Source organism: Panthera leo, chromosome B4 (genome assembly GCF_018350215.1).
Source record: "Panthera leo isolate Ple1 chromosome B4, P.leo_Ple1_pat1.1, whole genome shotgun sequence".
Classification (NCBI taxonomy): domain Eukaryota; kingdom Metazoa; phylum Chordata; class Mammalia; order Carnivora; family Felidae; genus Panthera; species Panthera leo.
Window position 1 is genome coordinate 117,736,747 of NC_056685.1, and position 72,089 is coordinate 117,808,835.

The window sequence follows — 72,089 nt, forward strand, 5'->3', positions numbered from 1 at the left end:
TGCACTGCAGAGCTGAGAACAGCAAAAAAGTCCCAAGACTCATGAAAGAGAACAGGAAACGAAAACTGTACCTTAAGATGGGAGCATGCCCACAGGTGAAGCAAGGTTGACAGAAGAACTACAAATAGATCAACTTTAACAAACAGAAGCTAGACAGTGGTGCCACTCTTGTCCCTCTACTAGTACATGCTTATAAATGTTTTTATTTGTGTAGTTCTTAGAACTCAGTAAGTCATTTTATTTATTATTGTATAAGATTCATTGAGTTCTCTCTGCTATTTATATTGTTTTCTGCTTTCTGTATGTAATTTATAGATACTCAGTTATTTGGTTGATAATATTAACCTACTAAGACAACTCTAAAACTAGATGCTAAAATTAATCAAATTCTTTTATTTCAACGGGAAGAGAAGCCACCTGATGATTAAGTTGTCTCTGCCTACCTAATAGCCTGATAGCTAAAACCATAAAGGGGAAAGAATCAACAGAAAGCTGTAAATAAACTTCCTAAAGGGTATTTTTCTCTTTTATCCTTCTACACAATAGACCAAGTAAAACCTTAGACGTACAGTTCCTTTGGTAGGGAGCCTTTTAACAACAGAGGCAAAATGATTTTTCCCCCAGAATGTTTAAAACTAGTAGCAGCTTCTTTTCCAATTAAACTGTCAATGCTGTGAGACCAAGGGCGGTATGGATCACAGTCATCTTATACAGGCTTAAGATAGAATATATAGTTGCTGGATGAAATTTTTTTCTGCTCTATCATTGTTTATTGAGCGTCTATTATGTGGCAGTTACAGTGCTCAGCAATGAAGAAGGCAACCAAAGTACATTCCCTCACAAACCTTATGTTCCAGGGGGAAGATAGATAATAAACAAACAAGCAAATTGATAGTTAAACAAGAGAATATTATAAGTTTGTTCAAACAAGCAAATAATGGATGGATGGATGGATATGACTGCTGTGGAAAAACACATAGCAGAGCAAATAGGGAAAGAGTGTTGGAGGCTGCTGTCTTAGTTTTGTGATCAGTGTCAACCTCTCTTAAATGATTGTTCATAAGAGATCTGATCATGAGAGTGAGACCTGATGTACCTGAAGAAGAGTGTTCCTGGGAGAGAGAATGGCAAATTCAGTGACCCTGAAGAGGAGTGAGGCTGGGATGGAATGAGCTGAGGGGAGCGTAGGTAGGAGAAAAGGATGGGGGTAATCAAGGACCAGATAATGTAGGGCTACTCAGGTCATGGGAGCCACTACAGAGCTTTGAGCAGTAGAGTTGAAACGGTCTGATTTACCTGCAAAGGTTCACGCTGGTTGTGTGAAGCATCCACTTCTAAGGAAATGGATGGATGATGAATTGCAAGAGTCAGAGAGTGGCTCAGCAGATCCTAAGGAATGATGTTAAATACCTGGTTGTGTTAACGCTCACGTGGTCAGGCTCTTCTGAGTCAAGAGCAGGAAGAGAAGGAGGTAGACCTTTTCTGAGAAATCTGCTAACTCTTCCTAAGTGGTATGGCCCTTGAAATTTATGATTTTTCTTTCCAGTTTCCATACAACATTTTAGCTATCTCTTTTGAGTTTATTGGTAGGATAACATATCATATTATAAAATATTATAATATTTTTTAGTTCATCTAGTAGTGGAGCATTTGCATATCATTTAAATAAATCTAAAGTTTGGATCACTGAGCTCTTAACTATGCAGGAAGAGTTAAAATTTGTTTATATTAACTGTTACAGTTGCATGAAAGTTATTAGCTAGCACTTACCAATCCCCTCCATAAAAATTTGCCAAAATGTGCTTCACTAAGAGATAGAAGAATAAACATAAGGGAAGAAACCTGACTGTGCTTTAGCATTAAAGAGACTGAGATTGCCCTCTCCCTCACTCTGTGGGCACTTTAGCTACTCTCTAGGACTGTGGAATATGTAGTACACCCTAAATTAAGTAGTGAAGGAAACTAATGTAGCAGGCTTCCGTGAACTATTCCTTTAAGTGTGGGTCTGTTTGTGGACAAACTTCAGCTTGGAACAGAAAGATATATTCAAGTACCTGAAATCATAGTTTCTAATTGGAATGCATCCTTGTACAGTAAGAAATCACACAGTTTGAATATTAACTTATGTGGCCTTACATAAATCACCAACCTCAGTTTCTCCATCTGTAAAGTGGGACTATTAATTCTAACCCTGTCTACCTCATGTAGTATCTACTGCAGGCTGTGTCTTCACATCAGGCACTCTGCTAGGTTCTGGGGATATTGAGTAAATAGTTTTGATACCTGCCCTTAAGAAATTTAGGGGTTTTTTTGAGAAGAAGGTAAGTCAATCAAGAATTACACTGTAGACGGTTGAAGTTGGCAGAAGTTTCTCTGGGAATTTAAGGAAGTGGCCAGGGATTTGAATAAGAAAGCTTTGGGGATGAAGTGACATTTGAAATGATTGTTCAAAGCAGGGATAAGGGAGGTTGGAAATAAGTGGAAGGAAGACACATCTTTGGCACATCAGCAAGAAACAAAGGAAAGCACAGAGTTCTACAATAGGAGTAGCATTAAGACTGTGTGTGTATGTGTGTGAGAGAGAGAAAGAGAGAGAGAGATAGGGGAGAGATGAGCAGAGAGAGTGATTAAGAATGGACTACGATGTTTTATTTGTGAATGCCTATAAACCTAAAATAGCAGAGGCTTAAACAAGATGGAGGTTCATTTCTTTCTCATATAGAAGGTGAAAGTAGGTAGGGCTTAAGGCTAGTCTGGCATTTCACAGTGTCATAGACACAGATGGAAATTTCTTCCATCTTGCTCATGTGGCCTCATTCTCAAAACCACCTTATGGCCCAAGATGGCTGCTCCAGCTCCAACCATGAAAACGACATTCCCAAGGGCAAGTAGGAGCAAAGGAAGGAAATCAGTCTTCCTAATCCCTCTGATAGTAGCATAAACCAATTATACTTATATCCTGGGACCACATCTAGACGGAAGGATGATGTAAAAATATAGTCTTTATTCTGGGTAGCCATGTGCTACCATGTGGTGATTGCTATAACTAAAGCAAGAAAGACTAATCACTGGGAGACTGTGACAGTGTGTGTGTGTGTGTGTGTGTGTGTGGGTGTGTGTGTGTGTGTGTACATGTACGCACACACCCATGTGTGGTTATGCCCATGTAGGTGTGTGAGGCTGTGCACGTGCCTAAGTGGCAAGAGGGAGGGGTGAAGAGTGAATAAGATATTTAAGAAGTTACTTTGCAAATGGATAGAGGACTCTACAAAATTAAGGAATTATTCTAGGACAAATATATATTCTAGTGGTTATATACTTAATATATTTTTAAACCTATCCAGAGTTTACAATACATTGACAAATACATGTAAACTAAATAGAATTGGCTACTTCCTTGTTTATGTTCCTGTAATACTTCATACCAATATCATTATACAACTTACTTTTCCTATTAATCGTTTATGTCTCTATTTCTCTAGACCCTAAATTCTCTAGACAATAAATCATATTTTTTGGTGCAGGCCAATTTATTCCCCCTGATGTTTCTTTCCACATGGGATGAAATCCTTTAGTGTAATTCCTGTAGACTTTCTCTCCACCTTTTGGAATAAGGTTGAGGATGGGAGATGAATCACTTAACTGGGAAGATTTAGAGTGAGGAAATGGATATGAGCAGCCATACTCCCTCCTCTCTTCTCTCTCTGGGAAGTCCTGTCCCCAAGAACCATATATTCTGCTGTGCTCCTCTAAATAAATGTTTTAAAATTTGGGGAATGAATTCAGTTCAGGGGTATCAACACCAGGAGTACTGACAGAGAATATTGAAAAAAAAAACAAAATTAAGTTGGAGGAGGAGTATATATAAAGAGAGATTAGGATACATTGCTTTGAGCTTTAGGGAGGAGACTGGATTCCTGGGAATCTTGACCTTGACAGTTTCAGCAGCCTATGGTGCTTTGCACCCAGCTCATTCTTTTCTCATTTCTACCCACTCTTTCATCTGGCACATTTTTACTTAGTGTTTGCCAGCTTCCAGTATTGTTCTGGGCACTGAGAATGTTGCAGTGACCAAAGCAATAAAAAAGCCTGGCCCTCATAGAGCTTATATTACAGCTGAGAAGATAATTAGTAAACAATTATATATTTTTTTATAATTGTAAAATAACATGTCAAGTAGGAATCAATGATTTGGAGAGAAGGTAAACAAGGAAAGAGGGTAGGGAGTGCTAAAAGATATGAAACCTTCCAATTTTTATTTTTATTTTTTTAATGTTTTTATTCATTTTTGAGAGACAGAGAGAGACAGGGCATGAGTAGGGGAGGGGCAGAGGGAGAGGGAGGCACAGAATCCAAAGCAGGCTCCAGGCTCTGAGTTGTCAGCACAGAGCCCGATGTGGGGCTCGAACTCATGAACCATGAGATCATGACCTGAGCTGAAGTCAGATGCTTAACCATCTGAGCCACCCAGGTGCCCCAAAGCCTTTGAATTTTTAAAAAATGTTTATTTATTTTGAGAGAGAGAGAGAGAGAGAGAGAGAGAGAGAGAGAGAGAGCACAAGTAGGGGAGGGGCACAGAGAGAGAGAATCTGCACTGTCAGCTTAGAGCCTGATGCAGGGCTTGATCTTGTGAGATCCTAACCTGAGCCGAAATCAAGAGTCAGCCACTTAACCAACTGAGCCACCCAGGTGCCCCTGGAACCTTTTGGATTTAATTATGGGGGTCAGGAGAAGCATTTTTGATAAGGCGACATTTGAGTGAAAACCTACAGGAGTTCAGGGAGTGAGCCACATCAAAACTGGTGCAACAGCAAGTGTGAGTTTAGTTGGTATACAGCTCTGCCTAGTTTGAAACCTTTGGAGATCAGTAGCCCTATGAGTACCTGCAAAGGAGCAGCGTGTGCTGGGGACGGAGGGGGTCTTCATGCATGCAGGGATATCGTTTGCTGACAGTGGCATCTCTTTCTTTCAGGAGGAGACCCAGAGACCCTGGTTAGCACTGAAGCCCAGTGGGACAAAAGAGTAAACCTCTAGGGTATGTTGTAGGGGGGTGGAGGCTCTTACGCCCCACTTCTATACGTCAGTCCGCTTCAAGGAGCGTTGCTAAATGTGACACTCCTGGCCTTGTTCCGGCCCTTCACTCCCCTGGGGGAAAGGAGTGATGAACCAGATTGATGGAATATAAGGAACTGGGCATCCATAGCTCTGCCCTTTCCTCCGCATTTTCTCTTAGGACTGGGTCTGTGACTGTGTGCTCTGGATTCCCCGTGGTCACGTGGTAGACCTTGCAATTCACAGGGGAGGGCTGTGGTCATTTGGAGCTGTCTGTGGCTGGGTGGTAAATTTCCCTACATCTGATGTTTGGTATTAAGAAACCCCATTGTCTGCATATATGACACAGTCTCCTTTAGCAGTTTTGTCAGAAAAAAAAAGTGATCTTCATTGATTACTCCTTTTGTCTTATTTCTCAGTTGACAGAGAATTGGGTGAGGAAGAGAAGTGCTATGTACTGGGAATCCTCAAACCCCAGTATTGTGTGATTGTGTGTGTGTGTGTGTGTGTGTGTGTGTGTGTTCCATTCTCTATGGAATAGTCAGTGAATGGTTGGATGGATGGATGGATGGATGGAAGGATGGATGGATGGATGGGGGACAGTTGAATTTGTGCTCTACAATTGGCCTTGAGATCTTTTCAAACTTCAGCATCTAGCAGAAAGGGCAATGAAATTTAGATGAGTGGGCAAAGCTCACCACATAAGATACATTAAAAAAGAGAGACCAAGGAAGGGATAGTTGCATAGAGCCAGAATTTTTCATTTTGGAGGGTGAAATTTTATTTTCACTGACACACTTTTCTGTGGCATTTAAGTTGGAAAGAGTAGCTCCTTTAATTGAAGTTGCTATAGGTGAGTTTTTTTACTTACTTGTCCGGATCTGCCCCCAGTGGGAACATCACACCCTTGGTCTTTGATGTTTTTGAAAGTTTCACTCACTCTGTCAGACCACTGGTCTGAAAAGTCCCTGAAAAGTGTAGTGAAATCTGGTCAGTGTTCCTTTCTGACACCCTCCCCTACAAGTTGGTCTGTCCTGAAACTGGAACTAAGACTTCACTTTGTCCTTGGGAGGAAGAAGGGAATTAAGGAGCTGGATGTTATGAAAACTAATGGATGCTATGATTAAAAGGGGACATTTTCTAAGCTAGATAATGAGGGGAGAACCTACAGTTTTTTGAGAACCTGCAGTTGTGAGAGATTGCCAAACAGGGTGAACACCTGAAGAGGGGTGCTGCCCAAAAGGTAGTCGGGATACCACGTTCTCGTGTTACCTTAACACCTGCTCTGTGCATTCTTGGCTTTGGATAGTTTCTTGACTACATTAAAAAAATTTTTTTTCCCCCTCTACATAGTTACTGATGAGCCTAAGGGCTTAGACGATAATGAGAAAGTCAAAACAGGAATGGTGAGAAAAACACTTTGCTTTTCTTTTGTATTTGCTGAGCATTAGAATTATGTTTCTGTTTTTAAGTAGAAATTGCAGCATAAAGAGATACCATAATACACATTCTGGTTCATTTGGGTGGTTGAATTTAGGTATAATGGGATTTGCTTGTATTCTACTGGCTGACAAATGTGACACCATAAACCAGCCTGGAGCTTTCTTGTGTAAACAAAAGACCAGAGAAATTAGCGTTAGGATGAACTGCATTTATAACAGCTATTAGCTTTTGAGGTAGACTTAGATTCTTTTCTCTAGATTGTAAAAATCCTCCGCTTCTGTCTCTTTTCTGCTCTGTTATCTGCTAAATTCAATGCTATGAACACAGAAGTGCTCAATAAATAAAACCTGACGATGACAGACTCGGATATAAAAGCAAAATAGTACTCAAAATTGCCAAAGTAAGTTGGGTATAGTTAGAGTTTTTTAAAGGCCATGGTGGTGTAATTTGGTAGAATTCCCAGCCTCCCTTAAATGGTGACAAAAGGTAGCCAGTGGTGTCTCTGTGCGGCCCCTGGGTGTCTAGAATAAAAATGAATTAGAAGAAAGGGTCCAGGAGCACTTTGTCATGATAGGATGTAGGGTGGCATAATTCTCAAAATTCTCTGTGAGGAATCCTCTCCCTTGATAAGCTTTCCTCCACTTCTCAGAAAGGGCACAAGTAGAACAGTATTAACCTACTGTATGAAATAATGCATGGCCTTGTCACATCTGGCACATTATAACTGACTTTGTGGGCTTTACCGATGTTCCTTCTGTGAAAATTCGTCTTGAGTGCTTTCTGAATGACGGCTGGACTCTGAGACTTATCACAACCTTAGTTGTATAGAGTTGGTAATCCATAAAACTACCATCCCTTTAAAAAAAACGATCGCTTTTGAACAGATTTGTGAGAAAGGGGACCTTTACTTTTAAACTGTGAAATCATCTGAATGTGAGTAGGGAGAGAGAAGAAAGAGAAATCATCCTGAAATATTATTATCTCAGTTCCATTTGAAGATTGGAATACTAAGAATATTGGAAAAATAATGGAATGGAGGAAAACTAAAAATAATTATACCTAACACACTATTTAGGAATTCTTTATTTTCATAGAAATTTGGCTTAAACTAAGGAAGAACCTAGGTAGAATGTTCCAGGCCTGTGCCGCAGGATTGCACGACTGGTCCCTCAAAAGACATGAGGTTGGTTTAGTGGCAGTTTATGGTTGGATTTTCATAGCAAGCATAAAATAGTTGAAGCAGCAAATGATTCGTAAGTGTGTATGACAGGTAGGGTTGGGGAGGGATAGATAGAGTGTTTTCTCTAGCAATCTGCAAGTCTACGGCCAGTGCAAGCCACTTTTCTGGGTGTGGGGTAACCTTCTGTATCTTTTATTTTTAATATTTTTAGGTCCTGGCGTTCTTGTATGATTTGTGTTTACCTCCAGTCAGTGTTTCTAGCAATTTCTCCATCCTTAGGTGTGCTTCGTAGATCAGCTGAGAGTCAGAGCACAATAAGTAAATGCCTCGTGGCCAACTTCATCAGCTTCCTTTTTTTTTCTTTAATGTTATTTTAAATTTCACTTCTTAAATTCTTCCCAGGTTATCTAGAGACCTCTTAACACTTGAACGACTGGGCTGGATCTGTGGCATGCTTTAGCCCATTACTTTTTTCAATAATGCTTCTTTGTTCTTCAAACCCCATCATGTTCATGCAGCTTTATACTAATTATTATTTCCTATGTAGATATTTCAGTTTATAGACATAATAAAGGGAACACTGACCAACAGACCTGAAATTGAAGCTGAGCTCAGTTCTTAACTGGAGGACCTCATCTATTCTACTTAATCTCTCTGGGACATAGTTCTCACCTCTGTAGGATGAAGTTCTTAATAATTGTTTCGCAGAGCTGTGGTGAAAATTCAGTGGATGAAAAGCTCCATAGACTGTCAAGTACCATGCGGGTGTTAGGCATGTAGCAGAGATCGCTGTCTGTCCACCCAAATCCATTCTCCTTCACTTCTTAGGAATGGAGTTCTGTCTGGATCCAGCCTGACAGGGGTTTCCAAACCCCCTTGTAGCTAAGTGTGTCCATGTGTTTAAACTCCTGCCAGAGGAATGAAAGAGGAAGAGATATGTATATCACCTTTGCTCCATTTACCTTGCAGCATATTTCTGGCCCTGGACTTGACCTTGCCCCCTTTCTGATGAGCGGGAAGGGTTATTAGCAGAGTGACCTTGGGGACCATGTATTGTCACACCAGTTTCCCGAATCAAAAAGTGGACAGGGCTGTCAGCGGATGTAGAAATCTAGAACACCTGTCTTGGACCTCTGTGTGAAGAGAGATGAATTCTGTTTTATTTGAGCGTTTGCACTTTTGGGTCTATTTGTAACAGTAGCTTAACCTACTGTAACTAATACCTACATTATTTTTGAGTCCATGTTGATAGAAATTCATAAAGTAATAGAGCTGGAAGGAGCCACAGAGGTCATCTTGCAAATAAAAGTAAGCTAGGGACGCCTGGGTGGCTCCGTCGGTTGAGTGTCCAGCTTTGGCTCAGGTCGTGATCTCACGGTCTGTGAGTTCGAGCCCCACGTCAGACTCTGTGCTGATGGGTCAGAGCCTGGAGCCTGCTTTGGATTCTGTGTCTCCCTCTCTCTCTGCCCCTCCCCCACTCATGCTCTGTCTCTCTGTCTCAGAAATAAATAAACATTAAAAAAGTTTTTTTTTTAAGTAATGCTAAAAGAGGAAACAATTTTTACTCAGTCACAAAACAAACTAGTTACAGAACTGGAATAAAATCTAGTTTTCATTATACAGCTTCACCCCTTTGAAGGGTGAGTAATAAACAAACATGTGGAATCGAATACCTGAGAGATGGGACATGCAGAACTTAGGAATAGATTCAGAAAGTGCTTGTGTCAAGTGTTTCTATCCCCTGTAGAAATGGGTAGTTAGGGAAGTGACATTTTACCTAACCTTCTACATTGAGATCAAGGATAGCCAGGCCCTCGGAGAGCACAAACTCTGGCGCTCGTTTTATCAACAGCCCCCAAACTAGAGGGTCCATGTGTCAGATAAAGGACTGCAACCTCTTCTGATTCCTTGTGAGAACAGCCTCAGGGCAAATTGGACAACCTAGCAGTGGTACTGGGTATGTCTTAGCCACAGCTTCTGAGAGCTTTTGTGCTCAAAAAGATTGATCTAAAATGGCTTCTCGAAACATAACCCAACAAGAGAGAGATAAGATTATGTTTTTAGCATTTGAACCATGACATGCTCACTCTGCTTTAAAAGGTCTTATGGGACCGAAAAAGCCCAGGGAAACAGAAGTTGCTGTTCTCATTAAAGGAGAGAGGTATTTTTATTCATTGTTTTTATTCACATCGGTTAATTTAACATGCCTTGAAGGGGCCTCTTCCAGGGTAGCGGTATTAAAGTAGCAGCTTACTCACTGATTATAAACAAACATTAGTCAAGTTGACTTACAAAAGTTGGTACGTGGATTAAAAAGCAAAAGAATTACCTTCTACCTGACAAATGGGATGAGTCCCAAAGGTCTCTTCAGGCCTTGTGACAATATACCATGTAAGAAACTTAAAATGAAATCCAAACTCTTTAACTATGACTTGTAAATCTCTCCATGATCTGGTTCGTACCTACTTCTCGCCCTCTTCTCAAGACCCTGAAACTGTGACTCACTACTGAGAAGCCTCACTTGGTCTTTCTGTTTTACAACCACAGCCTCTATCATATGCCACAAGGGTCTGCACATGCTGTTAGTGTGACGAGCTATTTTCCCTCTTCTTGGGTCTCCATTTAAAAGTCACTTCCTCAGAGATGTCTTTTGGACCACCCTCCCAAAGCAAGATCATTCCACTCCATTTTTTTCTTCAGCTTAGTTTATTTCTTTCAAAGCACTTATGGAAATTGCCATTTGTTTTATTTATGTGTGTTTATGTTCTGCTGGGAATTAATCCCCCTCTCTGGACAGTGATTTAATTGGCTAATGAGCCATTTTGGCCATAAAAGGGGCAAAGTGCAATCCAGAGAGAATCTGGAAGACTCCCCGTCGAGGTCAAGCTGGAGCTTAGGTAGAGAGAAATCAAAACCAAGAGACTAGGAATGAAGAGTGGGACTAATTACCGGATAGGGTTTCCTTGCAATGGCAGACAGGCTGGGGTGTACTTGAAAATGGAGATCAGCCTCACACGGGAAGTTGGACAAGGAGACCAAGATGGTCAAAGGCCTGTGAAGAAGCCAGTGAAACAGAAGCTAAGGCAGGCAAAGAGGCGGAGTCTCGAATGGACTGACTGAGACTCACTGCCATGTCTAGCTCTTCAACAGAGCATTCAAGGCTTCCCTGGATAGCCAATCCAAGACCATTTTCAATATCTCTAAGGGCCTGGAAGATTGACGTAGGCCGGTGACTTCACCTTCTGAAGGTGGTGCTATTTGTCCTTGGGTCAGAATCCTGAAGAGTGATTCTTTCTTCTATCTGGTATCACCCTGACCCAGTTCTTCAGTCTATGCACAGATCCCGGCAACAGGATGTTTTCCTATAGCTCTGAGAGCTGACTTCTCTGATGGCAGCTTTGTACCTTTGATCTGTAAATCTTAAGCTACCCTTCTCCCTTTCCCAAATTCTGACCACCCTGTACCCCTTTCATACATCAAAACCCTCTTCAAGTTCTGCTTCTTTTAATGAAAAGTCACCTTTGGCTTCTTGGAGAGGAACCCAAGAATCCTCCTGATTTGTGGACTGCCCACTAGTGCAGATGATTCTCCATAAACTCTGCCTTTCTGTTGTTATAGTAACGGCAGATGTGCCTTCTGGAATATTGTGTTTCCCGGGAACACTGTTGTGAGGATCATAAGAGGGATTTACTTGGTCCCAACTCTATTTCAGACTAAAAAACAAAACAAAACAAAACAAAACAGAACCCTGCACCCACCAACTGTATTTGTTTTCTTGCAGTAGAGAAGCCAGGAGAAATTGACAATGTAATAGAACCAAATCTTTGCAAGAAGTAGGACATGTAACGTGATGAAATTTGATATCTAGCCTGTTCTACTTTACTGAAAAATGCATAATGCTAATAATTTACCTGGAGTGTGATTAACAGCATAAATTGTGCAATAAAATGTATGGGTATAATGGAGACTTCAAAAGCATCAAGTAGATGATAAATGATAGGAAAAAAACCCACAGTGGATTATTTTACTTAGCTTTGATTTTAATATTTGTAAAATGAGGGAAACAATGCATTTGTATCCAGAAACCCGTATTATCATAAACATATTTGCTAAAACAGGAAGCGTAAATTGTAGTTAAATTTAGTAATGTCTGATGGTATGCTTGAATGTTTCTTTGTGATTAAATGTGAACAATTGCTCCTTTAAGTTAAAGGTCTGTGTATATGTGATTAATCAGATTGAAATGAAAGTGCAGACAGCTCATGCCATGCCTGGTTATCAGAATGATTGATTTTAGTCTGTGCTTCTAGGTGAAAAAATATCTGTTAATAACCCCAGCAGCCAAACCCCTGATGTCACTGATAGCTCAATGATTTGTGCACATGCTGCATTATCGAGCTCATTTGCAGGTAGAGGGTCTACACAATGATCCATTGGATCGCAAAATTATAACATGAAAAAAGTGACATCCAGATTTATGCAAGAGTTATGACTTCAAAGTGCATTTCATCAGTGAGAAGTTTAAAATTGCTGCTGTTGTAGCTGTCACAGGCATGTTATTTTCTTTGGTTTGTATGTAGGCAAGGCTGTCAAGCTTTTATCACACAAACTGGTGTTTTTGTGTACCATAGCTCTCTGCCTGCTGGTGACAGCCAGTCTCTACACCGAGTTGTTATTAAGTCTTCCGTTTTAAGAAGTACTTTACCAATGTGGTTGAATTACACTTGATCATAAACACCTTAATGTTTTATGGGGTATAAAAGAGCAAAATACGAAAGCAGCTCTGTAATAAATGTTGGTGGATTGCCGGTGGGGGGTATAGTATTGCTGTTCATCAGCGCAGAGAAAGTGGTGTCATACTCCAAATTCTCAGTTCTGGGTCCTCTCAGAATGAAGGACCAGGGTTAGCAAGAGACTTCTCATGTAAAGCTTGGCTGTCTTCCCCACCCTGTACCCCCCTATTTTCTAGACCTAGCCACTGTGTCATCTAATTGTCAAATACTCCAGCCTTATGCCCTTCTGCCAAAAAATGTGTCCTCTTTCACAGCTACCAAGCTGTTTGTATCTGGCTGTATGTTGGCCCAAAATATCGAGGGGGATTTATTTGGCACCCCCTCTCTTCTAGACTGAAATTTTTTCTTGTACCCACAATTGCTTTTGATGCCTTGCTATAAAGAAACCAGGAGGAACGGACAGAGTAATAGAGCCAAATCTTGGCAGGAAAGCAGTGAGACATCTTTTATATGATGAAATATCATATGTAACATGTTCTGCCTTTACGGAAGAAATGTAACGCGAATACTTTATCTGATTTGGATTATTAGCGTCTATTAGGGTATATTGCAAGGTAAAATATACAGATATGAGGGAAACATCAAATGGTGCAGATAACAGATATAAACCACAGTGGATTCATTTATTTAGTTTTAGTTGTTATACTTGTAAAATGAATGAAACAATGTATGCAGAAACCCTTTCTTAGAAGATTCCATACCATTGTGTTTGATACAATACCCAGAACACAATAGGCATTCTATAAGTAGGAACCATTATTATTATTATTATTATTATTATTATTATTACTGATACTATAAGCAAAAAATGGGGGAATATAATTGTATGCAGATTTATGTGTTGAATGGCCAGATAATGGAGACCAAAGCAAAACAACCAGAGTGAATGGGAATTCCTAAAGAAACACATACCTCAGGAATCAGCACAGTCCTCCCAGAGCTCACCTGGCTTGGCTCTTTAATAGCTTACATTGATCTTGACTTAAATCTCTGTCATTGTTGTAGTAGCCACTAGCTGTATGTGTTTATTTAAGTATAAATTTAAATTCAATAAAATAAAAAATGCAGTTCCTCAGTCATATGAGCCACTGAGCATTCCAAGTGTTCGGTGGCCACATGTGGCCAGTGGTTACCACGTTGGACATCACAGGGAACGTTTCCGTCACCACCACCATGAGTTGTATTAGGCACACACTGCTCTAGCGCAAACTCTGTAAAGAACCTGGGATTTATAACGTCAAGTCTGCAAAATACAGGAAAAACTGTTCAATCAAGTAGGTACCAGACCTGTTTGTGGAAACCAATTGACAAGGACTTGAAGAACAAATTGCACCATATAGATGCAGTTTAAAGGCCTTGGCTTCTTTTGAGCAACTCTCACATGACTGGTGGAAATGTACAGGTGAACAGGGAGCATCGTCAGTAACCACTCAGCATCACCTGTCAGCATCCCATGGGGGGAACCATGAGTAGTAAGGAGCTGCAATGGAGGGAAGACTAAGCCTAAACCAAAACCCCAAATGGGATTATCCAAAGTAAAAATAATTTGTGACAAAATGAATCTGGAACCACATGGGTCATGTTGAAAGTGGCCTTCTTAAATACAATGTGATTTGGTGATTCGTTTAATGTACCTGAACTTACCGGGCTTAGAAGGTGAGCAAAGTCAGTGCTGGTTACTCATTCTTATCGAAGTTTTCAGTTATCCATCATATTATCATGAACTGTGCTACAATTATTAATGATACTCAATTAATCCCAAAGAGGCAGGAGCTAACATCTGTCTTACTCTTGATAGTTACTAGAAAGGCAATGAATGGTTTTGCCTGTGGAAGAAGTGACTAGAATTAAAAATGTGTGCTATTAGGTTGACATTATGTCACAGAAACAATGTAAAAATGTAAGTGACTTTAAAGGTTTATAAGTTTTTCTCCATAAAAATTTCATAACTTTCTTCCTGTTTTTTCAAACAATTTAAGTCACTTCAGTTAGGGAGAATTGCAGAACTCTGCCTTAAAAGATTTAACCATGTGTAACCTCCCAGGGAATTTGAATACTATAGATTTTGCTGAATTTCACTGAATTGAAACCTGAAATTGTCACTTATTGGAGAATCCAGTGGGCTGTATGGTATTGTCAGCATATTAAATCTTGGGTGAAAGTTATAAATATTATTGATTGTTTTTAAATTAGAGAAGTGTCTGTGCGTTCAATATCAATTTTAGTTCATTTCTTAGAAATCAAGAAATACATTAGAATCATAATGCTGGCAGGGACCTCAACCCACAATCTTATCTTTCCTTGTAGACTGTAAGCCAGGCTGGATAAAAGTGATTTTCAGAAGCTTGGGTGGGAGCATGGAAATGGATGGGATGGTGAAAAGAGTGTTGAACTATTTGTAGCCTGCACTCTCATCCCAGCTTGTCCACAGTTTCCCCCCAAATCCTACAATTTCCCTGGGTCTCGGCCTTTTTATGGTTAAGATGAGAGAAATGGAAATAAATAGTTTCCATGGTACTTTTCTACTGCTGCATAACAAACTACTCCAAACTTAGTGGTTTAAAACAATGCCCATTTAGGGCAAAGGACCTGAACAGCCATCATTTCAGAGAAGACATCCAAATGATCAACAGGTATATGGAAAAGTGCTCAAGATGATCAGGGAAATGAAAATCAAAACTACAACGAGATATCCCGTCATACCTTTTAGGATGGCTTTTATAAAAAAGACAAGAGATGATGTGCTGGCATGGATATGGAGGAAAGGGAATCTTAGTGACATTGTAAATTGCTGCTGAGAACAGTTAGTTCCTCAGGACATTAAAAATTGGCCCAGTAATCCCACTCTTGGGTATATATCTGAAGGAATTGAAATCAGTATCTCAAAGAGATATCTACACACTCAAGTTCATTGCAGCATTATTCATAATAGCCAACATGTGGAAACAACCTTCATCAACAGATGAATGGATACAGAACATGTGGTATCTGTCTGTCTGTCTACCTATCTACCTATCTGTCTACCTACATACCTACCTACTCACCTACCTACCTACAATGAAGTATTACTCAGTTATGAGAAAGAAAGAAATCCTGCCATTTGCAAAAACATAAGATGGACCTTGAGAACATTATGCTAATACGTAAAACAGGTTGGATAGAGAAAGACAGATACTGTCTGAGATCACTTATGTATGGAATCTAAAAAAGCCTAACTCATAAAAACAGGAGCTGGAGGTGACCAGGAGCTGGAGGATGGGAGGCTTGGAGAGGTATTATTTAAGGGTACAAACTTGCAACTGGTAGAAAAATAAGTTCTGGGGATCTAATGCATAGAACAGTGATTACAGACAACATTATTATATTACAAAATTCAAAGTTGCTTAGAGAATAGATCTTAATTGTTCTCACCACAAAAAAAAAAAAAAAAGAAATGATAATTATGTGCTGTGATAGAGGTGTTAGCTAATGCTATTGTGGTAATTGTATTACAATATATAGAGATATATCAAACCAATATGTTCTATACCTTAAACTTACACAGTGTTATATCTCAATAAGAAAATAAGTTTAAAAAACCCATCAATGCCCATTAATTATTTCACAATTATGTAGGTCAGAAGTCCTGGAGGGTTCACCTGGGTTCTCTGCTATGGGTCTCATAGGGCCAAAATCAAGGTGATGGCTAAGCTGGGCTCTTATTTGAAGACTCTGGAGAAGAATTTACTTCCAGGTTCATTCAGGTTGTTGGCAGGAATCGGTTCCTTGTAGTTACAGGATTCAGTTCCTATTTATTACTGCCTATCAGTCAGGGGTCACTATTAGCTTTAAGAGGCCACCCACCTACCTCCTCATGTGGCTTCCTTCATTTTCAAACCTACAACAGCGACTCAGATCCTTCTCATGCTTCTAATTTCTCTGACTTTTCCTTCTGTTACCAGCCTGAGAAAACTGATTTTAAAAGACTCGAGTGATTTGATTCCCTTTTGATAAACCCCAAATCAACTGATTAGTAATCTTAGTAACATCTTCAACATCTTTTGCCATGTGACATAATCAGGGACATAATGACTCCTCATATTCACAGTTGAAGGAATTAGGAATATTTTAGGGAACTACTTTGTAAGCCTGCCTACCATACTAACTCTAAAATTTATTTATTCTCTGTCAAATAGAGAAATACCTTTCTCTCAAGTTCTTTGCTTCTCTCTCTTCTTCTGGCTTCTGTAGTTTCTGTTCTGCAGTTTAAACTCATTGATTTTGGTTCTGTCTGTGTCTCCTAAAATCAGGCTTCATCTCAGTGCCGGGAGACAATGAGATGTTTCTGGAACCTGTTGCTCATCTCAGTGCAGTAGGCAGACTTGGGGGAATGGAGAGCAGTGATTTTACCAACGCTAACAGATGCTTGGATGGACTGCTGTTTAACAAAAGGCAATGACATCTTCTTACGCACTTATAAGTGAGCAGTAACGGGAAAGCAGAGGGATAGAGCAATCCTGACTTCATGCCCTAGTAGCAGCCTTTGTTCAGGGCATTGGTAGGGAGCCATTTAAAATGAAGTTGACCTTTCTTCAGTCCAGCCCCTTTGTGGTGATTTCGAGTGACTTTGGTGGTTATGGCAATGATTTTTGTTTGTTTATTTTTGAGAGAGAGCACTAGAAGGGGAGAGGCAGAGAGAAGGCGAGGGGACAGAGGATCTGAAGCAGCTCCACGCTGAGAGCAGCGAGCCCAATGTGGCGTTCAAACCCATGAACCATGAGATCATGACCTGAGCCAAAGTCAGATGCTCAACTGACTGAGCCACCCAGGTGCCCCTGGCAATGCTTTTTGTAGTGATTTTTATAATACAAATAAGTGGAATAAAATCTGAAAGTACAGATGATCCAATAGACAAGAATGAAAATCACCACAATCCATCATCCAATGGTAACCACCATTAATACTCAGTTGTGTATCCTTCTAGATATCATCTATAATATATGCATACATTTTTAAAAGGATGTTGTACATTTAACAATATATTAGTGAAAATTTTCATGTCAATAAAGACATTTCTAGGACATATTTTAAATGGCTGTCTTTTAATATTCCATCTTGTGGGTATACCAGTATTCATTCATCATTTCTGCTAAACATTTAGGCTGTTTCCATTTCTCAGTCATTTTTTTGACTAATGTCTCAGTGAGCATCTGGATCTTTAGCTAGATCTTTGACCATTTTCTTTCTTTCTTTCTTTCTTTCTTTCTTTCTTTCTTTCTTTCTTTTTTTTTACTGCTTTATTAATTTTGAGACAGAGACAGAGCATGAGCAGGGGAGGGGCAGAGAGAGAGTGAGACATAGAATCTGAAGCAGACTCCAGGCTCTGAGCTGTCAGCACAGAGCCCGATACGGGGCTCGAACCCACACCCCACGAGATCATGACCTGAGCCAAAGTTGGATGCCCAATTGACTGAGCCACCCAGGTTCCCCAAGCGTTTTCTTAATTAAATAGGGAAAGTTGCTAGAAGTGAACTTATTTGGATAGAGCATATACACATGTGGAAATATTTTGAAATATATCGACAATGCCTTCTAATTATAAAATGTCCATTAACTAATGGGTATAATGGAAAAGAACACTGAATTTGTGGTAGAAAGATTGATGGGTACTCCTCTTTCATTCCTGTATAATTTTTATTAAATCAATATTTCTAACCTTCAGTGTTCTCATCTATAAAATGGAAATCATGTTCATGCTACCTCTGATATAGGGTTATTATGCAGGTAAAAGGAGGTGGGCTATGGGCAATCCTTTGAAAATATGAAGTTATGAATAAATATAAGGCATTCATTTATCCCTTCTGCCCAGACAAGAGCAATGGTCTTCAGGAAAATAGTCCGTAATATCCCCCATTTCATTACATCTCTTCTGAGAACATTTGATTGTACTAGTATCCTTCAAGAGCACCTGTGGACTTAATGGCACTCCACTGAGTATACCATTGGCTCTAGTCCTGATCCAAAAGTGTGTTTCCATATTCGTGTACCTTTTTCTTTTCTTGAACAATAAAGTCTATGACATGGGAAGTCTCATCTGTATGGTTACTGTATTTACTAATTTTTTGTCACCTTGCTTTTTTAAACTGGTTGTTCGCTCATTCCCCTGTCGATCTATTATGTTCTCTGTGAGGTTGTCTTTATTGGTACTCATAGGTGGCATTTAGCATTCATATGGCACTTTTCATCTTGAAAGCACTTTATAGACATTAGCTAATTAATTTTCACATCACAGTGTGATAGGTAGGTAGGGAGCTAATCTAAGCATTTGTGCTATGGTGATGAAAGGTGTGTTACGAGTACAATAAATTATTTTTTATTATTCTTTGGAGGAGGAAGAGGTGGTTATGTAATTTGTCCCAAACCACAGAGGTATTTGCATTACAGTTGAAACTTACAGCCGAAACCTCATCTGATAAAGTTAGTTGTATCACGGGCCCTCTTACCGGTTCTTACCTGGCTTGCTCCCAAAGACAGTGCTATGGTAGTGAACTTCGCTTTCCACTGTGCCTGAGGAGCAGCATTATTGGCACTCGAAGTGACTTTCTTCCCTTCTTTGTGTTTTGAATGATGTGTGTTTTTGAAATGAACCTGATGGGAAGTTTGAAAACATTTCAGAAGGGCCTCCAAGTTTATGGGAGAGAAGGATGGGCAGCAGCAGGAGGCCACATTCCATATAGGGGCAAATATGATTGGATTGTAATTTGCTTTTGAAATCTAAGAGTCTTTTTAATTGGTAAAATGATGATGTCACTCTTGCTTGGGCAAATGGAAAGTAGTGAGGTAAAAACCTCTTTGTTGGCTTGGCTTGGCTTGGCTCTCGTGAGCTGTTCCATTAAGTACCCTAGAGTGCAGAGAGAGACAGAGGGAGGGGGACCTAAGAGCAGTGCCCGTAGAGGTTGTTCCTTCCTCTGTGCCTCCCCAGAGCTGATAGGGTGTTCCCAACTGCCCTCTCATCTTGGGATACCAGAGTTTCCAACATCGATATCAGAAAAGAGAAAATACTAGTAAAACTGTTTTTCATGTAGAAAGGGATCATGGTTGGAATTCTCCAGTTTCTGGAGAATTTAATTTCTAGAAAGTTTATGGATGGACTTCAGGCAGTGATGGGCCCTGAGACCATAGGCTTTCCTCTCTTCAGTGACTTTAGTTGAAGGTATGTGAGCATCAGATTCTTGTAGAGTATCTGATTCAGTTTCCTATGTCCTGAAATGTGCTCAAGATTTGCATCAGTAGTTATTTAGATGATAAAATCTTTTGACTTTGAAAGTTGGTGGTGGGGGTGGTAGTAGAGAGGAAAGCCAGAAAGAACAAGTCCTATCATTTGATCCATTTCCAATAGCTTTTCTCTGATAGTCAGATTTCCCTGGTCTCTACAATTTCTCATGCTGGTGGGTGTCAGCCTAAACACCTAAGCAGATGGCCTAAATAAGAGGGGAGATTTGACATTTAGCTGTTAATTTATTTTACGATGTGGGCTGCCATGTATTATACATGAGGTAAATAAAAGTGATGGACTAATTATGGAAACGTGCGCTGCCTTCCAATTACTCTTGGATTCCATGTTTAATATTTTGAAGTATTCCAATTACAGAGATTTGTCACTGCAACAAACTTTTTTATCTGTGGAATTCCAACTTTATCTGCAGTGAGCCTTGGCTGATTTTGTTCTGCTAAGTAAATGAACATCCTAGACTTTTCACCACAATTGGGATTTTTTTTTCCCTGGTTGAATCATATTTTAGACTTATATTTTTGACAACCTATTTCACAGTTGACTGGCCTCCCCCTCCAAATCTGGGATTCTGGTCCACTTTCAAATAGGAGATCCACATTTGTTATCACAAAAGGGCAATCTTGTCATTTTAAAACGATCACTTCTGGTTAATTCAAGATCTGTAACTTGTTTTGGTCTATTAACTTTTTCATATTTCTTTCAAGAACAGTTTGATTGGGAGAGGAATGGATCAACATGGCGAATGGTTTAAATGGCTGGTTAAAAATTATATATATGTATCTGTGTGTGTGTGTGTGTGTGTGTGTGTGTGTGTGTTTATTTTTAAAGCAGAAACAGCTAGGTTCTTTAAAGCTTTGGTTAATAGTAATAGGAGCACCAGAAAATTTGCAAAATTAGACGAGAGGATTGTTTTACTTTGTGTCTAAATACTTCATAACCCTTAATTTTGTTTTATTTTGGACTTATATTCTAATTTATGCTAGCTACACAACCCAGAGCCATCCTCCTTAATTTCTTAAACATTCTAAGAATTTTATAAAAATGGAAATTTTTTGTTTGTTTGCTTTTCAGTGTAAGATAATTATTGCCTCTAATCCAGCACTTATCAATTTTAATTTGATCTTTTGCAAAAAGTGAGATTCATCCAATGAAGCACACTGTCTTTATTACAAAGAAAAATACTATGCATTTTATGGTTTGAGCATTATATCCATAAATGGTTAATTAGTTTTATATGCTTATAATCTAATCTCACTTCAAAAAATCATTTGAGACAGCTTATACAAATTCGTAAACCAAAGTAGGCAAACTATAAATGAATTATAAATCAGGAACAGAGAACTATAGATAGAATAGAAAGTCAAAACTTGGGAAAGAGTGTGAACATAAAGAGGAGGACAGAGTTGCTAAAGATGAGCCACAAATTGGCTCTCTGCTTCTTAGCGTCCAAATTAAAAGGGAAACAGGATCAGTTTCATAGACAAGTGATACGTAAGTAACAAACATACCTGTTCCTCAGGGTAAACAAAGGTTTTTTTTTTTTGTTTTTTTTTTTTTCCTGGTAATTAGGTTGCTTATATTATAACGTTACTTTATAAATATTAATACATTAGTATACATTTTTGAAATAATTTTTATTATTTTTGTATCATTCTTGCTCCATAACAAAACCGAAGCATGGTTGCTTACAACAACAAATGTTTATTATTTCTCTGTATTCTGTGGATTGGCTAGGTGGTCCTTTGGGTCTGAGCTGGTTTGCATATGGCTGGACGGTCGAGGATGGTCTTGGGTGGTCTGAGCTAGGAATTCTGGGATGGCTGAGTTCTGTCTGTCCATGCTCCTCCAGAAGGCTAATCAGGCTTGTTTATGGTGGCAGAAGGGTTCCCAGTAGAAAGAGAGAGCCAGCTCCAACAAGTACTTTATCAAATCTGTTTATATCAAGTTTGCTAATGTCCCATTAGCCAAAACAAGCCATATGTCCAACCCAGATTCAAAGAATAGAGAAAGAGACTGTCCCTCTTGACGGTGAAAGCTACAAAGTCCCATTGCAAAGGGGCGTGAATGCATATAGAGAGGAATTCTTGTGGCTCTTTTTTGCAAACAGTCTACCACAGTTCTGAAGCCAGTATCTTTCTTTACTACTCCCCATTGATCATTGAAACTTAATCTAAGCCTGGAGTAGAAAAGAATGACATTGTGTCTGCTATCAATTTGTTGCCTCTCAAATCTGAATGCATTCTTCAATATATATGCTCTGTGATAAGCAACGGAATTCCTTGAAACTTTTCTCCTTAAAGGGAGCACTATGGCAAGCTTCCTCAGTAAAGGGCACTGAAGGGATATTGTAGAAAGAAGAGGCTTCCTGCAGTTTCTGATGAGCCCAGAGGTCAACAGCATGGGTGTGAGGACACCCCATTGAGCCAGCCCCAGCCACGGGCCCAGGGCCTTGGCCTACCTAGCGTTAGTCCTCTCCATATGGAAACCAGAACCGTGTAGAACCTGCAAGCCACTGCCTGCCACCTAGAGAGTCACACATTCTGCTGTTATTCCTTCCGCGAGCACGAACTTCTCCCCACTGTGCAGCCTGGATGCTCTGATGGACCTGCCCCTGTCCAGCACCCAGACTCCCCCTGCACATCCATGTCATTGGTTGCTGATCATCTGTTTCATCACAGCTCTGGCTGTGCAAAGCCAGGCAACTTTTCTGCTATCCAGTGGCCAAACCACCTTTTCACCAATGAGGCCTGAATCCCTTGCAAGTTTGTTCTTCCCTGATTATTCTCCGTCTACCCTACAGTGGCATGTAGAGTTTCCTTTATCTTACAGTTGCTTCTTAATCAAGGATAATAACTCTTACATTAAATTCTCTGTGTAACCTACTGTGTGGTTTCTATGTCCTCCTTGGACCCAGACTACTACAGACATGATGTAGAAAAAATGGAAAAACTGAAGACTGCCCTCCTTGATCTTGGTGAACAAATGGACAAGTCAGCTAGATGGGAAGCGGAAGAAGAGGAAAAAGCATTGCAGAAAGAAGGGAAATGGAAGTAAAAGGAGCTAGCTCATTGTTTCTCTTCTTTCCCCCTAGGGCAGAAGCTAGGGGCCACTTTGAGCATTAAGGTGCCTAGTCAATGAAGAATAACTGGAATCCTCGTACATCGCTGGTGAGAGTATATAATGGCATAAACTCTTTGACAAATGTCTGGCACTGTTTTCTTTCTCTCTCTTTTTTTTAATGAAACAAAAATATGAATATCCTACCACCCAGAGCTTTCAATTCTAGGAAAATCTATCCAAGAGAAAAATATTTATGCAGGAATGTTCAGCTTTTTTCATAATAGGCCTAACCTTGGAAATAGCTCAAGTACCCCTCAAGAGGAAAATTAATAAAATGTGATATATTCATATAGTGAAATACGATACAGTAATAAAAAAGAGATGACCAGTGATACATACAGTAACATGGATGAATCTTCCAAACATCCATTCATCCATCCATGTTATTTTTTGACGTATATAAAAGTAAACTCCGGGGTGCCTGGGTTAAGCGTCCGACTTCGGCTCAGGTCATGATCTCGCGTTTTGTGAGTTTGAGCCCCGTGTCGAGCTCTGTGCTGGCAGCTTGGAGCCTGGAGCCTGCTTCGGATTCTGCATCTCCCTCTCTCTGTGCCCCTCCCCTGCTTGCACTTTGTCTCTCTCTGTCTCTCAAAATTGAATAAACATTAAAAAAATTTAAAAAGAACAAACCAAGTAAGTATACTCCTTTAAAATTTTACTGGATAATGTCCCTAAAAACATGAAAAATTAATCAAGAGTAAGAATTAGAAATGAAAGATGGGGTGCCTGGGTGACTCAGTTGGTTACGCATCTGACTTCGGCTCAGGTCATGATCTTACAGTTCGTGGGATTGAGCCCCACATTGGGCTCTGTGCTGACAGCTCAGAGCCTGGAGCCCACTTCAGATTCTGTGTCTCCCTCTCTCTCTGCCCCTCCCCTGCTCATGCTCTGGCTCTCTCTGTCTCAAATATAAATAAAACATTAAAGAAAAAAATTTTTAAAGTAAACTGCAGTTATCTATACATTTCATACTAAATATTTCAGCATGCTTATTATTAAGTAGTTTTGTTTCCTCACAGTCATGTGAAAGAAACATGAAAGAAGATCACATATAGTTTTCTTGCATATGAAGTTCTAAAATTAGAAAATCTGATCTATGGCAGATAAAAATGAGAATGTTGGTTGCCTCTGGGGAGGTAAAGGTGGTGATTGAGTCAGGGATGGGAGACCTGAGAGAATTTCCTGGGGTGGTAGTCATGTGCTGACATCTTGATAGAAGTTTGGGATAAGAGAAAAGTGTGTGTATGCATTTGTCAACATCTGCAAACATACACTCAGATTTGTATGATTCATTTCATGTACATTTTACATCAAAAGAAAAAATGTAAACAAGCATAACTAGTTCATAAGGATGCAGATGGATAGATGGATAAGTATATGATAAAAACAAAGTGTATGTAAATGTTAGTGGTAGAAGCTGGGTGGTAGGTAACAAGATAGTCACTGTAAAATTCTCCCAACTCTGCCGGATATTCAAAATTTTCATAAGGGAAAATCTTGTAAAGTGCCCAGTTAGGTATAGGGAGCCCTTGTGCACTCAGTGTAAGAGGGCACTTCCCCTGGTTACCGGGGGAAGATGGCAGGTCCGTAGCTGAAGCCACATGCACAACTGTTCTCACAGGAGCACTGGGGTGGCAGCAGAAAGTGGGTAGTTGACGAGTCCAACACGGTGTTCCTAGAGCCTCATGCTTTGAGTGTGCTGTTCTTGTCATGCAGAAATTTTCATGTGTCTCAAGGAGGAGAGTCCTCACCAGAACCCTACCCTACTGGCACCCTCATAACAGACCCCCAACCTCCAGAACAGTGAGAAATAAATGTTGTTCGAGCCACCTGGCCTGTAGTATTTTCTCATAGTAGCTGCACCAACTAAGACACTGGCTCAATGTCAGGGTAGTTCAGATTGTACTGCTATATATTGAACATGTGAATAAATGAATCAGTGACAAAAGTCACACACCATTAATCTTCCACTCTACCTAAAACAATCATTTTATGGTTTACATATTCAAACAGGATCAATTCCATAAGACAAATGATCTATAAGGAACAAACATACCTGTTCTCCAAGGTAAACAAAGATTTTTTCCTGCTGATTAAGTTGCTTACATTAGGATGTTATTCTATATAATATTAATATGTTAGTGTATTTTTAACTGTCAATACAAGTTTTATTATTTTAGTGTCATTTCTGTTCCATGACAAAACACAAGCCTTGTGGTTTAAAACAACAAAAATGTATTATTTTTCTTTATTCTGTGGGTTGGCTAAGTGGTTCTTTGGGTCTGAGCTGCTTTGGCTGTGGCTGGATGGCCTAGAATGGTGTAGGGTGGTCTGGGATGGTCTAAGGTATTCTGTTTTAGCAGGTGGAGCTAAGACAGGTGGCCAGAAGCCAAATGAAGAGTGTTTGTTTGAAGGAGAAGAGAGAAATCAATTATGTCAGAGGTTGCTGATGGTCCAGGGAACAGAGATCTACACTGTCTGGCCACTTTGTAACAGAGACTAATAACGGCCCATCCACGACTCTTGTCATCTCACCACAGGTCACATAAAACAGCCGCTGAACTCCCTTATCCATTCATCCCTTGGAAGGAGCGTGGCTGGTGAACAGGTCCAAAATACCAAGACAGCATTTAGTTAAAGGGACTTTTGAAATCATATCATTGGATTATCTTTACCTGTTGAATTAAAAGGTTGTACCCAGCAGGAAGAAGCTCAGAGGGAGGATGGGGTCTTGAATAAACAAGTAAATAAAGCTGCATTTTCTTTCTCACACATCTGAATGTGTGATAAGTAATTAAATGACCTTACCTCATTAATAAATAGTCACACTCTGAAAGGTCTATTTTTAATGCACTTCATTAAGTATGATTTTGATTTTTAAAAGTATAGTAGTATGGATCCAAGTATAATGTGTGTGTTGATTGTAGATGAGATGCATAATTTATAATAATGCAGAGGTGCCCAAATGTATACACAACATACAGGAGATTGCTAGGACAGTCTTGGGCATTCCATAAATATTTGTTAATTAAATGAATCCTGTTGCATTTTTAAAGTTTTTTTTTTTTTTTCCAGGAGATTCCTACTGTCATAGATGAGATGGTAATATAGATGCCTCTCTTAGAGGCTGTGCCATTGGTTTTCCTGGCAACGTAAGAGTCACGGTAAAGTTGTCAAACTAGAAAAGAGGCAGGTGGTCATAAACGGATTTCTTAAACCAGCAAAAAGTCTTTAAAAAGGAATAATTAATTAAAGCTCTTGCTTAATTAAGTGTTCCTTGATTGCCGGGTCCTCATGTCATTCCTAATGAATAGAGCTTCTGTCTGTAACCACCTCTTGGCCTCACAGAAGGTCAGGACTATCCCTGTTACTTTTAGAGCAGAAACTGAGGGTCGTGGACACCGTAAGACTGCAGCAGGTTACTGGTTAGATAGCAGCAGTGATGGTTCTTGAACAAGACTCTTCGTTAGTTTTTCTTCCGATACCCTATTAAGGATCCTAAGTTCATAACCATTGTTTTCAATTTTTAAATGCATATTTATTTATTTTGAGGGGTGGAGGTGGGAAGAGATGGAGAGAGAAAGATCCGGAAGATCATGGATCCGAACCATGAGATCATGATCTGGGCTGAAATCAGGAGTCAGACACTTAACCAACTGAGCCACCCAGGCGCTCTGCCTCTGTTAATTTTCTTATGAACTCATTTGGACCATTCATTTGAAAGACGCTCAGCGGTTCTGATGTGTATGTGAAAAGAAGGGACTAAGAAATAGCATCGGCAACATAGTTATGTCTATTTAGTGCTTATTTTCCACATTCCTTGGCCTACGAAAGAAGTTAAGGTGATCTGTCCTACGGAGCAGGGGTTGAGCACTCAGATACAGGATCCAAAGCCTTGGTAAAAATGAACATGCCATAGGAGAATGATGGCGATGCAGAGCATGTGTGTTGGTGAGAGGGAGGGTGTGAGGGTCAGCCTCAACCGGTGTGTGCAGGCCCACTGTGGTACCATCTTACAGCTTTCCAGAACATTGGATTTCTATGTGAAGTCTCCACTTTTGTGTGTTGGTTACTAATTCAAAATTTCAAATGTTGGGTAGACAAAACACTGTGCACCTAAGATTAACAAAAAAAAAAAAAAAGATCAAACATCTCTGTGGGACGGATTTGGCCCAAGGCTTCCTCTTTGCATCTCTGATGTTGAGGTTTGGGGTTATTCGCTAAAAAAATTCCTGTGGGCCTAATATTGCAGAAAACACTATGGGGATGGGGAAAAGGGAAACCTACAGTAATTTAGGGCATGTTTCTTATCTTCTGGGAATTCCTAACTCAGTTGGGAAGATCAACATTTGTGTATCTATGCACAGATATATATAAGATATAGTCAGGGAGGCACATAATCGATGTTAGATCAGGTGGTATAAACGATAGGAATTCAGAAGACGGTTAATGGAAATAAATTGGGGTGTGGGCTGATAACTGATGTATTGCTTCTCCATGCCAAGTACATACCTTTTGCTTAATGGACCTGGGCCATTTAATCTTTTTGCCTTGGTGACACGGTATAAAGCTGTGTCGTTATAGAAGGAAAGGGTCTTGCCTCCTGGTTCTGGGGTGCTAGCTTGGCAGGGCCCCTCCGCCTGCCCTCCGGGGCCTGGCTTCTCCAGTTGCCATCTCCTTCGGCACACAGCAGCCGATAGCACGAATGGGCCAGCAGCAACTCCTGCCATGTACCTTAGGCAGTTCTGTAGCAGATTGCTTCCAGGGACACGTCGGTGGGGGAACAGCTTTTCCTGATACTCTGAACAGTGGATTTCTGGAGCGTTCCAGAGGGACAGTTTCTATCAGGTTCCACCAGCATGATGATGCCACCCTGCCATTCAGTGAGCCATAGATCTCAGCCAAGAGCTTCTCTCCTGGGTGCTGATCACTTGTTACTCTAACCCCTTGTTAGAGTTAATACTGTTTTATATTCAACATTCCCTGTTAAAATTACTCTGTAACTTTGGTCTTCTAATTGGACCAAGAGTGATAGAGGGTATGTTTTTTTCTCCTTCAAACTCAGTGATTTTTCCAGGTGCTGTGTTTGAGCTGTAAACTGCACCCCTTTGATCTTCCTCCACTCCTAGCGTTCAGTTTTAGTGGGGGCTGTCCACCTTGGTTCTCAGCCTTCTCCCGACTGGTTTATAGAGAGTTCTTTTTTCAGTTTTTTAAAACTTGAGCTGTGGTGCTGGTAATATTCTATGTTGAGGTTATAATGAAAATTATGTATAAGTATATAGATTTGTCAGTACTCATCAAAATATACCCTAAAAATGGGTGTGCTTGTTGTATATAAAATGTATCTCAATAGAGGAAATAAAAAAAAACCACTTGTTCTCTAGAACTGAGTTTAAGAGTATAAACTGCCTGAGACCTACTTCCAGCCTGGTGGGGAAGGCCAGCTGGAGAGGAGGAGGCTGACGTGCACAGAGGCAAAGAGAGGCAAGGAAAGGGAAAGTTCGCAGGTTCTGATCCCTGCTCTTTGTTTTCCAAGAATGGATGTACCTCTTTCTTTTCTGCTCTTTGCTCTTGTGAGCTAATAAATTATTTTGCACGAACTAGTTTAATTTGATTTTCTTCTACTGGAACTAAAATAATACATAAAGAAAAAACCATCATGGCCTGAGCTTATCAGTGCGGGCAGACTTTATTTCAGGCATGAGAGTGAGCTTGATCTTGTAGGGTGCACAGAGGAGAGGTAGAAAAGCACTGCGGGTGACCATGCAGAGGAAGCTCAGGGGAAAGAAAGGATAAGTGTGGCATTTGTGGAGACTGGCCCACGGAATATAGCAGTTCCCAGCAGAGACTTTGAAATCAATTGGATTTGGGCTTAAATCTTAGCTTTGCTATTTGCAGGCTTATGTCCTGGGGTAGAGACCCAAGGTCTCTGAGCTTCAGATAAGTGTATCAAGGTGCAAATGAGATTAAGTATCTACAACATCATAGTGACTAGCGCAGTAATAGAAATGATGGTAAAACTAACGATGGTCTTTACTTGTGTTTGTGGTTATTGGAAAAGAATGCTGAAAGACACAGTGATTTAATTCTAAATGAATTATTGGTGTAATTGATGCCCTCGTCAAGAAAGTCTGAGAAAAATAATTAACCAAATTGCAATGACTTGGAAAAGAAGTAGGTGATTCCTAAAAGTCAGCTATGGCTCACCAAGTGCAGATCATGCCAAATTAGCTTCTTTTCCCCTTATTACTTTTATGAGATGGAAGGAGAAGGGAAATGTTATCAACACGGTCTATCTTTTTGGAAAAGCTGTAAAGTTATCACAGAGACAGACTTGGACAGTTTCAGCCAGGGGGCCTCCCTTTTCACAGAGTATCCTAGATTTCTCATCAGCTGTGTCCAATTTTTAGAAAGCCTTTTCTTTTATTGACCTGAAGTTGCCATATTTGCATATTCGTTCTGTTTGGAAGTACACAGAAAGAGGACCGGTTTTTTCTTCTTTCTACCACTTGAAGACCCTTCTTACATCTTCCTTCAGCTATTTTCTCCTCTGTTACATTAATCTTCATTTCCTCCCACTACTCTTCGGTTAACAAAAATTCTAAACCTGCTCAGTTGTCCTTCTCTTCAATGCTTTATTGTACCATCACCCTTCCAAAATGTGGAGTCTCTTAGAATTTGGTTGTGGTATTTCTGATGTTTTCAGACCTACACGGATTACACGAGGATGGATACATAGGATGCATTAATATTTTTAAGCTAAAAAATATTTTTATCTTTTGATTTCAATACTATTAACATTATAAAGGAGCTGGGTCACATTGTTGACTCGTATTGAGCCCGAGAAGAACAAAATTCAACTGTACCATTTAAAAGATACCTTTCTAATCCAAATCTATAGCTGTGCTATAATTATTGATTTCTTTAATCTAAAATGTATGGTTATACCATTATCCTTCTTGTTAGTTTCAACACAGTAACCCAACCTGTCAAAATCTTGATCCTGTCGTCTGTCATGTTAGTTATCCCTTGAGGCTTCGTTTCATCTTCAAATTGGATTTGCATGATCCTACAACACAAGCCACTGACAGAAGTGTTGAATGGGACAGAACCAAGTGCGGAGCCCTGAAGCATGTCCTAAAGACTCTCTTCTACATTGACATAGTTTTATTAATTGGCACTCTTTCAGAAAAAGTATTTCAATCGGCTAATTTTCTTTCTTGCACCCTGGTCATCTTCTCACATTGAAATCAAGAAAAACTTCTTTGGAGTTGTGAGGAGACTAGATTCTAATTTCTGGTTATATTAGTCAGAATTATTCAGGGAAACAGAAATGTGTGTGCACACACACATAAATATTTATGTACACATGCCTTCAACTGATTTGACAAGGCCCACCCACATTAGAGCTAGTAAATAATCTGCTTTAGTCAAAGTCCACTGATTTAGATGTTAATCTTATCCAAAAATACCATCACAGAAACATTCAGAATAACGGTTGACTAAAACCTGGGCACCATGGCCCAGCCAAGTTGATACATAAACTTAAGCATCACACAGGATTTAGCCACATCTGGCCTGGCGCGAGGGCCGCCACAAAGAATTGCTCAGTGTACATCCTTCACAAAGTCACTGTGCTGGAGAAGTGAGGGGGCACTGAACTGTAGTCGTTGCACTCCTCACCAACCGTGTATCCTGGGCTAGGACTGCATCTACTAGCAGGAAGGACACATTGTACTAATTAGTATGCAGGCACGGTCTATTTACTAAGCCATGTGCCCTTGGGCACCTTTTTGTAATTGCACAGAGCCTTAGAAGAGCCAAGCTTTGGTCTTACACTTAGCTTCTAATTCTGACTCAGCTTCTCAGTAGCTGTATGTCCCACGGGCTAGGTCATTTATTTCTATGAAGCCAGTTTTCTTCATCTGTAAAATAGAATATGTACCTGATGGTAAGGCTTAGATGAGAGGAATTAGCATGGATGAAATGCCTGGCTGGCTTGGTTTCTGGCACACAGTAGTTAGGAAGGAAAAGGTAGCCAGGATGATGATGTCGTACAGCATCCTCCTGATCTACAAGCTGGTATTTCCTCCAAAAACAGCCTCTCAGCGTGTTCTCCATCTCAGCATTCCTTCTTTACGTGGCTTAAGTGTGGACTCCACTTGGAACTCCTGGCCGATCTGCGTGACCACAAGAGCTGCTTTCCAGACTTTTCAACAACAAGAGACTCGGCACTGAAATTCCTTGTCTGGCTTAGGCAACGTCTGTCTGTGAGGAGTCAAGGGACAGGGAGACAGGCCCATAAGTTCCCATTGCCCGGAGCACACAGCTGGCAAGTCTATTTAAGTCCTTGCTGAAGTCCCTTTTGACACTCATAAATGCAGAATGTCCTATTTTATCAAGACAAGGAGTTCTAGAGAGACACGAAACACATGACCGCCGTGCAACCTTCCCAAATGGAGCAGAACATGTGGTTGCAAGTAATGTTTGTAAATAAATTATTAAGTCATACAAAGAAATGCAGAATTGAGGAGGATGAATAACAAGACGTTCTTCCCTTAATTAAAAGGAGTTGGCTGCCTTGAAATACCAACGGATCATTTGCCTTTGTAGAGGAGAGATACTAGGAAGCAAGCATTAAGTCCCTTCTGATAATTACACAGCAGCTTAAAAATCTCAAATATATGGGTTTTTAGTTCGACACGCTCCTTCAAAAAAGGGACGATGCCTTGAACAAATCAATTGTAACTGAGCAGAAACTAAGAGAACATCTTACATGGCTGGATTTTTATAAAAGTCACAATTTAAAAACATCTGAGGATGTCGTTCTTCTGTAAAGGGTATTCTTACTCCAATGGACTCTGTTCCAGATTAATTAAAAAACGTCCCTAACAAAGCATGTTAGCATCCTTACCATCTTCCTTCTTGTCCTTCCTGTTCCTCTACTCTACACAAAAGCAGTCTTGACACTGACGGTGGTGTTTGTGCACGCCTGGCAGAAAACCCAAAGGCTACTAAAAGCTGGTTTGTTTTCTTTTCGGCAGTAACACCCCCGCCCCAACCACCCCACCCTTGGCATTTTCTGCCCCTCTCCCTGAAGTCAGGCCTTCCGATGGATAGCTTAGGAGAAAGAAGGGGAGGGAGGGAGGGAAAGAGAGGAGGAGAGAGGGAGGGAGGGAGAGACCAGTTATAGATGCAACAGCAGGAGCAAAGGGAAGGAGGGAGAGAACTCGCAATGGTGTGCTTGGCTGTTTTGCTGGTGACCGTGGAGTAAGATTGAATCTGTGATAACTTGTCAAGAGTAGAAAGAACTTGGAGCTTTTGGATGAGATCTTTACATCTGTGATCTTAATCTGCTTGCAGCTCCTGAGGCCCTCCATTGACAAACTCCCTCTAAGCCGTGGATAATAAAACCGCAGCCTCAGAAAAGGCTTCGAGGTTGTCAGTTCATTGTAGTGAAAAGGACAAAGGCCTTGTGAGGGGTGACTCGGCCAAGGTCACTCAGCCAGCTGTGTCTGCAGCGGCACTAAAATCCATATTACTTGACATCAGGGCTTTTTGTCACTGCAAAGTCTCTGTAAACGGCTCCCCATTTCCATTTTCTCTAGTTTGATATCCCTTTGCACTCTCCTGAAAATACACGTTGGCTTGTGCATTGATTTACTTTCCTTATACTTTTCCATGAGGCTGAGGAACATGGGCAGTCATCTTAATGTTTAAATAAATATCTTAGTTTGGCATGAAGCGTCATTCTCTACTGCCGTCATCCTGCCGAGTCCTCCCAGGGCTCAGGCTTCTAGAGCCTAATCCAATCTCTGTCCTGTGCACACATCTACCCCACTTTTGCATCCTTGCATATGCCACACCTCTGCCTGAGAAATCCTAACAACACTGGCAGTGATGAGCATTTAGGGGCTGCATCCAATGCCTTACCAGCGGTGGCCGACTGGCAGATCACTAGGATCCGTTACCTAGTGACCTAGACTACTGGCACACTGACTATTCAGAAAGCACAGCACTGTCATCTGTTGCTTCTGGAGCTAAAGGGAATATTTCATTGTGTTATCTATGGAATATCATGGTGTATCAGTTAAGGCTCAGATAGGAAAACAGAAACTGGTCTAGGTATTTCAAGTAGGAAGGATCTTAAAGTAGGAGATTGGATACATGCAAAACCATCGGAACAACTGGAAGTTGAAAAGTCAGAAAAAGGCTCTGCTAGCTGTCAGTTTCCTGTTAAAGTTGCAGGACCCACAGAATGGTCACCACAGCCTGAAATTCTAAATTAGGTGATTTTCAGAGACCACTGCAAAATCTTTTGTCAATCAGCTGAAGTCCATGCCTTGGCGTGCTTCTTCTGGAAGAGCGTTAGTATCGCTCTGTTTTCCTCTGCCTTCTTTATATCATGGGGGCTCTTTTTATTGGTACAATCTAGCCTGGAAAACTTATAGCAAGACATTCTGGGAAATGTAGTTTCCAGGCTTTTAGCCTGTAAGATCCAGGAGGGGGTGGCAATTTGCCAGCAATCTGGCACAGATGGTCTCCATATTTCTTCATGTTGCTGTGGGAGAGGAAGAATAAAATCCTTTTTTTAGCTTCCGTTTCCATTCTAGGTAGGCAATGGCTTTTCTTATCAAAAGGAATTTAAACTTCCTCCTCTCATCTCCATAGCCTGCAAAAGAACACTGGCTGCAAAGAGAATAAAGCTACAAAAGACACTGCAAACACAAAACACAAATGCTCTAAGGGCGGCAGTCATTCCAAGTTAATTCTCTACATGAGAGGCCAAGAAACTTTTTCTGTAAAGGGCCCCGTGGTAAATATTTTAGCCTTCCTGAGCTGTATGGTCTCTGTCACAACTTCTCAACCCTGCTTTCATAGGGCTAAAGCAGTCATAAATAATACATAAATGAACGAATAACTATGTTCCAATAAAACTTTATTTACAAAAAAACAGGTGGTGGGCCATATTTGGCCTGCAGGCCATAGTTTTCTGATTTCTGACTGAGATCAGTAGCCAGCAAAAAATCCCCCCAAAACAAAACCAACCTCCTCCCCCAGAGCAGACAAACAAACAAAACAAAAACATTTCGGCTACCTAGTAGAGTTAAATGGGACAGTAAACGTGCAGGGGACAGTGAGGTGGGTACAGAATGGGCAAGAATTATTTGCTTAGTTGTTTGGGTTAAGGATACGGGGATGGAGGCTGTTACTATACTTTGGTGAGGAGGAAGCAGAGATTAATAACTGAATCCACGTGTATCTTTGTACTCGCTTCTACACACGCATATGCGTTATACCTGGGACATACAATCCTCCTGATAAGAGTTTGAGCCTAGCAGTCTCAACAAAACCGTTTTTGGACCATTTCCAACAGTTTTTATATTGCAAGCGATGAAAGCCCAACCCAAACTGGCTTAAGCAAAAAGAAGGACGCCTTGGCTCTCATAACTGAAAACACCAGGGGCATCACTGACTTGCTGCAAAGCTGGCCCTGGGCGTGTGCACAGTGTCAGCAGAAATCAGTCTCTCACTGTTCAGCTCTGCCTCTCTGTGCTTTTCTTCATTCTCACTCAGGCAGACTTTCCCGTTGGGGCGGAGCACCTATGATCTGCCAGCCTCACAAGCCCAGCCGGAGAGGCGTGCCACTTTCCTCAGCTCCAGCAAAGTCCCGGGGCTGATTTTAGTTGCCCTGAACTCAGTCTCAGGCATGATGCAGAACCAATTATTCTGGCAAGAGGGCAGGAGAATGCTGACCGCCAAACCTAGGTTATACGCCCCAGGGCAGGTGGGATTGGCCCCGTCTCAGCCGCACCGACCGGAAATAGCGGAGGAAGCATAGTTCCTCAAAGGAAATCAGAATGTTATCAGATTGTAGTAAAAGGAAGTCTAGGCAGATAAAAACCATGAGTCCACTAGCTGGACTTGCTTTCAGAGAAGCCCAGTTTTCCCCATGGCTGCTTCAGTGCAGACACCTGAATGAGGCAGGCAGTGTCTGCCACATAGGGTTCGGGTTCTGATGTCCCTCCAGCCATAGTATGAGGCAGATCAGTAAATAAGGTTGAGTGACCAAAGAGAACTTACTTAGTTCGGATAAGTGCAACGAAACTTTGGGGGAAGATTTTTCAATGGGATGAAGACTATTATCCTTCCCAAACCAGAATTGTTTGTCATTTGTTCTGGTTTGTCTTTAGTGTTCATGAAAACAGTAATGAGAGGGAGGGAGGGGGAGAGAGAGAGAGGGAGAGAGGGAGAGGGAGAGAGGGAGGGAGAGAGAGAGGGAGAGAGGGAGAGGAAGAGGGAGAGAGGGAGGGAGGGAGGGAGAGAGAGAGGGAGAGACTGAGGGAGAGGGAGAGGGAGAGAGGGAGGGAGAGAGAGGGAAAGAGGGAGGGAGAGAGAGAGAGAGGGGAAAAAAATGAGCTGGAGAGGGGCGCCTGGGTGGCTCAGTCGGTTAAGCGTCCGACTTCAGCTCAGGTCGTGATCTCGCGGTCTGTGGGTTCGAGCCCCACCTCGGGCTCTGTGCTGACAGCTCAGAGCCTGGAGCCTGTTTCAGATTCTGTGTCTCCCTCTCTCTGACCCTCCCCCGTTCATGCTCTGTCTCTCTCTGTCTCAAAAATAAATAAACATTAAAAAAAATTTAAAAAAATGAGTTGGAGAGAGGAAAAAAACAAACAAAGGTCACATTTTCCTTTCTAGGGGGCTTGGCACTTGATCTTACCTTTCCTTTAGCTTTTATTCACTGACATGAGTAAAGACTTTGAAGCTTTTAAAAGCAAAGTGCATATAGATTTCATTTTATCAGGTTAAAGAGATGTGAATCTCATCATGCCTGGAACGGACCCCACCCTGCCAACCGTGGCTATGCAATTTAAGTGTGGCCACCAGTACAGCGGTGTGAGCAGGCACTGACCTTTTAGATTAGTGCCTAAGCCTTCATTAAGAAAAGCATCCAAAATGACAGCCGTGCCTCTAAGGAAGCCCAGCATTCCACACTGGTAGCCCAAGCAGTGAAAATTGACTTGGCGTGGGATTCTCCTCTCCCGGGCCCCCATACTGGGAGCCAGGAGCACAAGACAGCATGTTGGCAGATTCCAATCACTTAGGAGCTTTCCTTTATGACGCTGCTTTGTAAGAATGTGTCTAGTTAAATTCACAGGGTCATTGACTGCGGCTTTCAAAACACGAGGTTTTATGAAGGAATGCAGACCTGGAATCTAAGGTTCAGAGCCCAGACCTTCAAACAGATTAATCGCCATGGGGAGCATCATAAGAGTTTTCCAACTTTGGCTTCATCCTTTGCCCTAGCAACTGCAGGGCTCCTATTCAGCAGACCCAGGTGTCCACTATGGTCTGTTGGACAGAGCACTGGGCGGGGAGCCAAGAAGTGGGATGGTCTCATTTCAGCTCCCCAGCTGGCTCCTTGTGTGCCCCCTTGAGCAGATTCTTAACTGCTCTGGCTGTGTTTCCAGCTTATTAAGTTAAGAGGGGAACAATAATGCCCCAAGACACAGTTCCAGGGTGGGGGGTAGAGGTGGGACAGGTGGATGTGTGTGTGTGTGTGTGTGTGTGTGTGTGTGTGTGTGTGTCTGTTGCAGGGGGGCGGGGGAAAGTGTCTGGAGGACAAGTAAATCATTTGTGATGGAGAAAGCATCCTGCTCTGTCTAGGAGATAAAACAAGTGACTATTTGCTGCTCCTACATTTCCTTCTGATAAGCTGAAGAAGAGCGATAGGGAGAAAAAAGAGATAAATGGGACTGGGGAACAAATGAAGAATTGAGAGTCTGTCCTGTGAGCTTAATATAACCTTCCTTAAGAATTTTCTGGAGCCTTGTATTACAATTTAAAATTATATTTTTCCAAATTTAAATTTAAAATAATACTTTCCCCCAGCATAGGGGACATACAGGAAATGTTAAATAAATGTTTTTCACACCAGTAGGATAATGTTAAATGTCAGCTAGAATGCAGACTCAATTAGCAAGTAGATTACCATCTGTACTGGACAAGGCAACCTGTGGTGATTACTGTGGCCAGCATTTATTGAATGCCTGCTGTGTGCCAAACTTTTGAGTCGATTGTCTCATTTTCTCCCCAAAACAGATGCATAAAATAGAGTTTTACCACCATTCCCATTTTACAGACTGGGAAACTAACATAGATGTACAGGAGTTAAAGAAATTTCCTTGCGCTTGTGGGGCTAGGATTTGAACCCAAGCAGTACAGTTGATTCTAGAGTCCACATAACCTCTGCACTAGTCTGTCAGTGATTGCCCTGTCCGCCCAGTGCCATCACATGAGGCTAGAAAGACCTGGGAATGAACGCATAACCCAGAAAGAAGTGCTGGTCCTGGGTAGGGTTACCAGATTTAGCAGATAAAATGTAGATGCCCAATTCCAGTTGAATTTCACGCAAGTAGCAATTAATGTTTTATCATACGTATGTCTCATGCACTATTTGGGATGTGCGTATACTAAAGAATTATTATTCATCTGAAATTCAGTTGAAGTGGGTGCTCTCTATTTTATCTTACAACCCTCTCCCTGAAGAGAGAATCCATTCCTTAATTCGTGGCCAGTCTGGGATCCCAACAAAGAGGGCCTGCACCGTGAGTGCCTCTTTACAGCTTACACCACTCAGGCTCAAGCTCCCACCTAAGGCTACTTGCTTTTGCAAACCACTGAAATCGAAAATGCCTTGGGTACTTGTAGTGAATATAGGTGACTGAGCGCAAGGGAGGAGTAGGTACTTGTAGAGAAACCATCCTTCTACATACGTGCCAATTGTTTGTGAGTGGAGTTATAGGAGTAATTTCTGCCCAGATGGTAAGAACCGTAGCCCTGTGCCCTCTAGCTGCCTGTGGCTCAGAGATGTGTTTTCTTTGGCTCAGTGATTGTTGCTGAGGCCCTGACCTTTGTCCACCAAAGTTCTCACCTGTCTGTTTTTTTGGTACTTAGCTACTGACTTCCTGTACTCGTTTATGTTATCTATCTGTACCCTCTTCCTAGCCATTGGATTGATAACTACTTTTAGGTAGACACGTCCCCAGGAGATAGCCAGAATTTTCAGTTTCAATTCTAAAACTGCATTGGGTTAGATGTCATAATTTAAGCGAACACATGCAGGTTTTAGTACAATTTAGGCAAATTCCTAATGATCCTTCTATTTCCGATACACAGCAATGGCCACGGGTAAAATCCTAGTGAAGCCCACAGGTAGAGAATGTGTATAATTGAGTGCTGGATTGAGTAGGGGTTCTCTGAGCCTTGAAAGAACAAATGGAACAAGTGTTAATAGAGACTAACACAGAGAGGAAGCCCTGAGGGGGCTGGACTGGAACGTCTTTGGTTTCAAAGCAGTGAGGCACTTAATCTTTGATTTATAAACAACCCAGAACCAGATGTGGGGATATCCGTTTTCCGTGAATGTGATGTATCCTGCTTACGAGAATCTCTTTTTCTGAAGAAATAAAGAGAAGATCTGCCATCCGTTTAAATGAAGAAAAATGGGCCTTGTACTTTCATCTTGCCTGCCTTGGTGTAGACCAGATTATGAATTGAGAAGATGTCAGTCTTACAGATGGCTCCACATTCTGAACAGAATCATATTGCATATTGCTGATGGAGATCTGCTCAATGGTAGAAAAGAGTTGTGTAGGGTTTTAAGAAATGAAATTAGCAGGGGCTCTTGGGTGGCCCAGCCGGTTAAGCATCCTACTCTTGATCTCAGCCCAAGTCATGATCTCATGGTTCACGAGATCGAGCCTCATCTCCGGCTCTGAGTTGACAGTGGGAGCCTGCTTGGGATTCTCTCTCTCTCTCTCTCTCTCTCTGCCCCTCCCCACACCCCCTCCCCCCCAAAATAAATAAACTATATAAAAAGAGAAAGAAATCATGTTAAAAAATCATGTCCATAATGTTATGAAGCAACTGATTTTTGTTTGTTTGTTTGTTTTTGACCTTCTTGTTCTATCGACACTGTGGGTATTGGTGGATTAAACAAAGTAATAGTCATAAAAGTGACTGGAATACTGCACAATGTGAACAGTTCTTAAACCTCCCTTGTCTTTGCTCAAAACTCAGCTTGTGATTTATAATTGGACAAATGAAAAGTAGCATTTGGACCAAGGAGAAAAATGCATTTCGGATTACTTTCCTGTTTCTAGCCTTGAGAGAGATCGGGGATGAGGGGCCATAGGAGGTGCCGGATAAGGGAGTATAAATGCCAAATCCTGTCGTGTATTTAAATCTGGCCAGTGACTATTTATTGTCATGTTCCTTTATCCTCACCCAAACCATTAGGTAATCAAATTTAGGCTATTCACATACACATTTTCAATATTTATCTCCAGGCCATTTAAACCAAGGTGCATTTCTGTGATTAAAAGTGGCACAGTAAGGAGAGTTATGAAAAATGAGTATAAAAGAAGAAAATTGGAGCGATAAGCTAAGTAAACGAAACCAATTAGAAAACGGGCTTTGCGAAGAGATGAAAATACATGTAATTTTGTGCAAGAAGGAGATAATGTGTTTTAAAGGTTTATAAAGTGGTCGGGGAAATGAGTCAACCATTTAAATGTGAGGCAGAGATGAACTAGAAATCAGCGGAGTTGATGGAGTGGGGGAATAAATTATTTGAGATTCAAGCCTTTGAAGAGGGTTTCAATAGTTATTTGGAGACAGAATGTCAGAAGACCAACATGGGTGAGTCACAGACATCAAGATGGGAGGTAATGAATGAACTTGAGGTGCCTGGATGAAGGGAAGGAAGAGAATGAATCTGAAAGCATGAAGTGTGAGTGGTAATGAGTACCCTACTGAGACTAAAACATGAATATTCAACAGTGATGTAAGATCATCAGATTAAATAGTTAAGAAATGATATGAATATAGTAGGAAATAAAAAAGACGGAGCAGATGGAAAACAAGGCATTTTCTATTTCTCTTGTAGGATTAAGAGTTCTGATTGCAAAGGGAGAGGAATAAATGTCAAGATAAATAAAATTAATGTCCTTTTGGCAAATAAAGGGAGCTACTACCCAAGAGAGATGAAATGATGCTCCTATACACACACACGCGTGTGCACGCACACACATACACACACACACACACACACACACACACACACCACTGTATTCAGCAATTCTTGTTTCTACGAGGAAGCAGTTCCTGAAAATTCTTACCTATGTCTTGTTTATTCTTGGATGTGGGCCCTCGAAGGGGCACAATCTGTAGTATGTTTTTTCCTTTAATTTGCAATGACTTTTATGGTTTGGGTCAAAATATTTTCTCATTGTTACCATACATGTGGGTCTCATGTCTCCTCCACTGTGTTTCAAGGGTAAGGAATAGGGCCTGAATTTTGTTTGTCTTTTTTCCCCCAGCCCATGGCACTTGCTCACAATACTCTTTCACTGTTTTACTTACTGTTACAAAAAAAATAGGTATGTGAAGAAGTGTTATGTTTTAGCAGAAAGAGACTACAATTTAAAGCAAAAATTAGATTCAGAAATAAGTAACCTGGATTTAAAGAAATAGAAAAATATTAACCGATGAGAGCTCATTCAAGCAAAGATCTGACTACAGGGAGGTCTCCATGACCATGATGGAACAAAGATGTTTCAAGTTGAAAATGGAAAGTTAACTCAAGCATTATTTCACCTGACAAAGCATATCCACATACTTATGCAAATGGATGCTTTTCTCTCTCTTGGGCAGACGAAATTAATTGGATAATTTTTGTAGAAAGGGTCATCTTCTTACTCTGCCAGTAACTATGGAGGGTTTTGTACTTTGCCAAGATAAATGTTTTAAGCCCTTGTGTCTGACCTTGAACTTGACCAGAATTTCTCCCAAGCATTTTGCAAAGGCATTGAAAATTCCCATCGGTAGAGTAAAATGAATTTAACAGTCAAAACCATGGAGAAGACCAGGCTGCTGGTCTTTAGTTGGGTAGTCTACTGACGTGCTTTCTTTTGACTTGAAAAAAAGAAAAATCTGGTCTTTAATGGGAATCACAGCTATAAGGCACAAAGAATTGATGGTGAGTTGTTAATTTAGAGGTGGAAGCAAAATGTAGGTAATACTGTATGAAGGTAGAGTCAGGTAATTTATAGGGAGTCTGTCTAGAAGCCATAGACTCAGGTACCATTTCATTAACTCTCCAGGCTCAGCTTGTTAATAGGCCTGTTGGCACAATGCAGAGATCTCTATTCCTCATATCAAATGACCTCTTGAATTTGGCCCCTCATATTAGGTCTCAGTAAAGGCATCTTCCTGCTTTCGAGTGATTCCCCCTGACTGAGTGATGAAGAGCATCCATTTGCAGTTTTACAGTGAAAAACAAATGAGAAATTTTTCTGTGAAACAGAAGTCTGTATTATAGGGTATTAAGCGTTCTTTACGACACCAGCAAGATTTAAGCAGAGTGTGGATCTTTTCTTTACCAAAGTGCTAATGTGACACTTCCTGTAATCAGAGCAGGAACTGTAGATACCATTATATACTCCAAAAGTCCAAATTTACTTTCAGCTGAGTTTCAAAGTGATTCAGGTCCTCAATTCCATCAGGTGGGGGCAGCAATTGTTGCAATGGAACACGACTGAGAAACAGTGAATTTATGAGCATGGCTTCCAGAAAAGAGAAAGCACATTTCATGGTGCCTGCTCAAGGCTTTGGATTGTGGGGTAGGGATTTGAATGGTCTATTGCTTCATATAAATTGAAATTCTTTCTGGGTTTACCTCTAGTCTAGGTTTGAAAGGGATGGGACATCTGTTTGCCCCTCCTGCTGCCTTCTTTTTTAAAAAGCCCTCTCTATTGGCATTGCAATCTTCTTTCCAATCTTTTTTTTTCCTTTAATAGAAATCAGTTTTGTTTCCCTGTTCAGTCCTCCTTCTTTTTATTTCCCCCCTCTCCATCCTTCCCTCCTTCATTTCTTCCTCCTGCCTTTCTCTGGGCTCGGCAGTATTGATAATGGGGCGACAGAGCCAAAAGATGATGGGACTGTAAGGAGAAATAGACAAGCCCACTACTACAGATGGAGACTTCAACACACCTTTTTCAGGAATTGACAGAGACAAAAGAAACCTCAGGCACTCAGGATTGTAGGAAGCTAGAAACGTGCATCTTCCACTGTGGGACCGGTGATAAGTGCGATTTCCCTGTGCTTGGGGGAGGGATGATGATCAAGAGGGTCTGGGAGGGTTTCTGAGTTAGAGTGGAAACTCCCCAAGGGCTCACAGTAGCTAGTATCAGACACTTAAGGAAGTTAAGCATTGGGCAATGATAGAAAGATGGATGAAGGAAGGAGTGGAGAAAGAAAGGAAGAATTATGGGAGACAGTTTGCATCTTGAAGCATAAGGGAGTTGATGGCTAAGTGCGTGAGAGTACCCTATTGGGTATGAGAGCTTAGCTGCTTGCGAGGGTAAAGCAGGAGGCGTAGTTTTAAAGCTTTGGTGATTTATAGAAACATTTTAGGTATGTGTATATATATATATATATATATATATATATATATTTATTATGGACTATGTTTTTACCTTTTAACCCTCAATTATTATCGAGCGTCCTTTGTAGATTCTCAGTGGAAAAAGTATTGTCGAAGTGAATGAAGGTGATAGGAGGACCACTGGAAGATTTTAATTAGGGGGATGGGATGATGAAATGTGTTTTTTAGAACGGTGGCCCTGGCATCAGGATGAAATGTGGCTTTACAGCTTCAGAGCATGGATTATGGTGGTTTGGGTTATGGTCCATGCTTAAAGAGGGAGGAAGTATGTGTGTGACAGAGAGAGAGAAAGGAAAAATCAGCACGCCTTGCTCTGTTCTTGGGTATCTTTGCACTGCTTTACAATGTATTTTGTACAGTGTCATGGACAAAACAGTTTAGGAAAGCATTTAAGAAGCATCAGATTCGATTTTGGAGAAATAGAGACAGCAGAACAGCTAAGGCAGTGTTCGTGTGGCAAGGAACCAGGTTGGGTTAATTTTCTGCCATCTCATATCTGTTCCTGTGTTGGATTTTGCAGGACCCTAAATGAGGGAGGAAAGTTGGAAGGAACCTCTAAATTTAAAGTCAGGAAACTTCTGTTTAGTCTTCCCTTTGCAACAAAGCTGGGACATCTACTCTCATCCTAAGGCACTTCAATTTGTTTTTGAAAAAGAAGTCTCAAAAAATGTATGTTAAAAGTATAGCTACTGAGTTCCATAGTGTCTGAGTCCTCTGCCAAGTATTGAAAGGACCAGATTCATAGACATTTGGGAGCAGGAGAAATGGCTGTGCTGGGGTAGAAGGATCAGGGTGTGCAGGTGGAAGCTGTGTCTGTTTCCTAGAGTTGTTGTAACAGATTTCCACAAACGGGTTGCTTAGAACGACAGAAATTTCTTTTCTCACAGTCCCGGAGGCCAGAAGGCTGAAATCAAGGTATTGACAGAATTGCGTTCCTTCCGAAGGCTCCAGGGGAGAATCTGCTCCTTGTCTTTTCCAGCTTCTGGTGGCTGTTGACATTCTTTGACTTGTGGCCACATTACTTCCAATTCTGCCTACGTCTTCCTATCGCCTTCACCTCCGTTATCTGTCTTCTCCTCTGCGTGTCTCTTATAATGACACTTGTCATTGGATCTAGGGTCCACCCAGATATTCCAGGATAGTTTTCTCATTGCAAGATCCTTAACACAATTATACCTGAAAAGACCCTTTGTCCAAATAAGGTAACATCCACAGATTCTGGGGAGTAGGACATGAACCTATCTTTTGGGGGGCTACCACTCAGCCCTACAAAAGGAAAGTGCACTCTGGCCAGTATTTGTGTATGACATTTGAACAGAAAAGACCTGTCGTGTGCAATGCTCTGGAGTGAATGCCTTCGTTCTCCCCAAATTCATATATGTACACTGTCATCGCCAATGTGATGGGATCTGGAGATGAGCCTTTGGGAGCCAGATAGTCTTAAGGGTGAAGCTCGCATAATGTGATTAATGCCCTTATAAAAAGAGACAGGAAAGTGCATGTTTCTCCTCCCCCTCTGTAACATGAAGGTACGATGAGAAGGCGGCCATCTGCAAATCTAGGGGACCTCCACCATGTACTGGAACTGCCAGTGCCTTGATCTTGGGACCTCCCAGCCTTCAGAACCGTGAGAAATAAATGTTCGCTGCTTAAGCCACATAGCCTATGGTATTTTGCTATAGCAGCCTGCGCCGACTGTGATAGCAGCCAAGCTAACACAGAGTGGAACAGGATTTATTCCATGGATGATGCTGAGCATTGGTGCTGAGGCAAGTGCGTGGTATGGTGAGCCACTGGGAGGCCCAGATTCCAAGGTGAGGGTTTTCCTTTTGTTATCGTGAGAAAAGGGAAAAGAGGCCTATATTTTCCCGTGGCACTCTTCTGGGAAAATATCCCCAAATATGGAATGCAAAAGTTTGTTCAGAAAGGGACGCTTACGTGTAGAATTTGGGGCAATTGCCTGGCCTTTCAGATTCTCCAAATGCTCTTCGGCAAGATCAGTGAGTTAAAGTGGATCATTCTAAGTTCTTTCCCACCCTCACATTTATTTCCTTCTGTAGGAACTTTATTGCAGGTGTGTAGCTCCCCAGCCCCCTTTCTTCTCCTCTTGCATTGCTAAGTGCTTGTAGTTTGCTGCGTTATCACAAGGCTTGCTGGCAGGCGGGGAAGCTGAACCCCGGAGCAGCCTGTTTCTCTGCCAGTGAATGGGTCTCTGGAGAGCTCCAGAATGGAAGCTACCTCCTTAAACAAATTAAAAGTTTTATTGGCAGAATATACCTTGATAACGTACGTATAACATTATCATTATGACAGCGAAAAAGAAGATCCAATTTGGAACACCGACAGAAGAGTAGACGTAAGTTTGCATGTGGAACGCATAACGCGGTCCCGTGGAATTGTTCGATGTTCCGTAATTGCTTGTTGAATTTGAACGCAAAGGTCTGGGAAAATAATTCACCGAACAGTGTCTACTTTTAAAGGAAACCTCTGGAGTGTGAGCATTGTCACTGGCTTGCCCACTTCTCCTTCCACTTCAGAGTTGGAAACCCAGGCTTGTACTTGCCCTGGGGTTCAAACAGCCGCCACAGCCTCAAGAACTCCAGCTTTGTTATGAAATGGCTCTGTTCCCTTCCCTTCGGTGTCTGGAGCCCCTGGCATTGTACTCACTCCAGGACCCCAGGATTCAAACAGCCCCGCAGCCACTAGCAGCTTTGGCTCTAAATGGCCTCAAGCAGTTTTGACGCTTTGAGCCTTTGAAGCCTGACACATCTGGGGTTGTGGCTTCAGTGCTGAAAAACCCCTGTGCTGCTGCCTGATCCCTCTAGGCATCAAACCTTCAATTAGATGCTTATCCTAACACCTAGCAAACACCCTTTTATGGGACTACCTTCCAGTCTGTCAAAACCACCTCTCTCCCTGCCAGGGACTAGCCTTCAACTTTTTCTTCTTCCAAGATAGAAGAGTGGGAAAAAAGGAGAGAAAAGTAGAGCCAACTCTTATGTGCTCATCTACAAGATCTGGCCCAGCTCTGGGGTACCCTCCACCGGGGCAGCTCCGAGGCTGCCTCAGTGACCGTGGCAACCTGACATTCACAGGGCTTCCCAGCCTTTGTTAATATTTAATAGGGATTGTGCATTTTACAATTCCTCCACTTCTTGTCCATTTCAGCAGAACTTCAGTCTACCTTCTGTGACTGATTAAACCTGTTTGTTTTCTTTTTAAAGCTGAAATTTTGCACACAGGAAGTCTCCAATAAATATTTGATGAGTGAATGGATGAATCTGAAATGCCTTGTGTCTCCTGAGTTTAAACAAATTCAGTAGAATGGATTCCTCTTAGAGAATGAGGTAGAGTCCAGAAAATCGGTGTGAGATTGGGACACTTAGTCTTTTGTCATGCAAGATCTGTTTTTTTCACAAAATGGGTCTGTGCTATTATGAGACGATTCCACACCATATCAGGCTATAGATATGTAACCATAGCAGACATTAGTTTTGTACTAGTCTTTAGTCAAATAGGTGCATAATCTAAAAATATTAACTTGCATCACCCTCCAAAGACATTGTCTTTCAATTCAGTGCCTGCATACATTTTTATGTGGCTTCAACTGCTCCAGAAACTCCCCCTGAATTTGGCTAAATTCCTCTGCTCTTGGTACTCATTAATCCTAATATGATATGTTTCCATCATAAAATATGTGGTATTATTTCAAATCTAAATGTGACTTTGATTCCCTGCCTAACCTGTAGTCTCCTTTGGTTATAGGGTTTACTCATTCTTGTTTTCCCATTTCCTGGTAGCACCGTTAAGCTGAACTTACTCTCAACTGTATTTCTTTCTCCCCTCCCCATGAAGGGCATTCCTGCGTTTATTCTTCAGCTTCTACAGTGGGTCTTTGGGCTGCTGATTAGCTGTGTACTCGCAGTTTGCCTTGGAGAATGCGTGTCAGAATTGGGGCTTAGGGTAGAAAATGAAGTGAAGTGACCAGTCTGTTTAAGGAAGAGTTAAGCCTCCAGCGTTAACTATATCCATCCAGCTAGGGAAGGGTTCCTGGAGCTCACAGTCTGTCCCTCTTAGGAGGATTTCTCCTGTCAACCTTTTCCCCCTAAAAGTAACATTCATCCTCCAGATTTCAAGCCTCTTTTGGAGTGTGATACTTGTTTGTTTAGTTGACATATATTTATGATGCCTACTATGTGCCCAGACCCTTTCAGATCTAATGGTCTAGAAACCAGTGGGTTCTTTAGAAACAGGCAGCCAGTTGAACCGATATCTGCATTGCAGGAAAATATTACAAAAGGAGCCAAAATCCCCATCTTGGAGGTCCTAACATTTTATCATTTTAAAATGGCTTCTTGGTGTTGAAAACTAAAATCAAAATGTTATGACTTCTTCAACAACCAGAAACTTCCCATCCTCCAAAAAGATTCCTTTTTCACAGTCCCAAAGGATCATTATAAAAGGCAGAAACTAGCTTCTTATGGGTTCATCATGATCTTCCCATTCTTATTGTTAAGCTGTAGTTTTCAGAAAACAGACTGTTCTATCCCCCACTCTCATTTAAATGTTTAAGTTTCAGGCTTTGGTAAACACTTATTCATACTAAATATTTGTGATCTTTTATCTTTTATGTGACTTTTAATTTTTATAATTTTGTTACAGGAAGATTTATTGACCAAGGAAAGTGGTGTTAATTGTTCCTTGGAAGCTCCATTTGGGTTTTGTTTTTAATTTGACTAATTTCCAGAACTTTCTAAAGATATATTTATCTTTAAAGTGGTTTTCACTTTAAAGATACCTGAACTCTGGTATAAAGAAGACTTGACCTTGAGCCCTAACTCTGCCACTTTCTAGCAAGACAGAAAAGCACATCATAGTTGTCAGAGTGGGAATCACGTTGGAAACACCATTGTGCTCTCTTTCCTGTTTGCTACCTTTTTGCTCCATAGTCTACTCCAACCCCTATCAGTGATTCTCCTTGCCAAAGACTTTTCATTTATAGACTCCGTCTTTTTCAGAAGACAGTTGGAATCGGTATAGCCAAAATAGCTTACAATTGCTTTGGTCTTATTCTAATGGCTAGCTGCTGTGACACTGGGCTAATCTGTCAACTCGTCTTTAAAATCGGATAAGGTGGGGCGCCTGGGTGGCGCAGTCGGTTAAGCGTCCGACTTCAGCCAGGTCACGATCTCGCGGTCCGTGAGTTCGAGCCCCGCGTCAGGCTCTGGGCTGATGGCTCGGAGCCTGGAGCCTGTTTCCGATTCTGTGTCTCCCTCTCTCTCTGCCCCTCCCCCGTTCATGCTCTGTCTCTCTCTGTCCCAAAAATAAATAAAAAAACGTTTAAAATCGGATAAGGTCATCTCTAAAGACCTCTCTGACCCTAAAATCTCATAACATTCCTTACCTTTTGGAAGAAAATGTATTGGACATTTGAATAGACCTTATATAGTAAAGATAGGGTCAAATTCACTTTCCTTAGTGGTAGTTTTATATCCTCTTCATACCCTACTCTCCTTGAATCTTTGAGACTTTCCAATTAAGTCTTTCATTTATTTATTTATTCAATAAACATTTACTTAACACATGCTAGGGGTCAGTCTCTGTAACAGTGTTTAATGTTTACTTATTTATTTTTGAGAGAGAAAGAAGGGGGCAGGGAGGAGGCAAGGGCAGAGAGAAAGGGAGAAAGAGAATCCCAAGCAGGCCCCCACACTGTCAGTGCAGAGCCCGACGCAGGGCTCAAACTCACAAACCGTGAGTGGGAGACAGAGAGTAGGAGACTTAACCGACTGAGCCACTCAGGTGCCCCAGTGTAACAGTCTTTTATAACTAGTTCACAAAGATAGATAAAATATTGTCTCTACTGCTAAGATGCCGACTGGAAGATGTAGCCAGCTAAACACCATACTATAAGAGCATACGTGGAGATGTGAAAAGAAGTGAGTGTGTACTTCTGGAGTATTTCCATTTATTATGCGACATTGGGCATTTGTGTATATTTTTTGCCCTTCATTTCCCCTGCCTCTGCCTCACTATACACACACACACAAATGCATACACACATCCGGTGCCACTTCAAATACGCAAGGGCCCATTATGAGCAAAGCGCTTTGATTTAGAAAGTATATAATGAGAGAGGTGTAGTCTATTTTATCAAGTAGTTTATATCACATAAAAAGAGAGAAGATCAGTTTATAACGCTCTGCACTGTAAAGTAAAATGAGAGATGTGTCATAAGTAAGGTCTAAAAACATCACTGAATGAGTTCCTAAGATGGAGAGAGGACTATCAATTTAGAGCAGCAGGAAAGGCTGGATGGAGAGGCTGCCCTTTCAGACAGATTTTCAACATGGCTGAGAAATTTCAATTAAATATTGGCTATCTTATAACTATTGACTTCCAAAGTGAAATTTTCATTGTGAATTAAATTACTTCACATTTCTCCTCTGAAATGGTACCTTTCTATTTCTGTTTAAATGTGTTTAAAATATCTGATGTGAGTTAGGAGTTCTGGCCAATAGAAACCTTTTTGGCTGGCTCCCCAGGTTTGCCTGGGCACTTTTGCTCCTATCGACTACTTTGTGCATTTACTAAAAGACACGGGTATTTGTTCCCAAACTGGGTATCATTTAATTAAATATTATGTAAAACTGATGAAATATGAGAGAGAGAAGACAGGAGTTGTTATTTTTATAAAAATTAAATTGCTTTAGAAAGGCTAAATAAAGGTGAGTCACTAAAGAATTGCTATTAAATTGGGAGCAGATGAAAAAAAGGTAAAAATTTGGGAAAAAAGTAATAAAGGAAATTCCACTCAGCAGACCCACTCTTGAAGAAAAAGCCTTGACTTTACATAAATAAAATGGAGTTAAATATATTTTATTTTTATGATTACATTAATTAACTTTTTCAATTGAATTTCGCAAATTGCATTGTGTCATAAGGTCTCGACCTTAACCCTAATTCTTTTGTATTGCTGCAGACTTTGTCAGAGCCCTTAGTATAACATTGCAGGAATTCTGCAACAGTTCATTGGTTTGATCGATAGTTCTAGTATGTACTTTTATCATCAAGCATAAACTCCATCTCTCACAAAGCCAAAAGAGCCATGAGGCCAACACTCTGAATTCTGATAAAAGAAAAAGAGAAACAGAGAGACTCAGAGTTCCCCATCCTGTATATTTTCTTCTCATTCAACATTTTCTCCCTGGGCGATCCCTTCCACTTCTACTTTTTTCCTGCATGCTAACTCACGAATCTCTATTTTCTTTTTTTTAATGTTAATTTATTTTTGAAGGAGAGAGAGACAGAGCATGAGCAGGGGAGGGGCAGAGAGAGAGGGAGACACAGAATCCGAAGCAGGCTCCAGGCTCTGAGCTGTCACCACAGAGCCCGACATGGGACTTAAACTCACGAGCCGTGAGATCATGACTTGAGTGGAAGTCAGATGCTTAACCGACTGAGCCACCCAGCTGCTCGCAGATCTGTATTTTCTGCCCCAAGTTTTCCACATCTTTCTTACTGACAATTGTACATCCTTCATCTAGTTTCATAAAGCCTTTGGTTGGTCATGATGACACTTTTTAACTATATTATAATAGTTTCCTATCTGTATTTGCTGGTATGTGCTAATGTCCCTCTTCATCTCCCCAAACAGAATCTCCAAATATCAATATAGCCAATGAGTATGAATTACATATGGAAGTATACATTGTAGGGAAATGAACCAAAACAGAACATCTAATAAAGATTAAAGTTTCATGTCCTACTGGTCAATTTTTCAACAAAGATAATAAGGCACAAATGATAATTCTGATCGGGATTTGTGTCATTCTCCTATCATTAGAGACTTAAATTTATTATAATGGCAACCTTGATAGGTGCCAGCGTTTGTTGAAGCCAATATTTTTCTCTTCTAGCTGTGGGATTTTTTTCTAATTAACGGCCTACTAATGAATAATGAATACGTTTCTTACTAGATTTTAAGATGCAGCCTACTTTGTAAGTTCAATAATAATTTTCCATACCAAGCTACCTAAAAATCATGATCAAAATACATCTGATAAAAATACTTACATATTCGCCCCAAAATATTTCTTTGTAAAGTTAGCATGCATTTTAACTCTGCATGACTTACACATCAGCGAATATGGTGCTCACCTCTCCCGTAGGATGTGGGAGTCTTTGAGTTCAAGCCTGTGTCAGTATGTTTGCAAGTGGGGCCCAGAATGTCTACTTTTAAACTCTTGCTCCCACTCCAACCTCTGTGTTTTACAGGCAAGTGTGAACACTGTTGTATAGCCCACCACCATCTGGTGGAAAGTAACTGAAATGCAGACCCAAGGTCTTGGATGAGCAACTTTTGAACAGTATAATTGGCCATTTTGACCAGAGTTGGCAGATATAGAAGACATCCAGCGACACTGTTCTCTTACAGTTTGCTGCCTAACAGAGGTAGAAGAAGTGGTTAAATCAGAGCACTAGACTTGGAGATGCTTTGTGTGTTTAATTTACTCATTGGTTCAGTCTCTCACTAAGGGCAAAAAGTGGAGTTAGCAGGAGCACATGGCCACGCACATCCGTCTCAGATCGGAGGCAAATTTCTGTCACAGTCTGTCCCCGCTTCTCTCTCTGCCTTGCACTTTGTCTGTCTGAATTGTCTTTGATCATAGTAATACTTTTAAATCGTGGTTGGTTAATGAGAACATTGTCTTTGCAAGACTAGCTGGCAAGAAGGGAGTGATTTTCAGAGTAATGTGATTCTTGGCTGAACACAGTGTTGTGGTTTCCTCGGTATGAGTCTTGCTGGCTGCCTCTTGCCACTTGTCTAGCAGTCCCACAGCCTTGATTTTTCTGCTCTAGAACCAAGTCTTGACGGCTCAGCTGCCATTTACCTTTTCCTGTTCATTGCTACTTTTTCCGGGTTCCTCTAAGTGTGCCGCTTTCTAATTTGCATATTGAAATTTTTTATTTCACCTTTTTTTCCATCTCATTCTGCTGCTTCTTGAGTTGTTGTTGTTGTTGTGTGTGTGTGTGTGTGTGTGTGTGTGTGTGTGTGTTTTAAGTGGGCTCCATGGCCAACATGGGGCTTGAACTCATGACCCTGAGATCAAGACTCACATGTCTACTGACTGAGCCAGCCAGGCACCCCTCTTCTTGAGTTTTCTTATTTCATACCTTTCTGCAGGAATCTAAAGGCAAAACAAACAATCTGTTTACAACTTAGAAAAAGATTGTTAACCGAGATTCCTCCGAGGGCCAGATGAACACGGTAATGAGTCAAGCGAGTGGGTTGGAGGCTGAAGTGAAGGGCCAATAAAATCTACCAAGTTGGATGTAGTTTTGCTAGAATAGGGGTTAGGGATGCCAGGCTACCCAGTGTTTTAACAGAAGACAGTAGCCCACCATTTTAAGTATAATATCCTGGGTTCTAGTGTTGACATCTAATTTAATTATTTTTAAAACCCTGTGACAGAACAGGGCTTCTGGGTGGCTCGGTTGGTTAAGTGTCTGACTCCTGATTTCAGCTCAGGTCATGATCTCACATTCGTGGGTTTCAGCCCTGCATTGGGCTCTGCACTGTGTCAGCACGGAGGCTGCTTGGAATTCACTCTCTCCCTCTCTCTCTTCCCCTACCCCATTCATTCATATTCTCCCTCTCTCTCTCTATGTATCCCTCCCTCTCCCTCTCTATGTCTCCCTCCCTCTCCCTCTCTCTCTCACACACACACAATAAGTAAATAAACTTAAAAGTTTTTTTAAAAATAGAGTACAAAATGTCCTGCAATGCTGTTTTGCATGTGCTTATAGAAATGATGCTACCTTTCCTGTCTTTATCTTCCCCTATGCTCTGGGAGGTTGGTTCTCGTTGTTGCTTATGTTCAGGTCACTTCCTGTAAGGAGGGCCACTAAGACAGTAAGTGTTCAGATCTTCCCTGAGTATTATGGGCTGAATGTTTGTGTCTCCCCCAAATTCATACATTAAAGCTCTAAACCCCCAATGTGATGGGTTTAGGAGGCAGGGACATTGGGAAATATTTAGGTTTAGATGAAATCATGAGAGGGTGAGGCTCCTGTGATGGGGTCTGTGTACCTATAAGAAAAAGACACTAGGGCTCTCTCTACCATGTGGGTATATAGCAAGAAGGTGTTCATCTGCAAACCAGGAAGGGCCCTTACCAGGTACTGAATCTGTTGGCACCTTGTCTTGGACTGCCCAGCCTCCAGAACTGTGAGAAGTAAATGTTTATTGTTTAAGCCAGCCAGTCTATGGTATTTTGTTGTAGCAGCTGAACCAACTAAGACCTGGGTCAACTTTAGGGTAGTTTAGATTGTACCCAGAGTTTAGTGGTAGGAGGTTCAGGTGGGAACCTTTTTTCACCCTGCTTCCTGTTTCCATGGGGAGGGGCATCACGGACTTTCATCCTATCTTTTCTGCTTCTCCACTTACTTCCTCCCAGAGGTGGAGGAATGAACTGTCTGAGAGGAAATACGGAAGCAGGCACAGGACCTATCATGGGGTGCCTTCTCTCTTCTTTTCCTTTCGGAGTCATGGGGTGCACATGCTACTTTCCTTTTCCATGTTGAAGATAGGGAGTCTGCGGTAGCCGTGCTGTCTGTGACAGAGGAGGTAGTTTTTATAGCCCCTGGCTCAAATTAGGCAGCCCATTGTTGATGCACACTCAGTCTTTATTTTCCATAGGCCAGTAAGTTCACACTTTGGTCTCCATCTGCCTGATGTCTCCATCTCTTCTCTTAATTGGTTCGAAGCTCTGGCAGAGAGTGGAATATTTTCTTATCTCAGACATCAATCTTTAGATGCTTTGACATTAAATACACTCTAATTTCAAAATTGTTCAAGAGTAGTCTCTCTTTCTGTGCTTCCCTGGAAGCATATGTTCTACCTTTCTGCTGTGCCCCAAGAATAGGCCAACTCAACTGTATTCTACAAAGTGTGATGCCAAAGACAGTTTTGTTTTGCCCTCAGGACTTACAGTCAATGTTTGCTTTTTAAATACCTTTTCTAGATCTTTCCTATGTGGGCATCATATTTGGATTTATATCCTCTTGCTATTCTGTAATTATTAGTTATCTTATTATTTTCTTCCTCCCAGTAATTTCATAGGCTTAAGTTATCATATTTTATCTCTTCTGATATGAGATCAGAAAATAGAACCAATACTTTTCTTGTACTCATCAAGTGTCATCAAATATCATCACATGTTTGTATCGGAAACATTTGTTTTCTTCCACACCTTTTCATCATGCCCATATTCAGGGGAGAAAACAGAGGGAACAGAGGCCAGTATATAACGTACTTCAGATCCCGTTATGTCAATCAAAGTCAAGTTCCATTTAGTTAGATTCATTAGGCACTATGAAGAACATCACCAGGGCTTCAGCAATGAAGAAAAAAACCGTGGGATTTTATAAAGAAGACCAAAGCTTGGAACTGTAGAGAAAAAATATTATTCTTATGTTGTTGTGATTTACCAAGGCTCAGGATGTGGCATTCATCACTGTCCACTAACCATATGTTAAGTCTCAGGATTGAAGATTTCACTGTTGGATTTATAATTCTGTTGAAAAATGATCTTTACAAGAGTGTGATAGAGATCCTCCCCAAGTCCACTCGGAATCTCCTACCCCTCAGCCAACCTCTTCCATTATCATGTGTAGAATCCTTATCCATTTAAAGATAAATTCTACCCCCACCTGTGCCTCAAATGCTTGTTTCATCCTCCCGTAATTAAAATATGTCTTTTCTGGAACTATGCATTATGCTAAGTGAAATAATAAGTCAGAGAAAGATAAATATTATGATTTCACTCATATGTGGAATATAAGAAACAGAACAGATGAACGTAGGTGAAGGGAAGGAAAAATAAGATAAAACCAGAGAGGTAGGCAAACCATAAGAGACTCTTAAATACAGAGAACAAACTGAGGGTAGCTGCAGGGGTATTGGGTGAGGGGATGCGCTAAATTGGTGATGGGCATTAAGGAGGGCACTTGTTGGGATGAGCAGTGGGTGTTATATATAAGTCATGAATCACTAAATTCTACTCATGAAACCATTAGTATATTATATGTTAATTAACTTGGATTTAAATAAAATTTAAAAATATATAGGTCTTTTCTGTGACAACATTATTTTCTTAGGAGCTGCCTCCAATGAAAGGTACCCTTTTCTCCACCTTAAGTGAGGTGTTTAGGAAGAGGAATCAGTCAACTATTATTCTCCATTAGTATCCCCGGATCTTTGTTTTGCTGCTATCATTTAGCAAGAAAACTTCCTCTCACAAATGGATATAATCTTATGGAGAAGTCCCATTCACCTAGGACACACCAATCTTACCTAGAGACTTCAGTACCTAAGTTTCTTCTTTAACCTATTTCATGCAAGGACCTCATTGATAGCAACATCTATGTTGATGGCCTCTAGCATCCTGGCATTGCTTGTTTCCAACTCTGATGATCTGCCTTAATCTGGCCCTTACTCCATCAACTAACCCTCCCTCTCACTTGCTATTCACCCAGATATTTTCTCTGCTTCCATGAAGTTGTTTTCTGATTCATACAAACATTTGTCATGTCTTCAAAACACCCATAGTGCTTTGCTTCTCTGTCTCTTACTACATGTCTACCTCATATTAGAGTCACTCTTGTTCCTCTATCCCCAGTACCTTATCAGAGGTAGAATGGAGTAGCAGGAAAATGTGCACCAGAGTCAGACTAATTTGACTTTACTTGCCAATAACTCTGCTGCTTACTGGCCTTGTGATCTTTGATAGCCTACTCTGACTTTTTTAAAAAATTTGTTTCATTTTATTTATTTTAGAGAGTGAGAGTGAGCAGGGGAGAGGGGGAGAAAGAGAGAGAGAGAGAGAGGGAGAAGGAGAGAGAGAATCTCAAGCAGACTCCACAGAGCACAGGGCATGATGTGGGGCTTGATCCCATGAGCCTGGGATCATGACCTGAGCTGAAACCAAGAGTCAGATGCTCAACTGACTGAGCCACCCAGACGCCCCTCTACTCTAAATTTTTAAGCCTCAGTGATTTTGGTCATTTCCTGAAAATTAGGAGCAATAAAACCTATATTTACAGGTTGGTTTTGAGAACTAAATGGAAAAGTACATGTAAAGCACCTAACATAATTTTTGTTAGACAGTAGTCAGAAGGAAGGAAGGAAGGAACTTCTACAAGGAAGTTATTATTACTAGAAACTGGAAGAAAGAGACTTTTACTGATCTTCACCCCCATGTTTAGTGCTTTGCCCAATGGATACGATGGTTAATATTTAGTGAATAGATAAATGAACAAGTGAATGAGTGAATGATTGAAAAACTTCCTGTTCATGAATTATTTTATTTTTTAATAAAAATGAAAGGCACTGTTTTAGAAACTGAGAAGGGTACAGATCAAGTTGTTAATCTTGCCTTTGGTATTAGCTTCCCATAGCTGCTATAACAAAGTACTGCAGACTGGGAGGCTTAAACAACAGAAATTTATTGTCACAATTCTAGAGGCCAGAAGTCTAAGATCAAGGTACTGACAAGGTTGATTCCTTCTAAGGGCCATAAGGAAAGGATCTACTCCAGGCCTCTGGTAGTTTGCTGGCAATCTTTGGTGGATTTTGGCTTATAGAAGCATTACCTAATCTCTGCTTCATCATGACATGACATTCTTCCTGTGTCCGCATATCATCTTCCCTCTGCACATGTCTGTCTCTTGTGTCCAAATCCCTTATCTGGACAATATCCAAATAGGACATCGTTGTATTGGGTTATGGCTCACTCTCATCTCATTTTAATGTAATCATCTGCCAACACCCTATCTCCAAATAAGGTCACATTCACAGATAGTGGGGGATTGGACTTCCATATCCTTTGAGGGTGCACAATTCAACCCATAACAACTTCTAATTTATTATAACTCTAATACATATGGATATGCAAGGCTACACAAAAATAATTGATGAACAATATGAAAGAATATATATTTAATCATAAATTATGATTTCATGAATGACATAAACCCCTAAGTATTCTAAGACTTAATAAAAGTGATTATTTACAGAGTCAAGGCAAACTTCATGGAAATGGTGATTTTAAGGTGGGCTCTTTCCTTAAATAAATGTTATTTCTAAATAACCATATTTTCTATATATTGTTACTGGTTAACATTTTGAAATAGCTTCAGATTACTTGAGCTAATGAGACAGCTCGAACAATAGGATCAGGCTGTTAATGTGGCATACAATAAATGTGTGTTGCAAGAAAGAAGTTTCCAGGGAACAAGAATTGCTATGGTAACCTGATATATCATTAAAAATGTAATGAATAAATATCATCAGGGTCTCAGATTCATTGCACGGAAAAACTTCAAGACTGGGATAACCAAGTAGTTCTCATGCTGATCGCTCAATGCTTTGTAAGCTAAATCAGAGTGATTGTCCATTAGCAAAAAAGTGGTAGTAATTTCAGGTGATCCAAGACTCTGTAAGGTGCATAAAAACTCTTTCAGTATCGCTATGGAGGATATCTTTGGCCCCAGTTGACCAGAGGGTCTGGAGATAATTCCTAGAAGCTGTGCAGTCCAGTGACACTTGAGCCCAGAGGTGGGTAGGTAGAGCTTATACTTTGCAGAACAAAGCCAGTGGCCCTGTTTGGTCAGGGAAGTTGGGTGTGAGTTGGCTTGAGTGAAGACAGCGAAGAGCTTTGCTGGATATGAGCTGCTTCTTCCACTGCTCCCAGAAAGGTAAATTAATTCATAGCCCCACACAACACTAAATACAGCTTTAGCCTGTCTGCGCAGGGAACCTAACCAGAGCACGTAGGAAGGTGCTTGGCCCATTCAGCACCCTTACATACAGAGGGTATATCCCATGGCTGCCCCTGTCTGCAGAATAAAACAAATGGTTTCAGCTGACCCCAGGGAATTCAGTGCACACTCTGGCCTAAAATGGGTCCCCAGACAATGAGTTGTATAGGCCCTGGGTCCTGTCCTGCTGCCCTGCCAGGATAAGGAAATTAATTCATAGCCCCACTTACTACTGAATATAGTACCCAGTCCTGACCATCTAGTAAGTCTGACCAGAGAATCCAGGCAACTGGAGAACATATCCTACAGCCTCAGCAGGGTAGAGAACCAAGGCAGCAGTCCTAGCCAACTATTCTCAGCCAGTGACACACACCCCCATCCTTGTCCTCAGAGCTCCAACATTTGCCTTACCCCAACATAGACCATAATAGCCAGTTCTACCTGCCCATGGACATTACCAGCAGATACATCCAGAAACCCAAACTGAGATGACTGTTGAAGAACTATCTCTGCCATAGCAAACCTGTGAAGTCTGGAAGAGGAGTCTGATTGCTCAAATGTGCAGATGCTAATGTAAAGTACAAGGATCACAAAAAATCAAGTAAATTGATAAGTTTCCAATAATCTCCAATGGAGATCTATGAAATATCAGACAAAGCATTCAGTATAATCCTCTTAAGGAAGTTTAGTGAACTACAAGAAAACACAGACAATGAAATAAAATTGGAAAAACAATGAATGAACATAACAAAAAGTTTGACAAGGAAATAGCAACCATAAAAAGAAACAAATTCTATAGTTCAAAAACATAATAACTGAACTGAAGAATTCAGTACAGTTTAGTAGAGAATTTTAAAAGTAGACTCAACCATGCAGAAGAAAGAATCAGTCACCTGCAGGATAGGACATTGGAAATTACCCAGTCAGAGGAGAAAAAAAAAAAAAAAACAAGAATGAAAAAGAGCAAAGAAAGCCTACAGAGATTATAGGACACAATGAAAATAAATAATATTCACATTATGGGAATTCCAGAAGGAGAACAGAAAGAGGAAGGGACAGAAAATACATTTAAAGCAATAATGGCTGAGAACTTCTGAATCTGGAGAGTGAAATGGACACCCAGATCCATGAGATCTATAGGACCCCAAATAGGGCTACACTGAGGCACGTTATAATTAAAGTGTAGAAAGGCAAAGACAAAAAAAGAATTTGAACAGCAGCAAGAGAAAAGAGAAACCCTATAAGTACAAGGGAACCCCTCTAACATTATTGGCAGATTTCTCAACAGAAACTTTTCAGACCAGGAGAGAATGAGGTGACATATTCAAAATATTGAAAGAAAACTGTCAACCAAGAATTCTATACCTGGTGAAGCTATCCTTCAGAAATGAAGGAGGAATAAAGACTTCCCTAAACAAACAAAAGCATAGGGAGTTCAATATACCAGAACTGCCTTATAAAAAAAGCTAAAAGTAATTCTTTGAGTGGAAGTAAAAGAACATTAATTAACATCATAAAAACATAAAAAGGTAGTGCAAATCTAACTGACAGTGATAAATATATAGTTATATTAGATTCTAAAATATGGTAACAGTGGTACATAATTCACTTTTACAACTCTAGTTTAAAAGTTAAAGACAAAAACCAAAGGTAGTAAAAATAACCATAATAATCTGTTATTAGTTGTGCAATATAAAAAACAAGGAAGTTGTAACAGCAATAACCCAATTCTTCCAAAAATGAAGGGTAACAGTCCCAAACTCATTTTAGTAGGTCAGCATTATCCTGATACCAAAATCAGAAAAGGACACTACTAGGAAAGAAAACTACCAGCCAATATCCCTGACGAATAACGATGCAAAACTTCTCGATAAGATACTATCAAACCAAATTCGGGAGCACATTAGAAGGAACATACACCAAAACCAAGGGGGATTTATCCCTGGGATGTATGGATGGTTCAGCACAATGTGGTACATTATAGAATGAAAGAATCATATGATCATATCAGTGGACACAGAAAAAGTGCTTGACTTGTGACATTCAATATCCATTCATGATAAAGATGCTTAACAAATTAAGCATAGAAGGAACATATCTCAACATAATAAAGGCTATATATGACAAGCCTCCAGCTAACATCATACTAAATGGTGAAAGGTTAAAAGTTTTTCCCCAAAGGTCAAGAAAAATACGAGATGCCCTCTCTTACCATTCATATTCAACATAATACCTGAAGTCATAGCTAGAGCAATCAGGTAATAAATGAACAAACAAACATTAAAAAATAAAAGGTATTAGTTTTGGAGAGGAAGAAGTAAAATTGTGTCTCTTTGCAGATGACATTGTTTTATATACAGAAAATCCTAAAGACTCAACCAAAACAGTTAAAAAAAATTTTTTTTAAGGTTTATTCATTTTTGAGAGACAGAGACACAGTGTGAGTGGGGGAGGGGCAAAGAGAGGGAGGCACAGAATCCGAAGCAGGCTCCAGGCTCTGAGCTGTCAGCACAGAGCCCGATGTGGGGCTCGAACCCACAAACCGTGAGATCATGACCTGAGCCTAAGTCAGATGCTCAACTGACTGAGCCACTCAGGCGCCCCTTGATCAAAACACTTTTAGATGTAACCAATGAATTCATTAAAGTTGCAGGATAGAAAACTGAAATACAAAAATCAATAGCATTACTATGCACTAACAGTTATTTTTCTAAAAATGAAATAAATTGATCCAATTTATAATAATATCAAAAGCAATAAAATACTTAGGAATGAGTTTAACTAAGGAGGTGAGCAATTTCTGAAAAGTATCAGACATCAAAGAAAGAAAGCAAAGAAGATGCAAATAAATGGAGAGGCATTCCATGTTCAGGAATTGGAAGAATTAATATTGTTAAAATGTCAATACTATCAAAAGCCAACTCTAGGTTCATTGCAAACCCTATCAAGATTACAATGATAATTCTATAGAAGTAGAAACATCACTCCTAAAGTGTATATGGAACCACAAAAGACCCTGAATAGCTGAAGAAATCCTGAGAAGGAAGAACAAAGCGGGAGAGATCAGACTTCCTGATTTCAAACTGTACTCTAAACTGTAGTCATCAAATCATTGTGGTACTGCCATAAAAACAGTCAAATGGAACAATGAAACAGACTTAAGAGCCCAGAAATAAATCCAAGTGTGTATGGTCAAGTAATATTTGACAAGGGAGCCAAGACTATTCAGTGGAAAAAAAAGACAGTCTCTTCAATAAATGATGCTGGATTAATTGATTATTTACATGTAAAAGAATCAACCTGGGGTTGGCTCAGTCAGCTGAGTGTCTGAGTTTAGCTCACCTCATGATCTCAATGGTTTATGAGATCAGGCCCCGCGTCCAGCTCTGAGCTGACGCTGTGGAGCCTACTTTCAATTCTCTGTCTTCCTGTTGCTCGGCCCCTCTCCTGCTCACACACTCTCTCAAAAATAAACATTTGAAAGAAAAAAAAAAAGAACCTGAACCACTCACAAAAATTAACTCAAGATGTATTAAAGACTTAAATGTAAGACCTGAAACCGTGAAACTCCAAGAAGAAAACATAGGAATGAAGCTCCTTGACATGGGTCTTGGTAATGATTTTTTGGATATGACACCTAAACCACAAGCAGCAAAAAAAAAAAAAAAAAAAGCAAGTGGGACTACATCAAACTAGAAAGCTTCTGCATAGCAAAAGAGACTGTCAAGAAAGTGAAACAACAATCTACAGAATGAAAAACAATATTTTCAAACCATATATCTGATATTTTTTAAATAAGTGAAGAACATATAGAACTCCATAGCAAAATAACCGGGCAGAGGTCCTGGACAAACATTTCTCCAAAGAAAATATGTGAAAGGCCAACAAGCTCACGAAAAGATGTTCAACATTGCTGTCATTAGGAAAATGCAAATTGTAACCACAAGGAGATGCCATCTCATACCTACTAGAATAGCCATCCCCAAAAAGACAAGAGATAACAAATGCTGGCATGAATATACAGGAAAATAAACCCTTGCACTATTGGTGGGATTGCAAATTGGTGTAGCCACTATGGAAAGCAATATGGAGGATCCTCAAAAAAAGTAAATATAAAACTGCCATATGATCCAGCAATTCCATTCATGGTAATATATCCAAAGGAAATGAAAACACTAACTCCAAAAGATACCATGTTCATGGGAAAATTATTTACAGTAGCCAAGACATGGAAACAATCTAAGTGTCCATCAATGGACGAATGAATAAAGAAGTTGTGGTGTATATATACTTCGAAATATCATTCACCCACTAAAAATGAGGAAATGCTACCATCTGCAATAACATGGATGAACTTGAAAGCATATGGTAAGTGAATTAGGTTAGAGAGAGATAAATACTGTATGATCTCACTTAGAAGAGGAATCTAAAAAAGAAAAAAAAAACCACACTGCAACAAGAAGCCAAGTATGTAGGAAAAGAGATCAGACTTCCTGTTACTAAAGGAAGATAGTGGGGGGGGGGGAAGGGGAAATTGGAGGAAAGTTGTTAAAAGATGCAAACTTCCTCTTATAAATAAACACTGGGGATGTAATGTACAATATGATGACTGTAGCTAGCACTGGTATATGATATGTAGGAAGGTTGTTAAGAGAGTAAATCCTATGACTTCTCATTACAAAGAGAAAGTATTTTTCCTTTTTTTTCTTTCTTTTTTTTAAATTTTTTTTTATTTAAAAAAAATTTTTTTTAACGTTTATTTATTTTTGAGACAGAGAGAGACAGAGCATGAACAGGGAAGGGTCAGAGAGAGGGAGACACAGAATCTGAAACAGGCTCCAGGCTCCGAGCTGTCAGCACAGAGCCCGACGCGGGGCTAGAACTCACAGACCGCAAGATCATGACCTGAGCCGAAGTCGGCCACTTAACCGACTGAGCCACCCAGGCGCCCCTTTCTTTCTTTCTATTGTATCTATTTGAGAAGAGAGATAGATGCTAACTGAAACTATTGTGGTAACCATTTCACAATATATATAAATCAAATCATCATGCTGTATGCCTTAAACTTATACAATTATGCATGTCAATTATTTTTTGATAGAACTGGAAAAGACTCCAAAAAAAGGAAAAAAAGAAATTGAAAAGGAATAAGCAAACTGCTTCAGTATAGCCTTTTGATTTAAATCACTGCCATTTTCCTCCAAATATTAATTTTAGCTGTAGGAAATAGTCATAATAACAGACCTGACTATATGCTTTTCAAAAGAAATAATAGTTGGTCAACTTTCAAGAGTGTGATATACACTGTAGTATCTTGGTATTCAGACAGCATTGGGAAGGACATCTTTTTGTTATAGCTCGCTTCTGCTGTTATTGGACCCACCTTTCACACCCCACCTTTTCTGTCTTCTGCCTATCTGCCACTTGCTTCCTAAGATGTATCTTGTTGTTTGTCCATTTCTGTTCTGTCCAGAGACAGACTTATTGCATCTGTCTCTGAAGAAATGAGGCAGATACTCTAGCACTCCACATGTTAAATAAAATTCAGGCTCTGAATTTTAGTAGACATGGAAGGGACAACATGGGACTGTTGATAGAGGAAACATTGCAATCAAAGGACAACCCTGCTCCTACATTCATCAGATCTCTCTCCAGTAGCTACTTTCTGCTTTCTGGATCTCCCAAGGGATATGTATCCTTTTTTTTTTTTTTTTTTTTTTTTTGAGAGAGAGAGAGAGACAAAGCAGGGAATGGGGCAAAAGGAGAGGAAGAGAGAGAATCTTAAGCAAGCTCCACAACCAGTGAAGAGCCTGACATGGGGCTCGATCCCACAAGTATGAGGTCATGACCTGAGCTGAAACCAGGAGACAGACATTCAACTGACTGAACCACCTGGGCACCCCAGTGTACTTTTGTTCTCAGTTTCTTTATACCTATTTTCCATGAGAGGAATGTGGTAATACCACCTAATCTTTAAGGCCTTGCCATGTTCCTCCTACCCCAGGACCTTTGCACACGCTATTATCCCCTGTCTCTGGAACACTGTTTCCTCCCATGTTGCCTAGTTAACTATCCATTTGTCCTTCAGATTACAGCTCCAGCTTTACTTTCTCAGATAATCCTTCACATGCTTAATTAAATTCCCTTCCTATAGGCTCTCATAACACATGTACGTTTTGTTTATAACACTTGTCATGGTGGCACCTGCATGACAACTTGATTAATGAAAGCTCAATCATGGCATCAACCATTTTTGCTCATCACTGTGTTTACAATTCTGGTACGTAGTACCATCTCAATAAATACTTCTTAAATAAGTGAACCAAGATCTTGTGTTCCTTGGATTACTCTTAAGAATTGCTGACTTAGATATGCTTGCGTCCAAGAAGCATTCTGTTTCATATTTGTACCGGCACAGTGTGTTGACAATTAATGTGATGTGGTCTCACAATCTATAGTGATACGATTAATGACTGTTGAAAACTGAAACGTTATATCACTCTCTTATTTCCGGTGGTATGTTTTGTAAATCACATCACACAATTATTGCTGTCCTTGTTGATGTGTATTGTTGATAATATAATGCACACAGTTGTTGATGTAATGTAGTCAGAAATTTTCTATGGAGAAGAATGTTAGGCTTTAATGGTTTTTGATGTACTGAATGATTACCATTGTTATTGCAGCTGAAAAAAAATGGCAATAGATATGAAAAACACTTTGAAGTATAATTAGTTCTTCAGGACTCTGAAGCCACATCAATATGTGGCAGGCAAGGATTAATGTCACACACCCTGTAGGCTTAAGAAGTAGGAAATCATGGGATATTTGCCCTCTTTGGTATAGTATTTTGGAATCTAGGAGAAGTCCCCCCTGCCAGAGTTTAAGAGATGTTCTCTGTCTTTAAGTTTATAATCTAGTTGGGAAAAGGTCTGTGCAAACATAAGTCTGTATTTCTAACAACTATGGTAAAACACAAACACACACACACATACACACACACACACACACACACACACATGGCATTCTGTCGGTACAGACATTAATCTGTATTTCTAACAACTATGGTAAAACACACACACACACACACACACATGCACGCACACGCACACACACAACATTCTTCTGTGGCCATAATTATAAGAAGAGAAAGAATGATCTTAGTTGACTTGCAAAGCCCTCCCAACCTAAATACCAGCCCTTCTCTTCTGACCTCACCTTCTGCTCTTTCCCTCTTTCACCTCACACTGGTCAACTCACTGTTTCTACCTCAGGACTTTTGCACTTGCTGGGGTCTTCTTCTGACATGCCATTGCCCCAGATAACCACATACCTGGCTTCCTCATATCCTTCAAGGCCTGACTGTCACCTTCTCAGCGAGGCTTCCTTTGGCCACTCAATTTAAAACTGTAACATCAGCCAATCTCACTGTCCACAATAAATCTCCCTTTTTTCCCCTCAAATGCATTTTACACTATCTAATAATACTATATATTTTACCTTCTTATCATTTTTTACCACCTTTCTTCACTAAGTTGTAAGCTCCCTGAGAACAAAGATTTTCATCTGTTTTCTCACTGCTGTGTCTCCAGTACATAGAACAACGCCTGACACATAGTAGGGGCTCAATAAATACTTGTTGGATGAACAAATGAAAGTCCTGCATAGAAGGAAAGGACAAAGCGTGCAAGCTTCAGGGCTAAAGACCCTGTTTTCAGCATTTATTTTCTGGGTAATCCCAGGCACAACAGTTAAGCTCCGTAAACCTCATCTGTAAAATGAAGCATGTCCCCCTCAGTACTGTCAAGAATTTTTCGTGTGTGTCATCTCTTCCTCAGTTGTAGAAACAAGACCCGTAACCTCTCCATTCTTCTATGGGTGGCCCTTGGGATGGCATACAGCCGGTGCTCTGTAAGTGACAGCCAGTGTTATGGCAGAGTGGGTTTTGGGTAGACGGAGATTTGAAAGAGACATTAGCAGAGTCTACAGAAGCAAACGAGTGATGTGGGGGATTGAATGAGATGATGATTGTTAAGGGTAAGTATGGAGCTTGCCTGCACCTGTGGTGGAATATTTGCTGTTCTCATCATGCTTCAGCACCGTACCTGCTCTGCACAGAAAGAAATGACAGTGTTGGGCGGGGGGAGCGTCTGGGTGGCTCCGTTGGTTAAGGGTCTGACTCTCGGTTTCAGCTCAGGTCACAATCTCACGGTTCATGAGTTTGAGTGCCACATCGGGCTCTGTGCTGATGGTGCAGAGCCTGCTTGGGATTGTCTCGTTCTCTCCCTCTCTCTGTGCCCCTCTCTGCCTCTTTCTCAAAATAAATAAGTAAACTTAAAAAAAAATGAGAGTATTGGAACAGGCTAGAAGTCACTGAGCCACGTGGAAGACAGCAAGATGAAGACAGAGATGTGGAAACCCGAGACAGCCGTAGGAGGCCATGACATGACCAAGTGTTGGGTGAGAGAGAGCCTTTCCTCAAGCATGTGTGCACGATGGAAATTGTGTCATGGGCTGGCAAGTAGGGCTAGGTAGTCCTGTGGGGTACTGGCAACATTCTTCAGCTTGATCTGGTGGGGGGTTAGACTGGTGAATACATAACTGTAAGTCATGAACTGTACACTTTGTAGGATGTTAATTAAAATTTATGAAGTTGTGTACTTTACTGTATGGAAAGTCCTACTTCAGTGAAAAAGTGAGATTATGGCCGCGTGTGTGCGCGCAGGTGGGTAGTCCCAAGGAAACTTGCTTAGCAGCGATAATGTGATGATGCTATGGGTGGCTACACAAACACATGAGGAGGGATTTAAGCAAAAAATGTATCCGTGATGAGGGCATCAAGAGCTCCTACTGGAAGACCAGAAGGATCGTGCTGCTGCTGCTTGTGCTGGGGCAGGGGAAGGAGAAGCCTGGTGGGTGATGGAGGGAAGCAGGGAGACTCCAGGGAGTTTCATTGGGGCCATTCAGGGCTAGTCTTCACGTGGTAGACTAGGAAGCAGCTTCAGGGAAGAGCATCCTCTCTAGAGTGAAAAGAGAATGCAGCAGACTCTGGAAATTTCTGCTCTGAGCCCACGAGGAGAGTTGTAAAAATCTCGTGTGAACGTCAGAGATATTATTTAACACCACAAAGGAAGGTAGGAGAACTCTAGAAAATCTAGCTTTCAAAAGTTAAACTAGAGAACACCAAATATCTGCAAGGTAACCTTTATGAACCTTGTGAGGCTGATTTTCTTGCACAGAATCATAGAATGGCAGAACTGTAAAGGATCTGAGATGCCATCTGATTCGGTTAGCCTCATTTTCTAGAAGCTAATCTTCAGGAAGGTGTGGTTTGGCCTTACCACACAGTTGGTTCATTTAAAGCTAAAGAGAACTTAGATCTATCTGGTATGTTACTTCTTAGGACTTCTTGCCTGCCTGCTGTCTCTTCTCTCCATCCCTCCTTTTCTCTCTTTCTTTTCTTTCCCCCTTCCTCCTTCCTTCCTTCCTTCCTTCCTTCCTTCCTTCCTTCCTTCCTTCCTCCTTTTTCAAATTAGGAATTCATTTTTAGCAATCCCTTTAAAAACAGGATGAATAATTACTTTTTAGATATTAAGAAATTGTATTTATTTTAGTTCACTATAGCCAATAAATTGTTATTGGAATCACATTGTTTAATATATTGAAATTTATACCGAGTTCTTTATCTAATTGGAACTATGAAGTAAAATAGCTTGTTTTCTGTGTAGGCACCTTCTTTAAAATATAATAAAATTGTTCCCAGGTCAATAGCACCTTTACAAAAGGAAAGCAGAAACATTAATATTATAATCCTAGGTAAGCTGTTCAAACAAACACAATAGCATAGTTTAATTTCTTTTTTTTTTTTTTTTTTTTTTTTTTTTTTTTTTTTACAGAGAGAGACAGAGCATGAACGGGGGAGGGGCAGAGAGAGAGGGAGACACAGAATCGGAAACAGGCTCCAGGCTCCGAGCCATCAGCCCAGAGCCTGACGCGGGGCTCGAACTCACGGACCGCGAGATCATGACCTGGCTGAAGTCGGACGCTTAACCGACTGCGCCACCCAGGCGCCCCTAGTTTAATTTCTTTAATTCACACTAAGTTGTTGGGAAAATTACTCATGTTCTCAGCATGGCTTCTTACTCCTGGGTCTGCAAAATTAAAACAAAAAGAAATGACATGAAAATATTGAGAGAAAAGTCAACAATTACAATATTCAAACTTAACCTAGTGATCATCAATTAAACAACCAAGGAAGTGAATCAGTTTTAAGATGGATCTTAGAACACTTTCAATTAAAAGGAGCAAATTCATTTTCATCTCTGAGCTATATCTAAAGTGCAATTGAAATCCTAAAATATTATTTTTGAATTAGGCATTATGACTAAAATTAAATAGATCATCATGTACTATATTAAGGCTTACAATACGTTTCCTTTTTCTTTCAAGTATCAAAATGTAAAAATGGTTATTACTGCCTTTTAGTAAAATAGAATATATTAAGTAAAAGAATTAAGACATTTTTTCGTCCCTGTAAGTGCATCTGGGGAAAGAATTTGAAAAATCTTGTACCTTGAGCTCATAGGGACTTCTGCCCCCACATGGACTTTGCATTGCTTGTTCTAGTCCCACATGTGAATCATTTCTGACCTCTAAATCAGGAAGAAAAAGAAAAACAGGAATGGGGAGATGTGTTTTCTCTTTGATCCATTCTCTGATCATAAAGGAAACTGGGAATATGGAAATGCATTTTCTCTTTGATGCAGGTTTTGATCAGCATATTTATAAGCAGCTCAGGGAGTTCTTGCAGAGAAAGGGAGATGGGAGAAATCTCCCACCCTGGTGCTTCTTTGGTTCCAGTGCATTTTACAAGATTATAGAAAATACAGAGGAGCTCAGCATCCATGGTGGGGTTAAATCAGATAGTCAACAAGTATTTAGCAAGCATCTGCAGGGCGCATAACTTTGAACCACACCCCAGGCATAAACCATAACCTCTCACAACTCAGCTCTATGGGTAGGAGATTTAAGTATGGTTAAGAACTTCGTACTGATAAACATTGCATCATTTATCCTTAATCCAGAAACTGGCATTAAGTCTGATATCGAGCCATTGTTGATGTGGTCGCGTTAAGGGTGGCACAGAAATTCATCCATATCCTGGAAAGCCCACATTCGTGCCGTCTTCTGTCCTGGTGTGTCACATTATCATCTTTGAGTTCTTCAGTTGCCAACATCAATTGGAAATCTAGTAGTCTTCGTTGTTCCGCTAGAAACTCAAAGTGTGTCGGAGACATGGTAGATTTTCTAATTGGATTTAGTGTCTCCACATCTCCTCCTCCTTGTCCTTCTTTATTCATTTCTGTTGCCATCTCCTCCCAAAACAGAGCTCTAAATGCTTGCCCAACTTTGCCGTGACAGTTACTAACTTTCACACTCAGCTAGGCCAGAAATCCTCCTGGGGTCTTGTCGCCATGATGTCTGGGTCTGGGCTGTTTAATTCTGGAACTTCATTCTCCCCTCCTTGTTCCATAGTGTGAAAATCCAATCAGAGGGCACTGGGATATGGAGTGGTAGTTCCCACACCTTGGTGATAATCTAAATTAGGGATCTTTCTTTTATTAAAAAACAGCAAAAACAAAACCAAAAAAAATCCCTCAGTCCCATCTCTGGAAATTCAGATTTTAGTAGGTCTGAGGTGAATTTTGATGATGGACCAGATTTGGAAAACACTGCTTTCCTATAAACACTGCTACTCAGAGTGTGGTCGGCAGTCCGTCAGCATTGGTCTCACCCGGGGCGGGGGGGGGGGGGGCTGGTTAGAAATGCAGAATCTTGGGCCTTACTCTAGACCTATTTACATCAGTCAGACTCAACATTTTAACCCAGACCTCCGTGCATTAACATATGAAAGTTTGGGAAGTTCTTCTGTGAAGAACTCACTCTGAAGAAGAAAATCTCGATTGTGCCCCCAAAGTTGCTTTTAGCAAAATGGGGCCTAGGACATATGCTTTAAACTCCCTCTCTTCATCTCCTTATAGGGAAGAGAACAAAAGATGGAGAGAGAGAAAGAGAGTTGGTTTAAATGATGTCTTATTTTATAGGATTCGAAATAGTTTTAAAGGATCTTGCATCAGCCACTGAATGTCAGGATGTTTATGTGAGTATGGGATATTAATTGTGTGTATATAATATGTGTAGCATATGTGCGTGTGGTTCTCCTTCTGTGCGTGTCTGTCAGCAAACTTCCCCCTTTTATAAAGAAACCAGTCATACTGAATTAGGGCCCACCCTAATGATTTCATTTTAACTTGATTACTTCTGTAGTAAAGACCCTATCTCTGAAAAAGGTCACATTCTGAAGAACGGAGGATTGGGACCTCAGTATGTGAATTTGGGGAGGACACGCTTCAACCCACAGCATCTACAGTAGCCAACTGCTAATGAGAAGAAGGATGTGGGGCCTCTGAATCCCTTCACTGTCATCCCCATGTCCACCTGGGATTAGATCTGAACTATTGGGGACAAATAGCTCCTGAGAAATCCACTTTGCTGACCATGAGGTCACAGCAGCCCAGCCTGATTATGCTCAGCATCGTCCAAAAAACACAAATCCTTCAGTTTCGCTGACTTTTACTTCTGGACCATAAGTGAACAGAGGACCAAGACAAATGGTCTTTGATGGACTACTGGCAAGGTTTATTCCCACTAAAAATCAAACCCACCATAATTTCTTTCTAATGGCCCAACAGATCTTTGAATGAGGCCTACAAATCTACGGAGGCCTCAGTCCTCACAGCTTCAGGAAGACAAAAACGTCAGTGATTTTCTTTACTCGGCATTCTGCCAGGGTCCCCTGGGTCCTGGTTTTATTATTGCTGTATCTGTCAGGTGTGGTCTGTGCATAATCCAACACACTCAGCTACATGCCCGACGGCCCTGATTTAAAGGAAAATGCGATGGATGGGATAGCCTAAATAGCAGTGGGCTTCAGAAAAGGAGTGAAATGAGCCTAGACTGAGAAATAGACCCAGATTTGAGAATCTCCAGCATTTACAAAACCGGAGGGGACATAAATAAATCCTGTTACCAGGTAGGAGACACCTGCACCCCAAAAGTACTTCTCTGAGAGCCGACACGATTACAGAGCGACTCAAATAGTACAGAAAATGTATTCATATTAAATTTGTCAGTGACACCTACTTCTGTGAACTTGAATCAAGTTCAAGGTGACCTTGACAATTTGGAGAAGTGGATACACGCAAACAGCAAGAGGTTTCACAGGTAAATTCATGTGGGATAATTCAAACATTATAAATATAAGCCACTGGTGGGATTGATTTTGCAAGAAAGTGGCAGCCAGGTTTTGGAGGCTAAGTGGGATGGGCAGGTGAAGGTAGAGCATGAAGGAGGTGTCCTAACACACATCAATGCATGCAAATAAGATGGACAGATCCTAGCATGAGGTTTTTAGACTTTTTTGAGCATGACTCATAGTAAAAAATAATTTTGCATTGTGACCTAGTATATATACATATACATATACATATACATATACATATACATATATACATATACATATACCTGAAACAAATGTTTAACAAAAGAATACCCTTACTACATGTAAGAGTCTATATTCTATTCTGTTCCACTCCATTCCATTCTAGGCTATCCTATTCTATCCTATCTTACCCCTTTCTATTTGTCTTCATTTTTAAATTATTATTTTAATGTTAGTATGACCCACTACATCGATCTTTATGACCACCCTAATGGGTTACAATCTGGAAAGGATGAGAAAGTATTCTTACAATACCAGTGGTTTGCAATAGAGTGGGGTTGGGAGGGATTATGTGATAACCCAAGATGTTTTAGGTTGTGATAATTTGGAGGGTGCTACTGGCATCCAGTGGATAGAGGCCAAGGATGTTGCAAAACATCTTACAGTGCACAGGACAGCTCCCTACAACAGAGAATCACCATGCCCCCCACAAATGTTAATAGTGCAGCTGCTGAGAATCTCTGCTCTATACTTAGCGCTATTCTAAATATTCTTTAGAGCGTGATTTTCAGTCTGAGTTCCTTGGAGCCTTGGGAGCTCTTTCAAAGTGGTTCAGGAGGGTAGGGTTGGGGGAGAGCCATAGGGCCCTAAGCCTCCTACCCACACTCTCCCACCAGTCACAACAGGCTGGACTTTCATTTGTAGGAAGATGAACTCATCCCAGTTTGCTTGGTAGTTTCCTGGTTTTAGCTCCATAAGTCCCACATCCCAGGACCTCCCTCAGACCCCGGGACACCAGGCCAGGTGATCACCCTGTAGTGTGCTGGACAAGAAAAGTGGTTCTTGAGGAGAAAGAGTTCTGCTTAACACAAGAGGAGAAGGTTGTTAAAAGCCATTGTTTCCAGAAGCATAAATCTTACTGTTGAGGAGGCTGTTGAGGAGAACCTGGAGATCTCCAAGGGACCCATTTTAAAATGTTATCAATGGTTTGGGGAACAGCCTCATGAAAGAACATTAAAGAACTAGGTTTCTTTCCCCAGGCTGAGAACCTTGGGGAGACCAAGATCTTAATCACCGTCTTCATGGGAAAGAAGCAACGAAGCCATGTGAATGATTTTAAGCAGCTGTTCTCTGCTTCTACATTTGGCAGGTTAAAAGGGATTCTAGCGAAATATCAGGAAGAACTTCCTGCCTTTAAGAAAATGTTTGGAGTGTCTTAGTCTGTATTTTTTTTCTGAGGGCAAAAGATAAGAATTTACCTATTAAAATATAATTTTTTGAATTGGGTGCTTCCTAGAGTCAGGGGACTGTTGGCTGTGGCCTCCTGAGCTTCCTTCTGTCTGTGATTCTATGAATGGCTTGAACCTTTATCTGGCAAGTGCCCTGGGCGAGATACA

General features: G+C 40.7%; 1 long non-coding RNA gene across 1 annotated transcript; it reads right to left on the reverse strand.

Annotated features, from left to right (window-relative positions):
• Positions 1-29,262: 29,262 nt before the first annotated feature.
• On the reverse strand, positions 29,263-35,900 carry LOC122223714. The gene is made up of 3 exons (XR_006204418.1): positions 35,772-35,900; positions 30,807-31,129; positions 29,263-29,569 (listed from the first exon to the last, which is right to left on the reverse strand). It is a non-coding gene; the product is annotated as an uncharacterized LOC122223714 (long non-coding RNA).
• Positions 35,901-72,089: the final 36,189 nt, after the last annotated feature.